The sequence below is a fragment of the Carettochelys insculpta genome, chromosome 7 (genome assembly GCF_033958435.1).
Source record: "Carettochelys insculpta isolate YL-2023 chromosome 7, ASM3395843v1, whole genome shotgun sequence".
NCBI classification, from domain to species: domain Eukaryota; kingdom Metazoa; phylum Chordata; order Testudines; family Carettochelyidae; genus Carettochelys; species Carettochelys insculpta.
The window spans coordinates 30482240-30537297 of NC_134143.1; the positions used below are offsets into that span (position 1 = coordinate 30482240).

The window sequence follows — 55058 nt, forward strand, 5'->3', positions numbered from 1 at the left end:
GACACATGTCATTTCGGTAACATAGACCATCCATTCCAATGGTTCTTTTACAGCTCCCAATTTCTATCACCCTGGACATGCAAGAATGTTTCCTCCAATGTATTTTCTAATTTGGCTATAGTAATTTTAAAAATCACAAGCAACAGGGCTTTGTGCCTCGTTTAGAGAATGGAATAAATGGCCCTACAATAGCATAAGGTCTTTTTCTCTTTTGATAAGGTTGAGTTTGGAGTCTGTTACATGTTGGTTTTGTGTGATGGCTTGTATCATAAACAGGAAACAGCCTCTTTTTTGATTAGCAGCTTTAATATTTTAATCACATGGGTTTTCATTTTTCTTATCTGCTATAAGACTTTTTATCAGAAAGCTTGAAGTGGTTAGTGACAACTCTATCGTTGGTGTTTTATATAATTTCATTTTAAAAAACTTTTTAATATTAGCACTTGGAGGAACCTGGAAAATTCCCCAGCCCTTTGCTTGCAAAATTAGGTCTTTTTAGTAGTTTTGACAATAACTATCTGCTGTACTCTGCCTTTTGTCAACTGCTGCATCCTCCTCCTCTTCCTTCTTCTCAGACTTCTCTGCTGTTGCCCCTGCTACCTCAAGCAGATCCTGAAATGCTGGCAATATCTGTAGATATGTCTGCTCCACTTCTTTGTTCTGCTGGTCTGCCTGGTTCAGAGTTGGACTTAACCATTACACTGAATAGTCCTGTGTTGCTGTTCACAGATATCCCGGAATGGAATCAGGAGCCACAAGCATTCTGTCCAGTTCATTATGAAGGGGGCAAAATGTTTACCAAGACCCAGATGTTCTATTGCTGTCCCTTGTCTTATTATACCGGATCTTCATTCCCATTTTCTTGTCAGGGCTCTGTGTTCTTCTTTGAGTTACACCCCATCTTGACCAGTCACTTTGGCATCTAGTCATATCTGTTATGAATGACAAAGTTCATTTGGCCAAACATCCATAGATTTGGCCACATTAGGCTTCAGACCAGTTGGCAGCACTATGACACAAGCCACTGACAAGTAAGCTGAATAAATCAAAGAAGAAATTGCTGTGAAAATAGCATGCAACTCAGCTTTACTGTTTGTAATACACAGTATTTGCATAGGAATCCATCTTCCAACCAAGTCAACTCCTGTGTACGAAGTGCAGGAAGTAGACCGGGCAGATGACCTAATAAGGAATTATTGGTGCAGGTGGGATGGTCCTGGAAGCCCCAGGAACCTCTGCCCCCACTGGTATAGGTGGAGGAGGTCTTAGTTGTCAGCCATATTCAAAGGGAGTCTAATCCAAACTATGATTGTCATGCCTGTTGGGAGCATTTTGTGTGTGAGATGTACAGCTATGCTAAGGGGACCACATGGTGATTAGCATGCCAAATTTCTGTAGTAGAGACAAAGCTGTTAGGGGGACTGGGCATTTGCTTTACACCTTATCTTATAATTTGCACCTGGGCAAAGTGAAGGTAAATAGCCACCATATCCAAACGATAGTTTTTGACACTCTTGGCGTTTTACATGGCTAGGTGCTGGGGTGCAACAGATCTCCACAAAGCACAGATTGTAGAGGAGTAGTGCAAGAGTGGCTTAAAACTCAGTTTTTCAGTGCCCCTTTTGTTTGGCAGCTCTGTGAAAGGCCACACCCCCCATGCTTGCATTAGGAGGAGTTGAGGGGTAGTCTGGCCACAAAGGGCACAAAACACAACTGCGTGTTGCATGATGTAGGGATGTCTCACTTCAACAGAGAGTCTCCTTTATGCAGGTATAAATTACTGTGGAAGGTGCCAGACAGCGGAGAACTGGCCCATGGTGTGGCAAATGTAATGCCAGTGCCTCCTATTTGCATTACTAGTTTTTAAATACATTGGTTCAGTTTTTTGGTTCTCAGCTGAGATGGTGGGAGAAGGGGAGGCAAAACATTAAAATGTTCCCAAATGGCCAGATCTGCCAGCTTTACAGCTACTTTGTGCTGCTGGAATGAACAGGTGACTGGATCCTTATTAATCATCAGCTAACTGATCCCTCTCTGGAATTATTTTTTTCATGGGTTCCACCCCCACTAAAGAACTCCCTTCTCTTCATAGCTTTTACTCAGAAAACCAAAACAAACCCAAAGAGAATGAGAGGAGAAGGAGCAGTGAATTTGTTTTGTAGATAAACATGTGGTTTCAAGCAACAACTCCTTTGACTCATGATAATGCTCAAACTTTGAGGCGTTTCAACACAAAGGTGGGAAAGGCACTGAGCTAGTGTGAGATACAGTATGTGCAAGCTTGGTTGGAGGCTCTTAATCACCAGTATGTGGTCTCTCTGGAAGAGATACCTGTAGAGTTTGTCCTTATAATACCTTATAATATTTACCCATGATCAGTAGAAAGTTGGCGTTATTGTAGGAAAATATCTATGACCTAAAGGAGGTTAAACTGATAAAATTTCAGTGTTGTGTTTGTTTTTTTTTGTTTCCTACTGATAATGATCACAACTTTAAAAAAATTCATGCTAAAAATAGGAAGTAGCACACGCGGTAGTAAGAATAACGGCCAAATGTGGTCAGCTTCTTGAGGTCTGATTCACATCAACAGCCTTTGTACATTCCCAGAGGCACAAAAGCTACTGACAGAGGAGTAGGATGAAAATTAAAACAAATGACGCAGTAATGACACTATTTCCCAAGTTATTTGTGGTTGATATCTTTGTGTCATGTGTACAAAAGAATTCGGAGTAAGAAATAAATAAAATGACTTGAATTCTGAAAATAAATTTCCCTTATTATTGAAAGAGGATTGAATGCAACAAGAATTCCAGATTAAGTGGGATACTCTCACAGCCTTACCTTTGCAGTCTCTCAGGCTATGTCTACATAACAGCCTAAACTTGAAATAAAGTGCTATTTCAAGGCATCCCTCACTCCTCCTGGGATGATGTGTACAAGGATGTCAAAATAAAGTGCCATTATTTTGAAAAATATTTCCAAACGATGGGCGCGTTGCATAGATATGAGGCAGCTATTTTGGAATACTGCAGTATCCTGAAATAGCTCATGCTGTGAGACGTAACCTCATAGTGTTATTGTAGGGGAGTACTGCAATAACTGTTTTATTTCCACTACAGGAAAATTATGTTCTGAAGTTTAAGCTGCAAATCTGAAACCTGACACACACGCGCGCACACACTTTTTTGCTTTATAGGCAGAAGTTTACTGGAGGGGTGGAGAGGAAAGTCAATTAGTTAAGCTCTCTTTTTTACTCATGGTGTTATTAAAATGATGTGGCTACTGACAAATATTCTCTCACTTGACATGGGTACCATTAAAAGGAATAGAAATCTAGACCTTGATTCTGCAGCATGGGAGCCAAAGTAGTGCAACTTCATGAAAGGAGGCTTATAAATAAATGTAAAATGTATGGAATATTTACATTCCTTTCTGTACAAGGCAAGTTAAACGGAGAAACCAGTTTTAAACTTCTGTACATATGTCTGTCCACACAAGGGACTTCAGCAGTTTAATTAAAGGAGAGCAATTTCATGTGGAGACAAACTTTAATAATGTGCAATTGTTCCCTAAATTCACTACCTCATTAAGAAATTGATCAAGTAATTCAATTGCAGGAAATAATACTTAGTCAAAATATGTAATGTCAGTATAAGTTGCATAGATTCGTAGCAAAACACAGCTCTGTATGCATCAGAAGCTATTAAGGTTATGGTGGTTTTAAGTGCCATGAAAATGGAAGGTGAGTATTGTAGACATTACTGATGTGTTTTAGTGCATTTGTCCTAATCATTGCTTTCATAGTCCAGTAATGGGCTGATCAGCACCTTTTAGTGAGTCCCCATGTTCTAGGAAATCTATAACTTATTTATTTAGCGAATTAGTATGTTTTTTCAAGTACAATCAACTCTTCTAATGCCTATTAGGAGGGATCAAGTCTAAGAGATTACAGCTTGTATTTATGCAAACCAACCACTTACTGGACATTTGGAGACTATGGATAGGGATGCTGCAATAAAGTGTGTGTGTATATGTTGAACAGCACAAGGAACCAGGATTGGTTTTTGTCCCACCCCCTGTTGCTCATGTGTGCCAGAGAACAGTGTGTGACCACTCTAAGGAGAGGGATGATGAAACCTATGTTGGCCAAGGTGGAGAGGACACCTACCTGGGGCAGCAGCAGATGGGGAGCTGTGGGGGGTGGAGCAAGGGGCAGAGGAGCATGAGGCAGAATTATATGGAGAGGAAGCATGGGGGGTGTGCAGTGAAACCCAAGTGGGCTGAGGCAGAGAGGGGTGCCTGCCTCGGGCAGTGGTAAGTTGGGAGCCATGGGGTGGGAGCACAAGTCAGAGTAATATGGGGAGGGGGTACAGGGGATGCAGTGCAAGCCTCATGGGGCCTGGAGCTAGTGCTTTGAGGGGGAAATGCAAGTGTCAAGGAGCCTGAGGGGGCAATACAATGGGGGCTGCACCATAATGGGGAGCAGTGCAGGCATCAAGGGGCCACAGGGTGGTGCAATGAGGGCTGCACTGCAGTGGGGGGAAAACAAACCCCAAAGAGTCTGAAAGGGGGGAAGAACACAGTGTAGTGGGGGATTGCAGTGTAAACCCCAGAATGTCTGTCTGAGAAGGAAGTGCAGAGAAAGTGGGATGGGGTGTGTGTGCAATGCAGCTGGAGGGGAGGGGGATCTAAGAGCGGGAGGGGAGTGCAATGTTTCTCCTTTGGTGGAACTGAAAGGAAATCTCCTTTCCAGACGTTGGACAATAGCGACAGAAGCTGTGAGATCCTGACCTGGTCTCTCTCCCATCACCCCTTGCCCTACTGGGGACCACCCAGTCCCACCCATCACCTCTTTCCTCTGTTCCTGCTTCCTCTATGCAGGGAAAAAAATGTTGGATTGTGATGTTTTCTATGGCCCACTGAAAGAAGGTTGAGGAAAGGGGAGTCTCTAACTGCCATATGGGGGGAGTGACTGCTCTTGGAGCAGCGGAGGGGTTTCACAGTGTTACAATCATATCATAGAATCATGTCATAGAATACGATGCCTGGAAGAGACCTCGGGAGGTCATCTAGGCCAGTCCCCTGCCTAAAGGATGATCAACCCCAAGTAAGTCATCTCAGCCAGGATTTAAAAACCTCTAGTCATGGAGATTCCACCACCTCTCTTGGTAACACATTCCAGTCCTTTACAACCTTCCTGCTGAAATAGTTTTTCCTAATATCCAACCTACACCTCTCCCTCTGTAACTTCAGACCATTGCTCCTTATTCTGCCATCTGTCACCATTACGTACAGTCTCTCTCCATCCTCTTTAGAGCCCCCTTTCAGGAAGTTGAAGGTTGCTATCAAATCGCCCCTCAGTTTTCTCTTCTACAAACTAAATAAGCCCAGATCTCTCAGCCTCTCCTCACAGGTCATGTGCTCCAGCCCCTTAATCATATTCGTTGCCCTCTGCTGAACCCGCTTCAATGCATCCACATCCTTTCTGTACTGGGGGGACCAGAACTGGATGCAATACTCCAGATGTGGCCTTACCAGGGCCAAGTAGAGGGGAATAATAACTTATCTAGATCTGCTGAAAATGCTTCTCCCAATGCACCCCAATATGCCGTTAGCTTTCTTGGCTACACAGGCACACTGTTGACTCATATCCTGCTTCTCATTCACTATAATCCCCAGTTCCTTTTCTGCTGCACTGCTACTTAGCCTGTCAGTCCCCAGCCTGTAACAGTGCCTGGGATTCTTCTGTCCCAAGTGCAGGGCACTCTGCACTGCACCTTGTTGAACCTCATCAAATTTCTTTTGGCCCAATCCTCCAATTTGTCTAGGTCACTCTGGACCCTATCCCTAGCTTCCAATGTATCTACCTGATCTGCTATCTTAGTATCACCTGCAAATTTGCTGAGGTCACAATCCATCCCCTCATCCAGGTCATTAATAAAGATGTTGAACAATACTGGCCCTAGAACCAATTATTGGGGCACTCCACTTGAAACCGACCGCCAACCATTGACCACTACCCATTGGGCCCATCCATCAAGCCAGTTTTCTCTCCATTTTACAGTCCATGTATCCAATCCATACTTCCGTAACTTATGGGCAAGAATGTTGTAGGAGACTGTATCAAAAGCTTTGCTAAAGTCAAGGTATATCACATCCATAGACTTCCCAATGTCCACAGAGCCAGTTACCTCATCATAGAAGCTAATCAGATTGGTCAGGCATGACTTGTCCTTAGTGAAGCCATGTTGACTACTCTTGATCACTTTCCGCTCTTCCAAGTGTTCCAAAATGAATTTCTGGAGGATCCCCTTCATGATTTTCCTGGGGACTGAGGTAAGGCTGACCAGTCTATAGTTCCCTGGATTGTCCTTCTTTCCTTATTTAAAGGTGGGTAGTACATTTGCCTTCTTCCACTCATCCGGGATCTCTCTCCTGAGCCCCATGAGTTTTCAAAGGCAATATTGCATCTACCTTGTACAAAAGTGAGAGGGAAATACATAAAATCAGCCAAAGCATCATTCAAACCTGGTCACAGTGATAGACAAAGCAATGGAAATGTTCTGACTTACACCCTTAGCAACATAACATGGGAACATGGTGAACAGTTTCTCTGTCCTAATATTCATTCTCTGAGTCTGCACAGCTCCAATCCCCTCAGATACTGCTTCTTTAAAATAATTCTTGCTGTTCTTCCTTCCAGCCACAAGTTTCAAAGTGCATTCAGTCATTCATTCATGTTGGTAACTCATGACTTTCCTGTGTAGTAGGTTAATTTTAATTTTTAGAGATGATGAAACTGACAGCATAGGGAGTGCACAGCTAGCCATTGAATGCAGGTATCCTGACACCTGGCTTTGCATGTTCACTGCAAAACTATCCATCCCTTCTTTCTTTGAGATGTTTGTGGCTTTTCCAGTTTGGCTTTTCTCCCTCGTCTGCTTTTATCATTAGTGTTTTCTGTCTCTTTCTTGCATCACTGTTAGGTGTCTTTCTCAAAATTTTATTAATTATTAATAAAATTATAAAACAATGAAATTCATATTAAGGATTAAATCAATTATTAAAATTATTGTATTGTATTAAAATAAGACCTGAAGAAATATTATAATATATACCTAAAACAATCTATAATAAGGAATAATTACAACTTTCCAATAGTAGCACACTTTCTTTGGAGGCCCTAGCAGCTATCAGTTTTCATTTGTGTGGTCCTTGGTAGGCTTTGAGTTTGATATGCCTGCTTTACATGGTCTCTTTGTAGTGACTTCTTCAGATGTCTGCTGGGGGATTGGCGGGCAGGAACTACTAGACCAAGTAGATCCATAGTTTTGTGTGACAGATGCAATACACTGAAAACACAGAATACTCAAAGGTTATTATATTGAGAAATGACAGGTGCTATGGAGACATAGAATATTCAAAGACTGTTGCATCACCTTTGTATATCATATGTATCTTTATAGGCTTGTTTGTAATTGTATTTCTAGGTCAATGGGTGAGCTAAATGGCTCCAAACTGAATTTCACAAAATAAAATCCCTGGAAGTGTCTCTGTATGTAATTAATTAATAATCTCTGTGTATGTAATTAAAAAGGTACTGCAAATTTTCTAATGCAGATAAGTTTGTGGAAGTTTCATGCCCAGAAGAGATATTGCATATACCAGTTTTGTCCTGGTTCTAGAGACCTGGCAGACAAAGAGCTGTAAACTATATAAGTAGACTGTTCTGCTATGGGAACTGACATGAAAATGTGACCAACAGTGACAGGCCATGTGGGAAGTGCTTGAAATACTTTCATATGAGGACTCTGATAAAATTAAAGATGGTTGCCTGCCTGGTAAATTAGATCTGCAAAAAAGCTGTTTATTGTTTCTGTTGTATTTTCTGTGAGATGCTTTTTGTCCTGAATAAATAGTACTTTGATTTATGAAAGCTGGCTGCTCACTGGTTAACTCTGTTATAGCTACTAGAACAGAATGGCAGGTACTGGACTATCATGAGACAGGCTAAGAGAATCACAGTGAATTGCAGGAATCTGCAGCCCAAGCCCCTGCCTGAGCCAAAGTATTGTGGGATCCTGGTCCAGAAAAGTGAAGTCTTGAGATCTGAGAACTAAGCAGGGTGCCCTCAAAGAGGTCATGCATGGGTCAGCGATGTAGTTATGTTTGGAATTGTGACTTATTCAGGGGAGCTGACAGCCTGCAGGGGCTCCTGAGCAAGGGGTGCATGTGTGGGGGTTGGGGGACCGGTGCTTGGCTCCCTGCTTCCAGAAGCATTGGGGCCCTGGCACCTCTCTCAGCCCTCACAGCTGAATGGTGTGCACAGCGCAGTGTTCATCAGGGATTTTGAAGGGCCCAGGGCACCTGCCCTCTTTGCCCCGCATTTTGTTCTACACCTAGTTGATACCTGGGGAATGATCTGGAAATTTTCAAGTGGAATTTCTACCAAGATTTACTTTATAAATATACTGAAAAAATTCTGCTCATTCCTATTATGTAGGTCCAGGCTTCCATCCTCAAAGAAATTAAAAAAAACCAACAAACCCACAAATCCTGAATTTAAGGACTTTTGAACTTTTGCAAAGGGAGAGCTTTGCAGGGTTTGTAAGCTTTGTATTTCACGCTGAGCCTGCTACAAACAATAAACCGATGAAAGCTTGTTTTAGAGAGGGGAAAAATACTTCTGTTGCTTACTTGCCTGAAAGTTTGGGGTACCAACAAACTATTACTTCTAGTTTAAAAAAAGAGAGAGAGTGGCAAATGTACAGTAGACCCCTGACAGACGTCATGACTGCAAATACTGTATGTTCAGGGAAAAGCCTATGGACAGGCAAGATTGTGTCTCATACTTTTGGGCCCTCCGTTTCTAGTAGACGCAATATCATTGACATCATTTGTGCTTAACTGTGAACCAGTCTCAGGCAAAACTTCTCTTGAAATCTGGGGAGGATTTTTATCTGAGTAACAACCATATTAATCAGACTCTGGGCTTTTACTGTAGATGTTAAGTCTATCAGGAAGTTATGACGCAGGTTGTGGGCTGAGTTTGAGGTTTTGGAAACGTTTTCTAAAAGTCGATCTCATTGCCTCTTTTTATTTCCTAAGTGTGAAGCCGTGGTGAAGAGTGGTGGTGTGTGGAGGAATGCAAGCCAAAATGCAGACTCTTGTCAGATGTAATGGGAGGATTTTCCTGGCTGTTTGTGTAATCCTTTTTATGGGATATGCAGCACAAGGTAAAACTGCAAATGGTTGTTTCTTCTCTCAACCTCTTTCTAAACTATGTAGCATAGGTCAAGTAAGTTTCTGTTGATTTTAGAGAATACTTATAGTTGGCCTTGGAGTAGGAATAATAAAACCTACAATATTTTTTGTTAAACTTTCCATCAAGAAAACATTTTGTATCATGCAAATAGAGATAAAATTGCTTTTGGAAGTGGATCTTTTCTGTCCTCCTTATATAGATGTTATGTGTAGTTAGTATTAGAATTTTAATTATAAAAAAATTTAGGTGATAGCAATGGCAAGTTACAGAAGTTCTATATGGATTTCTTAACCAACTCTTTTTGTAATGGCTGAAATATATCAACATCTGCAAATTACTCTGATCATAGCACGATTTTTCATTCAACTGAGTCTGAAATGCATCAATCTTAAATGGATCTACATTTCAGAAACTAAAGGCTTCAAGGAAACCTTCACTGGAGTTGTTTCAATCAACAGTAATGCCAGTAAATCTCCTGCAGATAATAAGTAATGTTACAGAATGTTACTTTATAAAAGCAACTATGGTGCCTAATTTTGTCCTAATTTATACCCATTCAACCTATTGACTTTAGTACTGCTTTTTTGTTTTGATAGTATGTAGACTAATACGGCTCTCTCTCTGTTACTGTTTAGGCTTATAACAGATTGTTGAATGTAAGGTCTTAACAGTTAAGCAAATATTTGAAAAGATTCATATTTCCCATATTATAGTGTCACTTTTTTCATGGGGAAATAGGAACTTTGTGTAAGTACGGGGAAGTTAAGGGTTTTATTCAATACACCAAAAATTACAACATCTTGCACTATAACAGCTAAAGGAAATGTTGATTCACAATGACACAGACATCCTAGACTTATTTCTTATGAGAGACATCTTGTTTTCAAGACATCGGTATATTTCCTGTAGAAGTAGTATCACAGTTATTTTCATGAATTATATATTTACTGGTGTCTCCATTCTAAATATTGTTTTCTTTGGATAATTATTACCTGACTTTTTTTACACACAAATTACTCTGGGTGTAGTACACATTAGTTTTTTATATTTATTATTATAAACTTACGTTACGTTTAATAATATATAAACAGAAGAAATAACAATGAAAAGGAAAGGCTACTATGAGAGAGCTGTGAAATAATGGCTGTCTCTCCAAATATATGTGCGTCAGAAAATTGGAAGAGTGGTGCAGAACAGTACAGTAACAGACAATCTTATAAAGAACTGTAATTATGGAGAGGAGACATTCCCAAAGAATAAAATGAAACTAGATTAAAATACCACATGAAGAAGAACACAACATGAGGCTTCAGATGCAATTAATTAGCTATAGTAAAAGAAAGGATGGAAAGTTTAATCTTAAATGTATTTTGGTGGTTACAAATGGTTGTTTATTTGGTTTTTCTTGTATTATGACCTACCTTTTTTAAGAAAGCTTTTACAACCTTAGATGTGAATGCTGGTTACACATTGTGCGAGGGGAGGAAATGAAATAGCATCTGAAAAATATTTGGTAAACATCTGCAGCAGCTACTTTTCAAGAAGTCAGTAAATATGCAATGGGGTCTATGCTTTTGGGTCTTATTAATGGACAGATCTCATGTGGAGGGTGGGATGAAATTTCCGTGAGGGTCCTTAGTTCTGCAGGGGAGGTAGGTTACCTTTGACAGATTCTGGGGGACCTGCTGGACGGTAGGGCAATCCACAGAAGGATTCTGTGTCTCCATGCCAGCTCTGGCATGGAGGAGCCAAAGTCTGCTTGACATACCTCATAAGATTAGAACCTGGCTTTGCACAATGTTACGTGTCTTTCCATGCTGTGTTCTTTTCACACCTGTCCGTTTAATTCTGAATTCTACGCCTTTTTGTATGAGACATGGAATTTTTTTACTGTTTGGAAGATGTACCCATGTGGATGTAATATGAAATCCAGGAATATTACTTAGTGATAGTGATTCATTTAAAAACGTCTTGCTAGAATTGTTTATGGTTGAGCAATTACTAAATGTATACATATAGTTATAACTGCCAGTTTCCTGATCAGGAGTTCATATAGTAACATGGTGAGTAATATTGATTACATTGATTTGTACTAAGAGTGTACAAATAATTTGAACAGGCATGCCAGTGCAGAAAGCAAGATTCCAGAGAGTAAGATGCAGACCTGACAAGTGGTCTCCTAACTGCATTGAAGAAACAGGACCATTGTTTGAAATATCCGAAGGTGGCGCTAACCGAATCCTTCCTCCCAGGGCTGATCCATTTCTGTAAGTAAATGAATTGTTCCCTCAGTATTTGTGGTTGTCATCAATAAGCTTTCAGTACGCCCAGCTAAGATGTGAACATCTTTGACTTGTAATCTACATAAGAACTGCCATAGTGGGTTGGACCAATGGTCCATTTAACTCAGTATCTTGTCTCCCAAGAGTAGCCAATACCAGAGAGGCCCACCAGTGTGGGGGGAGGGAAGACAAGGGTGGCAACTGCACCGGGGCCTAACATTTCAAAGGGGCCCAGAGTTCCCAGCCACTGCTGCTATTGTAGTAGTGGCAGCAGCTAGAGCCCTGGGCCACTTTGAAACACTGCAGAAATGCCACTGTGCTGCTCCACATGGCTCTGAGGGCTGCAGGGAGGGCCCAACCCTGTGCTCCAGATGGTGCTAATGGCTGACAGCCCTCAGCCCTGCCCCTTCTGCCTGAGGCTCCACCCCTTGTGATGGCATAGAGTGAGGCTCCCTCACACCTGGCCTTGGGGCCCACAGTGGCTGTCAGCCCTACTGATGCCAGATGCTTCAGAGGGAATAAACAAAACAGAAAACCATCAAGTGATCCATCCTCTGTTGTCCACTTCCACCTTCTAGCAAACAAAGGCTAGGGACATTCATAGCATGGGTTTTCATCTTTGCCCCACCTGGCTAAAAGCCACTGATGGGCCTATCCTCTAGGAACATATAGTGCAGTTTTGAACCCTGTTGTGGTTCTGGGTGTCTGTTATACACCTGATTTTCCTTTAGATGCTGAAAGAATATTAGTTTTTAAAAATGATAGTACAATTTTGGCTAAGATTTGGAAGTTTACAATAGACTGGTAAGGATGATGATCCTACTTCACTAAAATCTAAGGAAACAAACTGGTATATTGTACAGAATTTGTCATAGCCAATCAGATCAGTATGCATTAAATCTGGTATTTCATCTCATGCTGTGACAAATCTTCCATGATTCTAAGGAGGGCACAATCCAGCCTCTTGTTGTCTGCAATAAACCCAGCCACTTGTGCAGTACTTTACATGGCAATAGGGAAATATTGTTTTCTGACTTCTTTGGTGATCAGCATACGTTCTTAAGCCTGAATGCTATTATTCAGCTTGTATGGTCAGAAATGTTGTTGGTCGTAACATTTCCCTTTAAAAAAATCCATTGATGATATTTGACCTTCTGGAGGAGTCAGTTCTCAATTTGACTGCATGCTGTATAAAGTATTTCCTTTTATTGACCTAAATTCACCTGCCATTAAGGGTTGGGAACGTGGTTAATCCTGAGAAATGTAAACTTTTTAAGCAATAGATACAAGGATTTTTGGTGCAAAAGGGCACTTTACCAGGAAAGAATGGCTTGTGACTCCAGGGAGAAGTGACTGGCTTGATCTTCTGAGACAAGGCCTGTCTCATCTATTTCCATCTGGGAGCCACTCCTTTTTATTCCCGGGCTGCCTTTAAGCTTCACCATCCCTCTCGGTGCTGCAGAACCTAACTCCAGCTCACACTGAGAAAACTATCAGAATTCTTTCAAAAGATGAGTCTTGGAGCTTCAAATCCTAACTTTTCTAGAAACCAAAAATCATTATTCTAATAGACATTGGATTTACTGCTTATTACAACAATCTGTTACCCACTATCATCTCATTTTGTCCTATGACTATGGGTATCAGTCGTCTCTTACTTTAGCATACATGGCACTTACTCTATCTGCCTGACTTTGTGATAATAGGTATTGATCTGATTTGCTGTGACAAATCCTGCACAATATACCAGTTTATCTCTTTAGCTGTGACACTCAGGATATTTCCCAGATCTGAAGAAGAGTAAAAGATACTACTTCACATTCCTTGGCTACAGTTATACTAGCAAGCTTTGCTGACAAAACCCCAGTTTCATCGACAAAACCGGTGGAATGTTCACACACAAAATGTGTTTTGTCAGTTTGTCAACAAAACTCAGCATTTTCACTGGCAGCATTCTGTCTCACAGCCATGAGGCATAATGTTGCTGTCAACAAATTCTGCTGACAAAAAGTTGTGTGGATGCGCTGGGGGGGTCTTCGCTTGACAGATTGGGCAACCAGAACAATGGGCAGCCTTGTCTTCTGTTCTTCCTTGTGCCTGTTTTGACAAGAGAGCAACCAGAACGTCTGGTTGCCCTGTTGACAGTGAAGCGGTCTTCTGATTGGCTTTTGTGCATGGCTGCACCGTCTACAGAAGTTTTGTCATGAAATCTCATCCAACAGTGACCTCTGTCGACAGAGTGCTGTTGTGTAACTATAGCCCTTGTCTATCACTGAGAAATGGTGCAGTTCAGTATCAGCTGATGGGTGTTAATCAGAATGGGACAATCATCTTTTTCTTATGAGTAAATTTTATTTTGATTCTTCTTGTATATTTCAGGATGAAAATTTTTCAGGAGCAATCTAGTATTTTCCCACTTTCTGGTGAGGAATCTGGATCTGGGGCTGCTGACATACCTGAAATAGAATTGGAATCTGGATCAGGAATTGATTACAATATTTAGGATCCTCTCTTGCCATATTCTGGTTTGATTAAAAAAGAGGAGTTGAAGCAGTCACTGAAAAATGAAGATATCCTGGTGTAAGAAAGAAGACTCTCTCTATCATGAAGATTATTTACAGCACTTCTTCTGTGAAGTGTACCTAAGTCATTAGTCTTAGGACCAACAGTTTTATAAAAATTATAAACACCAACAAAAGTGCCTTTCTAATCTCTATTGCTTTTCTTTGCTAAAATAAAGCTTTATTAAATGTGACCTTACTCCAAATGTGTATGCACATTCTATATCTAAGCTTAGGATGTTTCTGAAATTGTGGGAAAATGCAATCTAAAAGTTTCAAGACAAATGTTAATATAGAAAAGAAAACAATTGGAAGAAATTAGGTGTGTGTTTTCTAGCAGCAATCCAGGAGTCACTGACATACAAAGTAATGTAACTAAAAGTAAACTCCCTCAAACTTTTTCTTTGCTGCCCCTAGATAATTTTCCCCTATAAAGTACTAGTAAGCTTATTTGTTAAATGATTTGCTATTATAAAACATATTCCATATTATACATTAACTAATGCAATGTTACTTTAATAATTTGATTGTTTATAACACTCAGTGGCCCTCAATACTGTATATAATTTTGACTGTACCTATTAGTATAAACAACAGATCCTAGAGGTCAAAGTATCATGATCCCTTTTACATTCCTTTGGTGTTGCTATTATTAAAAGAGGTTAAACAACAACTGCACCTGTTATATTTTAAATTGTTCATTGATTTTTTCCCTTATTTTAATAGAATTACTAAGTAAATGAAAAACTTAATGTAGCCATATTGTTTTTCTTTAAATGCTAGAGTGAATGCTCAAAACTATGGGTAGAAATGAACACTAAACAATTTTGGTTTCTATTATTCATGAATATAGTATCTAAAATACACTAGCTGTGAAAAAGGTTATCATCTGAGGCCCAATAAATCCATAGCTGCAGAAAATGTCAGTTTTGAGGATGTGAGATCTTTACACAGGTTTTGTCAGACTTTAAACTATCACTTAAAATTTTTTTTAAAAATATATTTTTTTAGTTCCTCCAGTTATCACCCACAACTCACAATGCAGTCAATACCAATTTTGGCACTGACTTCATAAGGTGCAGGATTAGTTTTAGAAAGTGTAGGAGCTATTATCTCTGCTGACCAGGAAATATCTGAAGTTGTTTGCCCAAATGCCTTTGTGTGACTCTGCTACTCTAATAGAGAATGTTTTAATATTTCATATGACATAACCCTCCTCCCCAACAGATGCACTTTTCCATCTCTTTTACACACTGGGCTTGTCTACATTACCACCTTTCTTCAAAGGAAGGATGGTAATTAAGGTGTTGGGAGTTTACTAATGAAGTGCTGCCGTGCAAAGGCAGCACTTCATTAAGCAAATTCCCCCTAGCGGCAACTCCCAAGTTTTAAACTTCGAAGTACTGGCACGTGTCTAGCCATGGCTCACCTGCCCGTACTTCGAAGTGCCGGGGCAACTGGGACACACCTAACTTGAGGAGTAAGGGGACTTCGAAGTTGCCCCAGCACTTTGAAGTACTAGCGGGTGAGCTGTTGCCAGACGCATGCTGGTACTTCGAAGTTTAAAACTTCGGCGTCGCCGCCGGGGGGAATTTGCTTAATGAAGTGCTGCCTATGCACGATGGCACTTCATTAGTAAACTCCCAATACCCTAATTACCCTGTTCCTTCGAAGGAAGGTGGTAGTGTAGACAAGCCCACTAAGTTTTCTGGCCATCTTCAGAAAAAAATCAGTAGAATCCTACCATTATTCAGAAGAGGAGGATAAAATCTCATTGTCTACAAGGAAGAATGATGTACTTGGCAGCACTCACAATTGTTAAAATTATTAATAAAATGCCAACAGCGTGGATGATGATTTATAGAACAAGTGTCACCGAATTTTTAGGTGTGTCCCAGGATATGACTTTTAAATAAAATGTGAAAAACCAAAACAAGCTCTCTACTCCAGAAGTACCATTGGAGGTACATTATGGTCTGTTTTTAAACAACAAGCCAGTATAGTTCTACAAGAAGCAATGTGATTGTAATATTGGCTGTATTTACTGGACTGCATCATTCAAAGGGCACAATCCAGCAAATCATTTAACTGCATGAGTAGTTGAAGTCAGTAGAACTACTCATGCTTGAAACGGAGTATGTTTAGGTGCTTTGCTGGATGGTGGCCATAGGGTTTAGCACCTTGTAGAGTTGAGCCCAATGACAGCACACTGTGCAGAAACTGTGTAAATCACATAACATTGCCATCTAGCGCTGCAACAATAGATTTTAACAAGCTAAACTTTCAAATACCCTGCATGTTCCTCATCTAATTATTTGTTGCAAAACTTGGAATAGTAAATAGATCAGTACCATATCTACATAAATGGCACTTTAACCTCTTTCTATAACAGTTTTCATAATTCTGGATGTACTACTTATAGAAGCAATGATTTTCCAACAATTATAGGTGACTTGACTTTTGCAGTTAGTACCACACATTAGCTTTCACCATCGGCTTGTGAAGTTTCAGTACTACTGTTAGATTATTCTTCCTGGCACTCTGTTATAATCTCTACTATTTTTCAGCAGGCTTTTGGTGAAATCACAAATTGAGATCTGAAGTCCTCAGACTATTTAGTGATACATTAACTGCAAGCAAACATTTTATTAGGATTTAGGACTTCTTGGCTCTCAACCCCATGTTAGAGCTTCCAAATCAAACTGTGTCACGATATGGTGCTGCTGCACAGTTGATTAGGCTGGCAGCACTCCCAAAAACTCAGAACAGTTGATTTTTCCACAGTAAAAACTATTTTATTGCATGCACCTATCATAAGTTTAAAAACATGTTTAAATTGAATAGTTAACAATTAGAAAGCAAATCAAAAGTAATGTGCAGCTTGAATAGTTAATGGTTTAATGTTTATCCCAATTTAACAGCCTAATTCTTACCCATACACACTCACCCTCTGGTGCCCAGACCCCCTGTAATGTTGGTTAGTTACTGAGACTAGAGTCCAACATGAATGTCACCCCATTATGCTGAATTGATGGACTCTGACATGTATGGCAAATTGAGGTAATATTTATCATCTTGGCAGGCAGCAGTGATTTTCAGTGATGGTCTCATCCCTCAGTCCAGGTGGCATGCTTGCCCATGACCAATTTTGGAACATCCTGTTTACATCACCCCACTTCTGCTTGCCTCAGTAATGAGTGAACAACAGTGTGTCGTTGGTGTTTGTTTCCTCCTTGTTAACTTTTTCTCTGGGAACTTCTTTCTACATAATTCTGCCTTTTTCAGCTCACACAATTTTGTTCTCCAAGTGTAAACAAGTTCATAATTCAGGGGGGCACTGACTCAGGATGGCCTCTCTTCAGCCCCGTCAGTTCACTCATGCCAACCATCCTACTTTTTACATTTAATAAATGCTTTTGATGATTATCAAGTCCAATATAAATAATTATGTTGGAGGAGCAACTACTGTGCATCTCTCCATTTCATTGGTAAAGAGGACAACTTATAAGCTTTCTCTTTGTGAAACTTTTATGCAGAGTAAGGCAGACTTGGGGTTTTGACCCTCTTTGGGGTTTGCATTCCTAGGTGCTGTCAACAGCCCTCCCAGAGTTTGGGCAGCTGGTAGGTAAAGTGTTTCTGGTGCTCTGTTGATGACCCAACTCCGTGCATTGGGTGGAAGACCAGAGCTTCTGACCCAGCAGGACAGAATTTTCACCTGTCTTTCAATTTTTCTAATACACACTAAATATTCCTGAAAAAATTTAAGCAAAATAAAAAACTCCCAACATAAAGGAACTTGCTTCAAGAAGATTCTGAACAAATCCCATGCTGCTGTTAAGACAAACCAAATAAGTGGGCAAGGAGAGGACTGGGTGGGGGCCAAGACCAGAATCTGAGGGGGCTGAGTGTGGGGTCCCCAAGCTGCCAGTCGTAAGTAAGTAAGAGCTGTACAGGTGCAGGCCTGTGAAGTGATACAGTAGACCATCAGTTCCCAACCTTTTCCAGATGGGGACCCATTTTGACAATTCAGGAAGACTTGGTCACCCAAGGCAATTCAGAAATGGGGGGGGGGGGAAAGAGAGCAGAGCTGCAAGTAGCTAATTTTGTACCTGAGGCAAGAATATAAAATTGTTCCCCTCCTGTTTACATATTCATAAGTTATTTCACAAAAAACAAAAATATATTCATGAAACACTACATTTAGGATAGAGTTGTGGCTGTAGAAAGACATCCCTAAACTGCTCTCCCTGGCTTAAACCCCACAATCAGGGGTTTGGGGAATCACACTCAGGGGCTGAAGGGGGCTAAGGGTGTCTCACCTGTGCTGCAAGGGGCTAGGGGAGTCACACTCAGAGGCTACAAGTCACTCAGGGGCTGAAGGGAGCTAATATCTTACTCAGGGACTAGGAGTCACTCACAGGCTGGAGAGAACTAGGGGAAGCACAAGGAACGCTGTGGCACAGAACACCGTCTGCGGGGACCCTGTCTCCTACAAAGGCTGGAAGCCAGGGAGCTCATCAGCTCTTCTCGCTCTCGCTCTCGCTCTCTCTCAACCTTAGGCCCCGACCATACCTGAGCTGGGTGCTGCTCTTCAGGTATACAGCTCTCTGCCCTGCAGCTGAAATGGTTCTCAATGTAATTGATTGGCTTAACTGCCTGAGGGCTGTTAATCCAATTAAGAAGCTGAGAAACACTTCAGTAGTGTGAATGGCTTAATAGGCAACTGTGGGGCTGCCCAGCTGGTGAAATGTAATCGGGACCCCATGTTTGGGTCCCGACCCATAGGTAGGGAAGCCCTGCAGTAGACAGAAAAGGACCTGACAACCCCAGACCTAGCGGTGACAGCCTAGTAGCGGTCACTCCTAGGTCCCTGGAGGGCAGCATGAGAGCGGCGGTGACGCTCGGCCCCAGGGCTAGGGGAGCAGTGCCAGGCCTTGGGGCACAGGTGGGCAGCCGGGTTGATCCCTCTGCTCCAGGTGTCCATAGTTAGCGCAGGGTAGGCGTAGGCGCAGGCTCGAGCCGCGAGACGTCCCAAGCCTGGCGACCGGCCCTGTCCCGCCGACCAGTCTGGGGCTAGGGAACTGCTCCCCAGCGCCCTCTCTCGGCCCCGAGCGCTCCCTGCAGACACCGAGTCTCCTCGCCCTTCCCCCGAGCGACTAGGGAGAGGCGGTCACGTGACGGGGGCGGGGCGTGACCGTCTCTAGGGTCACATGACGGGGGCGCGGGCTGGGGCCGTTTTTGGTTGGGGTCGGAGACGAAGGGGAACCGATGATGGTGAGTGAGCGCGAGCGGGAGCGGTTGGCTCCTCTTTCTCTCGGAGATGATACTGTGGCCCGGCGCGAGCCCGCGGCCTGGGTAGGGGCTTAGGTGCGGCGGGGGCTGTTGGGGCGGCGAGTAGGGCCCCCCGGTGGCGGCGCGGGCCCCCGGGGGGAAGCGTCTGGGGACGTGTGGCGGGCGCTGGCTCGTGGGCGTCCTCCCTTCCCCGGGTGTAGCAGAGAGGCGCCGGCCTTCGGGCGCGCTATAGCCTAGCGCTGGGCCCTGCGTGCTCGGCCCTGGAGCGGCTGCCCGCCTGCTTGCCCCAGTCGGTGCCGTTCGGCCTCTGACCCCGCGAGCGAGTGCATCGGCCTTTGCTCCCCGCCGGCGGCGCCTGGTGATCTCTTGTTCCTCTGCTGAGCTGGCAGAGGCTGCGTCGGGGTCTGCACGGCTGTCCTGCAGGGCCGAACAGCCCGCTTTCCTCCTGCCAAGTCATTGTCGGCAGCGGGGTTGCGGGGCGGGTCCGAACAGCGGCGTAGCTGGGGCTGCAGAGCCTGTATCTTCAGGGGTGGCAGGCAGTGAGTGCAGCCTGAATGTCCCACCCCGGGGCGGTCCGTATATCCACCTGGTGGGCACGCTTGATAAGGAACTGGAGCACTAAAAACTAGGTGTAGTGCCACGTGGGTGTGATCACTTCTCAGACTGAACACATCTTATAGTCATAGGCCTAGAAGGGAACTCAGGAGGTTACCTGTTCCAGTTCTCTTGCACTTATCTCAGATAAGTTTGTCTAACCTGTTCTTAAACGCCCCCCGTGGTGGAGATTCCACAATCTTCCAAGGAAATTTCTTGTACGTAACCACCATGGTTAGGAAGTTTTACACCCATCTTACCTAAACTTCACTTGTTGCAATTTAAGCTTATTTCTTGTTCTGTCTTTGGAGGATAATAAGAATAACTCTCCTTCTTCCTTGTAACAGCCTTAAACTGTTATCATGTCTTCTCATCTCCAGTACAAACATTATTTTTTCAGTCTTCATTCATAGGTCATGTTTTCTAGACCTTTAACCATATTTATTCCTCTTCTCAGGAATATTTCTAATTTGTCCATATTTTTTGTGAAATGTGACCAGAACTGGACATACTACTGCAGTGGAGGCCTAATCAGTGCAGAGTAGAGCAGAAAAATTTCTTTGTATCTTGTTTACAACTCGCCTGCTAATACGTCTCAGAATGACGCTTGCTCTTTTGTGTGTGTTTTTTGCAAGTGTCATACTGTTGACTCTTATTTAGCATTTGGTCCACTATGATCCCTCCAGATCCATTTTCATAGTACTTCTTCCAAGGGAGTCCATTCCCATATTGTAAGTGAGTTACGCACTACAGCACCTTCTTTGTCAGCTTTAGAAGAACAAAATGCCATTTGCTGCTTCAGACACAGCTTTGACGTTATACATAGAGACTGACAAAGGGGGTGCTGTAGGCTTCATGAATAGATGAGATTATGAACTGCTAGACAGTTCTCCAATACTGCATGCTCTAGACCACTATTCTCTGATTTTACTGAAAGTACCCGCCCTCTTCACCAAAAAAAAAAAAGACAAATCTACACCATCTACTCAGGAGACTACAATAAAGAACCATGTGAACATATCTTCAGGCATACTCATGGAGTCCCAACTAGGGATATTCTAACTGCTATCCAAGATCATCAACCTGGTAATCCTGGATGACTCATCATCTCAGGAATTGGCACTTTTACAGTAGGATTATCTGGCTACATAGAATCTCTCAGGCCCAGCGCTGCCTGCTGTCTTTGAGACATCACTGACTTTCTGAGCAAACTACAATCCATAAGCAGTCTTTCTGAACATACTGTCCTAGCCACTATGGATGTAGAAGCTCTCTACATTGACGTTCCAAACATGGCAGTGCTGGTTGCTGAACTTTGTGCCTTTGTCCTCACCCACAACCATTTTGGATTTGGGGGTGATTTATACCTTGGAACATAAGAATGGACATTACTGGGTCAGAGCAAAGGTCCATCTAGCCCAGCAGCCCGTCTGCTGACGGTGGCCAGTGCCAGGTGCCCCAGAGCGGGGAGGAATGAAGACAATGATCAAGCGACTTGTCTCCTGCCATCCATGTCCAGCCTTTGACAAACAAAGGCCAGGGCTGCCATTCCTACCTGCTGGCTAATAGCCTTTTATGGATCTAACCTCCATGAATTTATCTGTCTCTGCTTTGAGCTCTCTTTATAGGTCTAGCTTTCACAGCCTCCTCTGGCAAGGAGTTCCATGGGTTGACTGTGCGCTGTGTGAAAAAGAACTTTTATTTTATTAGTTTTAAACCGGCTACCTGTTAATTTCATTTGGTTTCCTCTAGTTGTTATATTATGGGAACAAGTAAATAACTATTCACCCTCTCCAGACTGCTCGTGATTTTATATACTCTATGTTCCTCTTCAGTCTCCTCTTTTCTGAACTGAAAAGTCCCAGTGTCTTTAACCTCTCCGCATATGGGACCCGTTCCAACCCCCTAATCATTTTAGTTGCACTCTTCTGAACCTTTTCTAATGCCAAAATATTTTTTTGAGGTGAGGAGACCACATCTGTATGCAGTATTCAGGATATGGGCGTACCATAGTTTTATACAGGGCCGGTAAAATATTATTTCTTATTTTCTATCCCTCTTTTTTTAATAATTCCTAACATCCTATTTGCTTTTTTTGACTGCTGCTGCATGCTGTGTGGGTGTTTTCAGAGAATTATCCATGATCACCCCAAGATCTCTTTCCTGATTAGTTGGAGCTAAATTAGCCCCCATCATAATGAAGCCTGAAGACACAACTGTGTGTGTGCCAGTCCCTCAAACAAACACCTACAGAATCTCCATCAGGCATTCTTAAAACTACATTACTCAGCTAAAGAAATGAAGAAACAATCTGACAAAGCCAAGCAGATAACCACAAGTCACCTACTATAGGACAGACCCTATAAATAAAGCAACAGAACACCATTAGCCTTTATCCACAGACCCTAGCTAAAACCTCTCCTACACATCATTAAGGATCTACAGCCTATCCTAGATGATCCCACACTATCCTAGACCTTGGGAAGCAGACCAGTCTTTACTTAGTGTGAGGCTGGGTGGCTGTGTCTCACTACCAACTTCAGGTACCATAATAGACTAATCCAGGAACCAAACCCCTTTATCATCTCTGTCCACAAATCTGCCCTAGTGACACCATCACAGGGCCTAAAATCAGTTAAATCGTCAAAGGCTTGTTCACGTTAACATCTGTTAATGTGATATATGCCATCATCTATCGATGGTGCCCCTGCCTGTTCCGTGTACTATGGGCAGACTGGACTGTCTCTACTCAAAAGAATAAATAGACATAAATCTGATATTCAGAATGGTAACATACAAAAATCAGTGGGGGAGCACTTTAACACCTCCCTAGATGCATGGTTACTGACCTGTAAATTGCCATTCTGAGGCCAAAAAACCTTCAAAAACAGATTGTAGTGTGAAACTGCTCAGCTGGAATTCATATGCAAATTTGACACTGTCCAAAGAGTTTTAAGTAGAGACTTGGAATGGCTTTCTCATTGCAATAAGTAATTTCCACTTCAGGTACTCTCACCTTCTCAACACTGTTGAGCTATACCCACTCTGTTTTAATTAACATCGATCATACACTCCAATCTCTGTATTCCCTTTCTTTTTTTTTCTTGTCAAACATCTGAAGAAGTGAGTTGTAGCTCATGAAAGCTTATGTCCGAATAAATGTTTTAGTCTTTCAGGTGCCACTGGACTCGTTTTAACTTGTTCTTTCCCTATTTCAACCTCTGATCCTACCTCATTTTCGCTGGCATTCACTATGTTAGGTGTCCAATCATTACTAAAGTTTTTGGTGAAAACTGAAAAAGTCAATCAGCACTTCTGCAATTTCCAAATTTTCTGTTACTGTTGCTTCCCCTCACTGAGTAAACAGCTTGCTGTGTCCTTGTTCTTCCTATTGTCTAATAAAAGTTGAACCTCTCTCACCTGGAACTCTCTCATTTGGCAAACTCTGTGATCCAGCATGATTTTAGTTAGTGGGACTACTATTTATTACGGGTGTGGCCAAGTTTCCCATGGTCTATGCTGTTGTTTAGCTGTTGTTTACCCCTTAGTGTCTTCTGAGAACCCAGTAAGCAGTGACAGTGTTGGTAGTGTGCTAGAAAATATTGACCTCCCGTTGTCCAGCAAATTCTCTTGTCTGGCACCAGTCAGGTCCCAAGGGTGCCAGATGAGAGGCTCAACCTGTATATAGACTCTTTTCTTTATCTACTTGAGTCTTGTTTTGTGCTTTTGGCCTTTCTGGTCTTCTGCATACATTCCTCTGTTTATATTCATTCCTTGATCTAGTTTCCACTTTTCCTTGTAACATTTTCTTTTTAGTGTCAGATCGCTGCATGTCTCCTAGATAAGCCACAATGTTCTCTTGCAAAATTTTTTTTTCCTACTCCATGGGATAGTTTTTCTCTCTTGCTCTTGATGTCTCTTGTTCTCCAGTAGTAACTATTTTTTTACTATTGCTACTGTACTTGAGTCCTGCCAGTGTTCTTGCCTATCAAAACTTGACAGCTTGGTCCTTATTTGAGGAGTTCATAGACTGTCAGGGCACACAAAATGGTTCTGACATGCTTAGTGCACGGGTAAAAAGCAGTCCTGTAGCACCTTAGAGACTACCAAATTTATTAGGCAATGAGCTTTTGGTGGGTAAGACCCACTTGTGAAAAGGAATGGCCTGGGAGGGGGGTTGTTTTTTGTATTTTTTTTTCTAAATGTCTTTAATTTTGAAAGTTCAGATTTGTCTTTGTATATGCTTTTCTGTCAGAGGTGATGAAGTGGTAAATATATTTGTGTACTAATATAGGAATTCTTCAAAAGAACGTATTTAACCAGAAATAAAATATCAGAAAACAGATAAGCACAAACTGAGCTTCTTGGATGTTTCATCTGTGAATGTACATTTCTATTCAGCAGAGCTATGAAGATTTCTCTGCCCTCCTCTAGCCTGCTTTTAAGCTTTCAGGGGGGTAGACTAAGGCTATGCTACATGGCTTACAAATGGTTTAAGATGGAGCGAACAGACTTTTTACATGGGACCCCACTTTTCATGCCTGCAGTTAGCAGGACCCGTCCCTCTGTCTGGAAATGATTGGTGGTCTCTCAAAAGGTGGGCTACCTCTACATGTGACCCAAACTTCGAAATGGCCACGCAAATGGCCATTTCGAAGCTTACTAATGAAGCGCTGAAATGCACATTCAGCGCCTCATTAGCATGCGGGCTGCCGCGGCGCTTCGAAATTGATGCGCCTTGCCGCCGCGCGGCGCGTCCAGACGGGGCTCCTTTTGAAAAGGACCCCGCCTACTTCGAAGTCCTTCGAAGTAGGCGGGGTCCTTTTGAAAAGGAGCCCCGTCTGGACGCGCCGCGCGGCGGCAAGGCGTGTCAATTTTGAAGCGCCGCGGCAGCCCGCATGCTAATGAGGCGCTGAATGTGCATTTCAGCGCTTCATTAGTAAACTTCGAAGTGGCCGTTTCGAAGTTTGGGGCACATGTAGACATGGCTGTGATGTGCCATGCCCCCCTGGCTACAGCAGGGGCAGAGGCCAAGCACACTGCACCTGTTCACAAAATTTTGCACCCACCCTCTCCACATTTTGCACACCCCTGCTCTAAGCCAGTGAGGACAGTTCTCCCATCAGCTTAACTACTCCATCTTCCATGAGTGGTGATAGATATGTGGGTGGAAGAACTCTCACGCTGAGATAGCACTGTCCACACTGGCACTTAGGTCAAGGGTGACTTATTCATATCTCTTGGTGACACAGCTTATTCTGCTGTAAGCTGTAGCGTGTATGTAGCTCAAGATTTGCACTCAGTACTGGCTAGCTGTACCTAATTTACCTTGCCTTTATGGAATTTGATACCACCTTTGATAAGAATTTTGGGACTGTTTGCCAGAGTAATAAGCTCTAAATAGAAACAAAATGCAGGGACCTATTATTTAGCTTTGTGTATCTTGACGTTTCACAATATAAAAGTTGCTTTTTATGTCCTTGCTTCAGCCTGCCTTGCAAGGTTGTTTCTCCACATAATGTCACTCTTGTTGATGTGAGAGCTCTTTTCTCAGCAGTGCCTGTTTGATGCAAGAAAACTGTTCCATTAGTTCTACATTAACATTTTAGCTAGATATCTCCTTCTTTTGATGCTGTCCAAACTCTAACTGCATGGTGAAATAAAACTTGTAAACAGTGTTTCCTCTAAATTTTTCTATCCACGTGTAGAATAAACTTTATATGCACTGAGGCATGTACAGATGTGCGCCACCAGTTTAAAAAAAAACAAACAAACAAACGTGCTGCTGGCTGTGGGTGCGCTGCTGATCAGATGGGTTGCTCCTGAATCTCTTCTGGGTGGCTGCTCAAGTATACAGCTTACAGCAAATACTATTTGTGAAGTCCTCACATAAAACGAGGCTGTAAATTTTGAGAACACCAAGTTTACCCAATAGAAGAAAGTAAGGAACTGTAGTAAGTTTGTATGAGATTTGCATCTAGAAAATTCTGCTTAGGAGCAGTCGCAGATCATTTGGAATGTTCATTTCCTTCCTGCTCAAGCTAGAATTTGGAGCATAGTCCTGAAATAAAAAATTAATCTTTTTCAGGTTTTGCTGTGGTTCCTGTAGATTCTCAATTAGGCCTTCCAGTCTGTGGCCTGCTTGCTCTTGCTCTATGAAACAGTGTTTCACTGTGTTCCAGTTTCCTAATTGTAAGGCATCAAAAGATTGTTTTCTGAATCTGGGTTTTTCAATTGTGATTTAAATTATCATGTTTCAGTGAAAAGTTGTGATACCAATAGTTAAAAGGGTCTGCAAATTTTTTTGTGGATAGAAGAAATCAATGGCATTTTAATAGTGATGATAGGGTAGTGGGAAATAGCTACTTGTTCCTGTTGTGAATAGTCAGTTTTGTCTGCACCGTTTATTCATTAGTTTGCTACCAAACTTCTCTTTTAATTATTTAACTGAATACTGTTCCATGTGGCTATTATGAAACTATTTGTATACAACTTTTTAAACATCCCAATGAAATGATTTGTATAGTCCTACAATTTTTTGTGCCAAACATTTGCAAACTGATATATCTCAGTACAAAAATCTGTGTACTAATTGGGAATATTTTTATCTCCCATTCTTAATTAGCATCACTGCAACAAACAAAAGATACAAATCCGTATTTCAGAAAGTATAGTCTCTCTTCCACGGTGATAATCTCCAGTATATGTACATACACACACTTTTTTTTTAATTCCAGAGTTTTCTTGGAGGCTTTTTTGGTCCAATTTGTGAGATTGACATTCATCTAAATGATGCAGAAACACGAAAAACAGCAGAAATTAAAACTGAAGAGGGGAAAATAGAAAAACACTTCCTCTTCTATGATGGTGAATCTGTTTCAGGAAAGGTAAGATGTGTGTGTCTAAAATCTTCTTCACTTTTTGTAGCACATACATGCAAACTAGATATCAAGCAGGTGACATCAGTTTTTCTTGTGGCTAGGTAAACTGGTCTGAGCAGTAGCTTAATTCTCTATCCTGCATTTGTTCCTAAAGGTCAGAAAACTGACTTACTCCTACATTTGTAAAATAAACAGAACTGTAGTTCTTCTCTTTGACACCATTTGGTCATAGAGGTCTGCTTGGGGCTGTCACCTGGTGTATTGATCATACCACTGAGCCCCCCACCTGCCCTCTAAGGCAATCCACCACCGTGTTCTGCTGGGCCAGAAGCTCTGGTCTCCACCAGCAAAGGCACAGAACTGGGACAGTAGTCCTCCAGCAGAGTAATACAGATGCTGAACCAGCTCAGCTCTGGGAGTGCTCAGCTATAGAGACTTGATAGCACCCAGGAACATAACTTTCAAAAGAAACCAAACACCAAATAAATCCATCTTTCTAACTCATGAAGATGTTTACCCCTTTATCAATGGAAGAGAGAGATGCACAGTAATTGTTCCCCACAGGTAACCGTTATCTATGGTGGTTTTGATGATAAATGTGTTTTATTAAGGATTAAAAAGTACATTTAAGTGATTGATCTGTTTTTACTTCCAAAGTAAGTTACTAGGGAAAAAAATAAAACAAAACATGCTAGCTAAGCCTAATACACTAATAAATTTGTTACATGCAAATTCTTGCCCTAACAGTATTTCTAAGTCTCTTTCACAAGCTAGGCAGCCTTCTAGCTTGCATCCGATCCTTCCCCCATTCTGTCTTAGATATTTTCCAGCAGGCATCATGGGTGGTAAGTGGCTTTGCCCAAAGCAGGCACTTTGTGTTCAGTTCAAACTTTTCTCACCTTAAATGGAAAAGTACAAGATCCAAAATGAGTTCTAGCATCACATGCCTTTGTAGGACCAACCACAGTTTGGGTTTACAGGAAAAACCAAGCCATTATGGATCATTACCATGAGCACCAGGCCATTAAGTCCTTAAGTACCCTAATGACCCTCACTACAAATTCTAGATTAATAAGCAGGTTTACATTTCATATTTCTAACTTCACATATAAGAATGATATATGCACAGAAATAGAATAGGCATATTCAGGGGATCAGTCTTTAAAAATCTGTCACATGATGTATTTTGCTTAAAGAATCTGAATTATGCATATTCATAGCCAATTTTCATAAATATTTGGGGGGGCTGGGACATGTCCATATTAGTGTAACAATTAATGTAAATCTTTGTATGTTCATCAGTCTGCTTCCTTTTATCTCTTGTTTTTCTTCTATTTCTGAAAAGGTCAGTGCAGTCAAAGGCATTCCTGTCACTTTGAAATAATAATTCTTCATGGAAACAGTCATCTTTGGAATCTGGGAGAGAGGAAAGCCAAGGCACCAATTCTAGTATTAGTTTTTGGACCTCAGTTACTCACTTATTCTGTACATCCTTGAGTTAGTGCCCATGCCCTGAAATGGTATCCGGTAGTACATCAAAGAACCTTTAGCTCAGTTAGCGACCAGTTCAGTAAGGGCGAGTGTTTTGACAGCAAACTGGGAAAGGTTTAGGAAGTCAAAATTGCTTCCAGCAAGGAACCAGGAATCATTCAGCATCTTGCTGAGAAGTGTGTTACCCAATTCTTGTCATGAGAGCTTTTTTCCATGCCTTGAATAGATTTCTGCTTAATCCATTCCTTCATTCAAAGAAACTGAGCTAGATGATGTATTCTGGGACTGTCTCAAAGCACCTGTTGCCATCAGGAAATGCTTCCACTCTTCAGGCCTATATTTTTCCACACACAGGCACTAAGGAGTCCATGGAATGTCTTTCTAGAAGACTGAAATTTTCTCATGAAATGTAAAACTCAAGAATTAGTGTGTTCTTAGAGGAAAAAGTGTTCTCCCTGATAATTTTGAAAAGGGAGACATGCTGTTTGCGCACCAATCACTGGGAAGCTTCTGAGGGGCTTTAACAAAAGCAGTTGTAGCTAGATCAGAAGACTGTTGAATTCTCGCTCAACTTCCTCTCCCCTCTCTTCTCTTTTTTTCTCCCCTTTTCAACCATAATATAGCTGCTTGCAAAATCTCTTGGCCCCTCTGTCCCAGACGCTAAGAGATCACTAATGACTTATTGAAATGCAAGGTACAGAAATTTGTGATCTCACAGTTGTAAGTTAGGAAATACTGTGTACTGAATACTTCTAATATTTCTGTAGAGAGCATGTTCTAGCCACAGGTGGATGAGTGGCTTACTCTCAACTCATGAAGACCAATAAGGTCTTTAACTAAATAGTTAAAATTCACAGTAGACCATGCTTTCTATGGTCTTGCCCAGGATTTTCTTAATTTGGCACCCTGCCTTGCAAGCTCCTTTCCCAGCTCGGAGGGATCTAGGTTTACTAGAGTTAGACAAAATAAATCTCAGCACAGTGTGGAAACAGTTAACCTAACTGGACTCTCATCTGAAACTGAATGAGAGCCTGGTTTCTCTGCTGTGTGAGTGGGATGTTTCTGAAGTTGAGCATTTACGGGAATTCTCAACCTATGTGAGATGATGGTATGAAGGAAGGAATCTATGCCATCTCCCTTGGGAATCCTTAATTGCACACAATGATGGTCATTCTTTTGTCTGAGGAACTGCCTATTATGGCAATTGACAACCTTAACAGAGCTCACATAGTTAAGGGTTTATGGCAGACGTCCCCAAAACGTGGGGCAGGCTGCCTGGGTGGCATGGAGGAAATTTCAGAGGGATATAGGGGTCTGGAGGGAGTGCCTGTCCCTGTGCCTAGTGTTAGTGGTGGGAGGCCCAACTTCTGTCCCCCACTGTGACCTAACAGCTATGTCCATAGTCCCAGCTTCATCCCCTGGCTATGGCTCCAGCCCTGGCCTTGGCCTCACTCCCAGCAGTGCCTCTAGCCTCGGCCCCCTTATCCCTGTGTACCATGGTAAATCTACCCTGCCCATACTCAACATTCACATGGACTCTGTCAGTAATTAGTTGTTCCCTAGAGTGTTTTAATAAAACGGGAATAGATTAAAGTGCATTGGGTGGGGTGGGGTGGGGGCTGCTAGTTTGCTTTAGCAGAGTTCACATGGATGTTTTGAACTTACACCCTAGTTGCTGCAAAATAAATGTTCATTTAAACAAGTTTTAATAGCTGCCATGCAGATTGGGAACTTCAAACACAATTCTTAAATGAACCAGAGAATCTACAATCCATTTCTTTTAAAGTACAAAAGTATATCGTGTGGAGGCATACCAGGCTGCCGTGAATCTCTAAGCTGCAGTTAAATAAAAAAAATCAAATCTTTAGGTTTTGTGTAGCCCACACAACGTTTAGTGACATGGCTGTGTTGCTAAAAGTCAGGCAGTGTAAAAAGCTGTTTGTCAGCAATTTTCCTGACAAAAAAGCTTCCACTCCCCACAAGTAGCATTTGCTTTGTTGACAGGAGAGCATTTCTGCTGACAAAGCGCTTTTTACATGAAGGGTTGTCTTCATAGCCACTTTACTGTACCGTAACTTCTCACTTACGGGTGTTGAAAAAGATTACTCTGTTGTGTTCCCCTACTCCCCAGTGTAGCAAGTTACAGCACTATAAAGTGTCTCAGCACTCTTAGGCCATGTCTGCGTTACCCCAGAAGATCGACCCGCTCAGGGTTGATCTGCCGGGGTTTGATTTTTGTGCATCTGGTAGGGATGTGTGAAATCGACCTATCATGGGTCAGCAGTCAACCCCAGTACTCCCTGAGTATCCTAAGTGAGGACAGCCAGGTCAGTTGATTGCAGATATATTGATTCTAGCTATGCAACTGCCATAGCTTGAATTGCATATCTGCAATTGACTGACTTTCCTTGTGTAGACATAAACTACCTTGACAAGTTGCTCAGGCTATTTAGAGTGCTGGGTGAGCTTTCTCCTTTGCTGGTGCCATGCCCCACTGTTGCATTAGGGTATGTCTACACTACACAGCCCTGTCACTAAACTGAATGCTGTTTGCACTTCTGCCCCCAAGAGCAACTTCTGATTTGTCAATGGGAGAGTACTCTTCCGACAAAGCAGCCTTCATGTTTGCACTTGAGTCAGCAAAGTTTTGTCTAGCGAGGGGAGTTATCCCATGAATGATATTTTGAGAAGTCAGTAAAGATCTTGAGGCTGTTCTCTTCTGGTGTGGTTTTAGTCCTTGAGAGTATTGTACAAGGAGAAGGGAAAAGTCATCTAGTGAGATGAGTAAATAGAAGAGTTAAGCTGCCAGGACTAAAGGAAATTTCTGATAGGAATTTTACGCTCCCTTGAACAGTCTTTATTTACCCTTAATGCATCCCCTTGCATATATATAAAACGCTTAAGGCAATATACAGACTTAAACCCTTAGAAGTCACTAGTAGAAGAAGACAAGGAAGGAAATCTCTTTTTAGATGTACCCAAATAACTGGCCTTTCTCTAGAAGGAAAAGGGAACCCCTGCTGTGCTATAGTGGAAAAAGTATGAAAACCTCCAGCTACTATTCTTGTTTTTCGTTGTCTGTATGTTGTGTGTTTTTGTTTTTTTTTTTTTTTTAGGTGAACATAACCTTTAAACAGCATGGAAAGAGGCTAGAGCACCAAGGAATTAGAATTGAATTTGTGGGACAAATTGGTGAGTTCTGAAGCTGTCATTGGGGTGTGGGTAGATGTGATTTATGGAACTTTACAGTTGTGACTGTTAACAGTCTGTCTCATGACTACATTAGAAGAGTGGTTACCAAGTTCAGAAGTAAGACAATGTCTTTTGTAATTTTAACTCAGATGTGATGTGCTACATTGCTTCTTTTTTTAGTTTCTGACTAATGCATCTTCCTCTTTCAGCTTTCACTAGTCTGTTCAAGGGCTGGTTGATTTTATGGGAAACTGGAAAAATATTTTGTGGCCAACCAAACAGCATGCTGGTCATTCACACAACTTACTGACAGATGTGATCACTGCTTCAGACTTGTGTTCACAGTCTAGATGGGATTTTACAATCAATCTACATACTTTCAGTGAAGACCTGGAAAAATGAAGGATTTTTCTAATTCAAAAGTGGCAATTTCATATGAAATAGCACCCAGAAATTCACCTCTCCCCTGCTTGCTGTTGGTTTTCTTTAGCATATCAAACTGAAATGCTAAGTGTGTTCCTAATTACTTTTTGTAATCCTTAATCTTGGATGTAGAAGAAAAGGAGGCATGGAGCCGGGGAAGAGGAGGTAGTGATCTATAATTACCTCTTTCTGGAAGTACTGCTGTAGCCCTTCCAGTCTTTTAATTTGTAGTTGTATACTGTTCATTTACATAAAGTAAATGTCTTAAATATCTTGAAAGTGCAGAGATCACACAAAATTGCTTGGTAACATTGTATTAAACTGAAGTTCATTTTCTTTCATTCAGATTTATAAACTAAAATTGTGAAGAATCTCTATCATTTGGTTAGGTTCCGAGTGCTATCAGTATTTTCACCCCAAAATAGTTCCAAATAACCTCTCTCTACATCCTCTGTTTACAGTAAAGCAGGGGTGGAGAGCCCGTGGCCTGCAGGGCCAGATTTGGTTCTTGGGATCTCCCCCCAGCTTCAAGGAACCCCTGCTGGTACTCCAGTCCTGTGGGCCCCCCCATGAGGCTGGAGTGCTAACTGGCTCCCTGCTGCAGAGGGGCAGAGAGATCCCTGAACCTTGCAGGTTGGAGTCAGGCAAGCTGGGGCTGGATTTGGCCCACAGGCTGTGCCTGACAGGGGGAGGAAGCAGCTCTGTGTGCTGCTGTTTGACTGCTCCCTGATTGGGCAATCGTAGCATAGGGAAACACTGCTTGGAAGCTTTTTTTCCCCCCATAGCTTTGAATGCTATGCTTATTGGCCATGATTCCAGGCAGAGGGCAGTGATTAGGAGCAGTGGGGACATGAAGCTAAATGTGTCCTGGGGCAGCTGCACAGGTAAGCACACTGTTGCCAAGAGCCCATGCCCCCAGCCTGCTCCTTTGCCCTTCCCTTCAGCTACACTGTGCTCCTGTACCCTACCACCTTGCAGAACCCCCAACCCGAAGCCCACTTTTACCCCCTGCCTAGAATTCATTCTGTTCCTGTACCCTACCTTCTGACCAGAGCCCTGCACCCCCTGCGTGCTCCTGTGACCTCTGCAGCCCAGATCTGTACCCACATTTTGCTTCTGCACCCTACAATCCTCCCAGAACTCCCAACCCTGAGCCTACTCCTGCTCCTTACTTCCCCACCGGGAGGTAACATGCAAAAAATGGTAATTCGTGTGTCTGACACTTAAATGCTCTTCTTTTGTATTTCTGACAAGCTGGTTTCATTATGCATTATTATTTGGGTTATGAATATTTAAGTATGAACCTGCTTATAGTAGTAATGAGCTTATTTTTAATTCTCAAGAGTGTTTTTTAAATTTGAGTCAATATCATGTATGGGGATAGTAACTAGCTGACAATGTCTCATCTCAGTTTTGAATAGTAAAGATCAATTTATTAGTAGAAATGGCTTTCCTTGTAGGTTTTGCCAAGTTGAAAATATGTATCTTATGAAGACTTGTTGGCTCAGAGATTTAATAATATGGCTAAATGCTAGAGGTTACCCTGGTGTAAATGCATGCAACTCCATTAGTTGGTGTGTATCTTAGCAGCATGACAAACTTGGACCTAAGTGACTTGATGGTTGTAATGAATATGATTCCCCTAGCCTAGGAGTCTGCAAGCAAAATAGTGCGAAGAGCCACTTTTTTCAAACTTGGTTACAAAATCAATACTTCAAGAGCCGCGATGCATGAGAATGAGACAATTCTTTACAAAAAATGTCAAACCCCTGTTTAAGAACAGTGCTTACACAATGATTTGTACCAGTTAGAAATTTTGAGTTACTTTCACCCCTGGGTTGGAGGGCAAATGAAGAAAAGGAAAGCGCTGCGCCTAAGGATAGTGTCTCAGGTGAAGGAGCCATGGTCGCGTCAACCCCCACACGAGTGTGTCTCAACCCCCCCTTTTTTAATAAAGTACCCCGATTTTAAAAGAAATATATATTTTTTTAAAAATGAAGTGCCTCTTTTTAAAATATACGCATACCTCAAAGCCCTCTGGTTTAATCAAATCTCTCCTCCCCTTTTCCAGAGCCAGGCACCTCTAGCCCCGTTCCTCTCTGCTGTTATCCAATGCTGGTGACTCATTGGAGCCGTCAACTTCACTGCTCCCATGCGCTTCTCCCTCAAAGTGCTGGGGTGGGGCAGGTGCACACAGCAGTGCACGACACTCCCACGAGTCCAAGCATCTTATTGCTCAAAGAGCTGTGTGTGGCTCTGCCATACATACCCCTCCCCCCAGCACTTTTCCTGTGTCCCAGGGTCAGCAGCCTGCCAGCGGAGTCGGGGGGGCCCACCTGAGGTGAGCTCTGTGGCCAGGTTTTGCTTGGGGGGGCTCTTGTTGGAGGGGCACATAGACAGCCACAGAGGAGGCAGTGGCAGCAGCGTCTGGAGCCACAGACAACTCCTTAAATTGCTGCATGCCGCTCCAGAGCCGCAGGTTGCCAACTCCTGTACTCGAAGGTATTTTTGATAACTTGTTGGTTTCCACGAATTGGTGGCGTCCATGTTGCTAATTGTTCTCTTCAAGCCTTTTTGCTGTAGCTACCAGAGACTAAGTGCATGTGGAGGCTTTACTGTAATTTGTTGGAATTAATTGATTTGTGCAGGGTTTTACTAATTTAATCAGACATTCTTTTAGTAAATCTAGAGGCTTAATGGTCTTTATACGCTTGCTCTAAATAAGCATTTTACTGCATCCAAATAGTAACAAAGCATCGTATAAATAGTTGATCAAAATACTTAAATAGGGTGAATGCAAATGTGTTGAGATGTATGTTGCTCGGCTCCAGCTTGATGAGGCAGATATTAACAATGAATAATCTAAGAGCTTATTGTAGCGTATTTTCTTATGTTTTAACAAGTGATGCCGACTTTGCCAAAAGGATTTTGGCCAGTTGGGGTTATTCCTAGTTGAACATGAGTCCTTTCTTGCTTTTAACTATGTCTAAGAATTGGAGTTTTTTCTACCTTCTGTTTTATCAATTACCTATCTGGTCCAATTACTTTAACTTGATGCTGAAGACTGCTGACCTTTCTGCTGAATTTATCTTTAAATTCTGTTGATCCAGGAGATGAATTTAATTACTCTCTCTTCACCTTTCCAAGTGCCTCTCATGCCCAACAGTCAGAGCAGAACTATAAAAAGTTTTCAAATGATGTTCACTTCAACATTTTGTGTTTTTTCTAATCAATTCTGTTCTGACTTTTTTTCAAATTCAGAACTCTTCAATGACAAGAGCAATACTCATGAATTTGTAAACCTAGTGAAAGAACTGGCATTACCAGGAGAACTGACCCAAAGCAGAAGTTATGACTTTGAGTTTATGCAAGTTGAGAAGCCGTATGAATCCTACATTGGTGCCAATGTCAGATTGAGGTATGAAGATACGCATATAAACAGGGAGATATTGTGAAATTTGATACTAGAATCCGACATGTTAGGTTATATGTAAAACAAACCGAGTATGCATTTAACAAAATGGTAATTTGGCCAAGTCTGTTTCCTATTACATTGTACACATGAAATTAACGTTATTACAGAAATAAAATTTTCTTTTACCCCCCAAAACTCTGTACCTTGGATTGAACAATATTGCTGTGCTCAGACTCACAATGACACTGATTGGGGAGAGACTGTGATACTCCCACTCCATTTCGCCTTTTATGTGGTCTAGCCCTTCTGTAAGGAGACTCTTTCTCAAGTCCTGATTTTTGATTGCAAATTAAACATATGGGCTGTGTCTGCACTAGCCCAAAACTTCAAAATGGCCATGCAAATGGCCATTTCGAAGTTCACTAATGAAATGCTGAAATACATATTCAGCGCCTCCTTAGAATGCTGGCAGCCGCGGCACTTCAAAATTGACGCAGCTCGTCCCGATGGGGCTCCTTTTCGAAAGGACCCTGGCAACTTCAAAATCCCCTTATTCCTATCTGCTCTTAAGAATAAGGGGATTCGAAATTGGTGGGGTCCTTTTGAAAAGGAGCCCTGTCTGGATGAGCCGCCCGGTGGCGAGCCATGTCAATTTCGAAGCGTCACAGCTGCCAGCATTCTAATGAGGCGCTGAATATGTATTTCAGCGTTTTATTAGTAAACTTCGAAATGGCCATTTCAAAGTTCTGGGCTTGTGTAAACACAGCCATGAAGTGGTATTCTGAAGGTAATAATCTGGTGATAATCTTTGGAAACATCAGGATCACATGCAGGGTTGTACTAAAAACAACTCAATACACATTTCGTCTCCCAACACACTCACTCCAAGACTGCTTCTGCATGCAAAAATGCCTTAAGATTTGTGGTAAAACCTAGTTTTCAGTTGTAGGAGCTGTCAAGATGCTCTGTATCCCCTTTTTTGAATTGAAAGTTAATTTATGAATACAATATACTTCTCTTCTCTCTAAGACAAAAGATTGTATATAAATACAATATACTTCTCTTCTCTCTAAGACAAAAGATATCATACTTCCCCTATATAAAACTATGGTACGCCCACATCTTGAGTACTGCGTGCAGATGTGGTCTCCTCACCTCAAAAAAGATATATTGGCATTAGAAAAGGTTCAGAAAAGGGCGACTAAGATGATTAGGGGCTTGGAATGGGTCCCATATGGGGAGAGGCTAGAGAGACTGGGACTTTTCAGTTTGGAAAAGAGGCGATTGAGGGGCGATATGATAGAGGTATATAAAATCATGAATGGTGTGGAGAAAGTGAATATAGAAAAATTATTTACCTTTTCCCATAATACAAGAACTAGGGGACACCAAATGAAATTGATGGGTAGTAGGTTCAAAACTAATAAAAGGAAATTTTTCTTCACACAGCGCACAGTCAACCTGTGGAACTCCTTGCCCCAGGAGGCTGTGAAGGCCAGGACTCTATTAGGGTTTAAAAAAGAGCTTGATAAATTTTTGCAGGTTAGGTCCCTAAATGGCTATTAGCCAGGGATAAAGTATGGTGCCCTAGCCTTCAGAACAAAGGCAGGAGATGGATGGCAGGAGATAAATCACTTGATCATTGTCTTCTGTTCTCCTTCTCTGGGGCACCTGGCATTGGCCACCGTCGGCAGATGGGATACTGGGCTGGATGGACCTTTGGTCTGACCCAGTATGGCCATTCTTATGTTCTTAAGCACAATGTTTTGATTGTTTTCTTAACAAAGAGCATGCTGTAAGTAACATTTTACACACTACTTTAGTATAGGTTAAGGAGCACCAAGATAGAAAGTAGACTTGATGTCTATGAAGAAATCTTGTAACTGTTATCATAAGGAGGATTTTTGTATATAGCACGCTGATTCTTCATATGTGTCAGTATAGCTTCTAGCAGCATTTCCCAGCCTGTGTTCTGTGGAACATTGGTGTTCCATGTCATGCAAATAGGTGTTCCATGAAAAAAATTTAATGCTAGCGATATTTTTCCTTCTAAAATACTTAATATGAAATGATGTGTATCACAAATACTAAGGTATTTGAATAATATTTACATTAATATTTTAACTCATTCAAGACAGTATAGTTATTACATGACTTATGCCAAAACAATCAGTCGATTTGGATTGTTTTGGCACAAGTCACGCTCAGAGAAATCATGTGAGGCTGCATACGATATGAGGAGCCAACTCTCCATCATAGTTACTAATATTAAATGGATTTGTGATCAAAAGATGCAAACACACTTCCCATTTAAAAAAAAACAAACAAACCGTCAAATGTTACTTTTTCTCTTCCAGTAGTTTTTATTTTTCCATACCTTAATTGTTTTGCATTTCTTTTTCATAAAAATGTTTTAAGGAAGGATGGTTCTTTTTGGAACTATATTGTCCTTTTTATTTTTGTGCAAAAGAATGGCACCTAATCATCCTTCTTTTGGCTGTTATTGATTGCTCTTTTTTGGTTTTGGGTTTTGTACTAGCTTTTTATTCTTTAATTATAGGTTTGTTAACTTTCACTCTGTCAGACATCAGTTGTTGCTTCAGAGGTTTTTCTCTTATTCTTTTGGTTTTTTTATCTTTTTTGTAAAATACACCTAAAACCCTAACTTTCTTAAATCAACATTTGAGCATTACGTGCAGCAGTTTCTCAGTGTGAAACCCTCTACCCCATTCCAAGCATGTACGTGTTCTGTCAGCGTATTCCAAGCCCAAAAGTGTTCCATGAACAAATTAGTTTAGGAAACGCTGGCTTAAAGAAAATGAAACTGAAGGCAGATGTGTTGCGGAGGCCATGGCTTGACTAGCTAGTAAGTAAAATGTCGGATAAAATTCTATACAATGTTGAGCTTAAAAAGAAATGTCTAATTACGGATTATAAAAGGACCCTCTTGTTTTATGAATGAAGTTACCAAGATGACACTGAAAACCAAAATAAAACAATACATGCTGCATAACTGAGTCTCTTAACTGCACTATTTACTTTTGTAGGTATTTTCTTAAAGTGACAATAGTAAGACGACTGTCAGACTTGGTAAAAGAATATGATATTATTGTTCATCAGCTTGCGACATACCCAGATGTTAACAACTCTATAAAAATGGAAGTAGGCATTGAAGACTGCCTGCATATAGAATTTGAATATAACAAGTCAAAGTAAGTGGGACTCAAAACCTACACAAATAGAAATACTCAAACTGACCAAGAGGAGGGAAACCTTGAATACTTATGATTTATCATTCTGATTCTTGAATTGAGATTTATTTTTTTAGCTCCTAGAGGCTTAGAAACTAAATTGTCAAGCACAAAGACAAAGATGTCATATTTAGACTACTTGCCAAGTGCCATTTTCAGTGCTTAACTTCAGTCTCTCACAAACCTGCTAGTGACTTTGATTTAGCTGCGAAAATCCTGCTTGCTATTTGGGTGACTGTAGTGCATTCTCAGTTGGAATCTGTAATGGTAAGGTTGTTCTAGCTTCACTTGAGTAGTTGAGAAATCCATCTTAACAAAAGGGTACTTTTCAGTTCAGTTTTAGCAATAAAAATATGCAGATTAATAATTTTTTTCTTACACATGATTTTAGCTAGAGAGTTTATTATGTAAGCCTTTACCTGAAAGACATCTTTGTTCTCCTAAAGGTATCACTTAAAGGATGTGATTGTTGGAAAAATTTATTTCCTCTTAGTAAGAATAAAAATTCAGCACATGGAATTGCAGCTGATCAAAAAGGAGATCACTGGAATTGGTAAGATGGAGCAAAAAACAATACAATTATGAGCTAGTAACTTGTACAGTTAAAGTTGATGCAGATCTAATGATAAGAAGCTTTTTGTTCATCAGAAGTTTTATTGGGCTTTCTGTTCATCTAGGTTCACGGTCGAATTTGTCATCTAATGTAGAAGTAGCTAGATCTAGTAGCAGACATTTAATTCATAATGTGGAATACAAAATTTGTCTTGAAGTTGGAGAGCTCATCCTGCATCATTTAAATTTTATACACTGCTAACAGAACTCTTGACACTCAAACATTTCCGTGAGCATGAACTGGTTTTTCACTGGAGTCTAATATTTGAAATTGGTAGACTATTTCAGTTGATGTGGTATGTGGTGGTCTTTACACTGCACATAATCGTGAAGGTTAAAAATTTAAAAAAATGCTTGGAAGTCCCACTGAAAGTTTTATAAGCAATTCTTGAAAAGGGACATACAAGCCTTACATTATTTAGGCATTTTTGAAAATGTTATATTTCATCTACATTTTTCATCTTTACTAAAGGAGATATATTGTGGATTGTCTTTTTAAAAACGTGGATTTGGCCTGTTCTGAAGCTTAGGTCTTATAGTAAGAACTGTAAAAAAGTAAGTTTGCATACACACCAAACAAACCCAAGGAAGACCTAGCTTTATACACAAGTGTTAATTTTTTTGTGCTGAAGGCTGTTAGAGGTCTCATGTTTGAATGCTCATACTTCATTGGAAGGGTTAAGGTACCTGTTAAAGGTACAACATCATTATCTTTGAGTGTTTTAGTCATTGGAATTAAATACGTGGTGGTATAAACCAGGGGTGCACAAAGTGGGGGACATGCCCCCCCCAGGTGCGCGTGAAATTTTGTGAGGGGGAGGTCGCAGTGCGATTGTGCTGCTTCTCTCTTGCAGCCGCTGTTACATTCCCTGCAGCCACTCTGTTCCTATTATGCTGAGCTCTGCAGAGAGCTGTGTACTAGTCATTTTTGCCCAAGGCAGCAGCTCGCTCCAGGTGTTTCTCTGGGGAAGAGAGTGCAGCCTTGGTGCAGGAGAGCAGCTTGATTAATATCCTCCTGCTGGGAAGTGAGCTGCAGCAGCTGAGTGTTCAGGGGAACTTGGGCCCAGCTTGCCCCATGCCTTACAAAAGGCTATATAAGTGGTGTTCAGACTTAATTCCTTCAGGCATCCTGGGGCTGGGCTTGTTTCAAAGTACTTCTGAGTGTCTGATGTAAAGAGAGGAACATATTTTGTTTAATGTTTCATTGTTGTTGAGAATACCTGACAGTAAGAAGCAGTATAAGTTACAACACTAGTACAATTACCTCTTTCTGTTTAGTGTCTGAGTCAGAGAAACAATCCTGTGGGTCCAGTTGGTAAAAAGGACATGTATAAAATATCTGCTGAATGAACTAAAAATAAAAGCTAAGCTTTTCACAAGAAAAGGTGGCATTCAGAAAGCTGATTTATCCACTGCCTCCCCCTTTTTCCCTGAGGTCTTTGCTGCCACTGTTGCTGAGGGTGCGCAGGGCATCGCTTCCAGGAAATTACCACTTGCTTCCAGGGTCACCTGGGGGGACCCTGCTAATTGCAGGAACAAAAAGTGGGGCCTGATGTGAAGAGTTTACTCACCCCTGTTATAAGCAACCTAAAAATAGTTTTTTATGATGTCAGGATTTTACAGGCTCTTCAGTCACAGTTTTCTAGGGTACACAAGAATTTAACATGTGAAAAATAAGCAGAGAATTTTCTTTTCTTACAATTTAAGCTGCCATGATAAATCAGGGAGGGCACAAAGAACTTATTTTCATTTGCAAGTCTAAATGCCTTCAAGCACCACATTTTTGCAGAACGCTTCATGACTCACGGACTTGCTACAGAGCTACTGATCATCTCATTAATTTGCGGAGTTTTAGTTGATAGTGCTACATGCATTTCATGAATTCAGAGTACAGTTTGGTACAATTAAGTGTTAACACACTGGAGATTTAACATAGGAGTAGGTGGATGATTGTAGGTATAGCTTGCAAAGCATATATCTATACTAGATATAGCTTTACCTAGTATTCTTTGTTACACATGAATATAAACACTATTGGAAGTTTTGGTTTTTTTGGTTTTCCTCAATGTACACAGTCTTTCTTAGAACACATACAAAGGAAAACCAAAAGGTTTGTCACTTCTAATAAAAGCACTGATCATGGGCGAGAATTGTAGTTATGCTGAAAAAGCAGATAAAGTAAATGTTCCAGAATGTTTCACATTACCACCTTGTTTTTTAAACCAGGGCCAAGTACCACAACAGAAACAGAAACCATTGCTAAGTATGAAATAATGGATGGTGCACCAGTCAAAGGTAAATAATTGTACTTGAATTTTGAAAAGCATTCTAATGTGTTTTTTTTGTTGTTGTTTTTTTTTTTTTTAAAAAAAAAGGAGAGGAGGGGGTAAGCAGGTTTTAAGATGAGTTTGCTTCTCTTTGGATAGAAGTTGGTTATCTTGAAAAAACTTTGGGTTGTAAAAGTGGTATGGTAAGATAGAGACCACCCAAAGCTGCAGGTGGCAATAGTTATTACTTAATCTAGAGATGGGGGTTCTAATTCTGAATCTTGTTTTGAAGTTCAGTCCTTTTACTGCTCATGCTCACCCCCACCAGTACCTCTGATCTCATTTGGAATTCCAGTTCAAGCTCATCTCTACTTCACTAGCAACTCACTATCTAGGAGAAAGTGAACAATATTCTTTTTTAAAAAAGGGGAAGACGGTTCTTTTTTTTCCTCATCTTGCTACTATTTACTCCCTTCCTGCACAAGTATTTTTAGGAACTTCCATTTATGAGCGCCACCATATTTGCCTCTTAGGAAGCAGACTCTTCAGCAAGCTTCTGAGCACAAGCCAGCTGGTGCTTACTGTCAGGACATGCAGCTGCTCTAAGGCAATGGTTCTCAGGAAGGGGTAAATAGAAGTCTTCCAAGGAGTACATAAACTTTGGATGTTTGCCTTGTTTTACAACAGCTGCATATTAAGCAGTAGTGTGCTTTGAATACTTTAGTGCCTCTGAAATGCAGAAACTCACTGGATAGAAAAGATGCTATTATTTAGGCCTGGTCTGAATATTTAAGCTACACTAGCTTAACTTATGGTGTTATTTTAAAACTTATTTTAGTTAAATTGTGTGTAAATTAAACTCAGGCCGTGTCTACACTAGCCCAAAACTTCGAAATGGCCATGCAAATGGCCATTTCGAAGTTTACTAATGAAGCGCTGAAATACATATTCAGCGCTTCATTAGCATGCGGGCAGGTGCGGCACTTCGAAGTAGGCGGGGTCCTTTCGAAAAGCAGCCCTGTCGGGACAAGCTGCATGGCGACGAGCCGCATCAATTTTGATGTCCCCTTATTCCCATCTGCTCACAGGAATAAGGGGACTTGGAAGTAGGCGGGGTCCTTTTGAAAAGGAGCCCCATTGGGGTGAGCTGCGTCAATTTCGAAGTGCCGCACCCGCCCACATGCTAATGAAGCACTGAATATGTATTTCAGCACTTCATTAGTAAACTTCGAAATGGCCATTTGCATGGCCATTTCGAAGTTTTGGGCTAGTGTAGACACGGCCCATGGTGTGGGCACAGTATGTTTTAAAACTGCCCTTGCAGGACAAGCTGTGTTTTAGATATCTGCATTACAGCTGGTAGCTGTCTCCACATAGGGATTGAATTAACCTTGTGCAAGTTAGCATGCATAGTCACGTCCCCAGAACGTTTCTTCCCCCCCCCCGCCCCTGCCCCGCTTCTGAGCATCTTGAAGGGACTCCAAGCTTTAGTTCACCTAATCAGCTGGGGAGCTTTTTGGGGGGTGGGGGGGGAAGAGTCCTGAAGGACGTTGCTGGTTGCTAATGATTCTCAAATATATTTCCAAATATGAGTTTGGGGAGGGAGGTGGTAAAGAGAAGATGAAAAGACAAATTTTTTTTAAGATTAAAAGGCTTAAAAGCTCATTAAGAAACATCAGTAGGAGAAAGGGGGGAGGAAGGTAGGCAGGGAGGGTCCTGGTTTGTTGTGGGGAGGATTTAGGGCTATGAAGGCTGCCAAACACATGAATGGTGACAAAATTCTCTGAGCAACTATTTTAATCTTCCTGTTCAGTCTCATCTCAGAATCCTAAAGCACACTTTCTGGTTTGGGCTATCTGAAAGTGTTGCACAAATTCCAACCAGAATTTGGATTCTGCAGATGCAAATCAATCTGATGCAGGCATGGTTGAAGAGCAGTGACTATCAATTGTTGTCTGTTCTTGTTTGAGTAAGAATACTGTTGCTGACTTTGGGTTGTATTATGTGGAAAATGCTAAGTACTCATATAAGATTTAGATCTTTTTAGTAACTGATGAGAGATTCCAGATAGGATAATGCTTGGTTATGGGTCATATTTGACACGCTGGCTTCTTATGTAATTACAGAATTGGTTTTTGAAGTCTTGATCCTTTAAAGTCTGCATGCTCTGGAACGCGGTTAAGTGATATAGAAGAGAGACTATACCATCTTCTGATGGGCACCACTGACTTAAAGGCTCTTGGTAAAATTCAGGCCCTGAGTTGGGTTTCCGAGATGAGGGCCTATGCCAGTAGAATATGAAGAGTGCTTGCGTTTAAGACCATCATTTTTTTCACCCAGTCTTATCTGTTTTGTGGAATATGTTTCAAACAATAGTTATTTCAGGTAAAACTAATTCAAACTATTTTTTCTTTTTTCAGGTGAATCAATTCCTATAAGGCTTTTCTTAGCAGGTTATGATCCGACTCCTACAATGAGGGATGTGAATAAAAAATTTTCAGTTAGATACTTCTTGAATCTAGTGCTTGTGGATGAAGAAGACAGACGGTACTTCAAACAACAGGTATATTGTTGTATGAGCTGAAGTCTTGTGGCAGGATGGCTTTTGTTGTGAACCTTTTTTTTATTTTTTAAATCTTTCATATTGGAAACAGAGTAAGTAAACTGTCTTTCAAACAGAAATGTGAAAGGCTTACCTTTCTCTCATTTGCTGTGCTGAATAACATGCACAAAACTTAATTTCCAAGCAAGGTGCAAAAGGGATGAGGGACACTGTCTTTAGCAAAGATGAGGTATTGGTGTGACACACAATGCAAGAAAGGCATGATTGAGGTGCTACAGAACTTACAAACTAAATAGACAAAACTGATACAATTTGGTACAAATTGCTGGGTCTAAACTGAGATTATTGGAACATTATTTTTTAATTACTGGCTGTGCAGCAATGTTTTTTAACCCAAATGGGTTAATGCAGGGTGAAGAAATTCAAGGGATTTGATTTGATTCCTGGAGTAACAACATACAAAAGGTAAGATGTGAAATGGCTATAAAGAGTAGGGTGAATGCTTCAAAAACAATGAAGTCCTGTGGCATCTTATACACTGGAGCCCACCCTTTCATGGGCAAAGACCTGCTTGTCAGATACTTCATGACCCTAACAAGAACTATACGGCAGAACAAAACTGAAACCAGATAAGCAGGCTAAGTGCTAATAGGCTTGAATTTAATGCAGAAAGTAAGAGGAAGCCAGAAGGATTAGAAGTGGGGAGTAGCTTGATTTCAGATTTTGGGCGAGAAATATTATTTACCTTTTCATTTGATTGATAGGACAATGAGCAAATTGTGAGGACTCGAGTAGCTAGAGAGGAGGTGACTGACTTGGAGAGAGCATAAGATGTGGATATACAATCTTAATATTTATAAACTGTATTGCTTGTGTTCTCAAATCTGCTGTTTACAGAAATATACCTTGTTATGGAATTGAAATAATGATGAAAAGTATTTTGGAAATCTTGCTTAACAGAAGCTTATGACTCATTTTGAGGTTATGGGTTTAATATTTGAACAGACATATAATTATACTAAATGAGTGTTTGCATCTTCTAAATAGGAAATAATTCTTTGGAGAAAAGCTCCTGAGAAACTGAGGAAACAACGAACAAACTTTCACCAACGGTTTGAATCTCCAGAACCACAAGCATCTGCTGAGCAACCTGAAATGTGAAACTAGAAGGTGAAAAAACTGTTGTGACACTTCAGCAGATTAAATATGGCAGCAGCCTGTAGGAAAAGAGAAGGCGACAACTCACATTACAAGGGTCTTCCTTCACCTTATAGTGCTGCATTTACCATGTTACTAAAACATTTGTCAAGTAAACATTCAAGTGTGTACATATACCTTTAAAATAAAGTGCTTTCTCAAACACTGGAACTTTCTTAAGCTACTATTTTATACTGCACATTTTACTTTTGTTAATGTTATGCAGTTGATATGCATAAAACTTAAACCAATCTAGTGTTATCTCCATGCACATAGGCTTGTATATTTTTTGCTAATCACCTATAATATATAGAGCAAAGCATTTCTCTCCCTTTGTCACTTATCACATGCATACCTCCAATGTTGCTTATGAGCTCTCATTTTGAAACCAAGAGATAACTATACTTGTCTTAAATACACTAAAAATCAAGGTTTATGGTGGCTCTTTTGTCCGAAGAATGTTTAAAAGTCTAATTCTATACATGTAAGCATTCAACATTTTTTATAAACCACACAGATACACATACCACAAACTTACTACACTTGTTTGGAGTCTTAAGACCATACTGAAGTGCTCAGAGGATTTGAATCTTGTAACTTTTACAAGAATGTTCACAAATAGACTTGTTCCCAGGATGATCCTTATAGATATGTGGGGAGACTTGCAATTTACTCTGAACATTTGTTTTTACTTAAACTTCCAGAAACAGTTTACTGACAAGTGTATATTCTAATTACTGCAGAGCTCTTACTTGACCCACCCATTGCTTTTTTCACTTCAGCTGAGATGGTGCAGGGATAGAAGTATTTTAACATAGCTGACTCTTAATGATTAAACTAACATGTAGTGTTGTGTTCTTGAAATCAACATTTTACATGCATGGTACTTATTCATCTCCTCTTGGATACATAAACCTATCCCTTCCCCCTTTGCAGCTTGCTCCCTTGTCATCCCAGGGTAGGAGGAAAAATGACAAATATCTCAGAAGAACATGTTGATTCTCCATCCATCTAAGTCTATAATTGGGTGGGAGATGGTAATTGGGTGATGTGGGGGGATTTTTTTAAAAGAAAGGTATTTTTTAAACTGGTTAAGTTCCATAAATGTTCAGAAATTTGTCAGACAAAAACATTTTTTTTTCTTTGATTCATCTCTTGTGTGAGTTCAGAGTCTTGGAACAAATTACTGAAAGTTAGCCTCTATTTTTTTCCCCAAGTAATCATGTAGTCTGCTATCAGACATAATATATGTGGATTAGGCACAAAATGAAGCCTGCTGTATAGAAGGCTGCTTGCGCTTGTAGTTCACTTGGACTATAAACAAGACTCTTTCTAAACTTCAATGCAAGTGTCATTAGTTGACCTTACTTTATGGGTAAGCAAAGTAATTGAATTATACTTCTTTAAAATGTTTTACTACTGTGGCACTTTGATAAAGCAGATAAGGATTCTATGTACTATATACTCTATTTCTCAAATGGGGATATAAGTGCAAGTTTAAGTCCCACATAAAAGTGCCTGTTGAATTTTTTTAAAAATGCCAAATATTTTCAATCACTTGCATGTTGTAATCTGGAAACTATTCTAAGCGACTTTGAAAACCAATTGTATTTAACCAGCCTGGTTTGTGCAACCATGTATAATAAACAAGAAACATACTGAGCCTCTGAGTTATTAAAATAGCTGTATTCTCACTAAAACGTGGATTGTCTTTAATTGGGATGTATATTGTACTGAAAATATTATTTGTAATGGATATGAATGTATTTTGAGGGTAAAAAATGGGGTTTAATAGCATAGGAAATCTGTTTAGAATAAAGAATTTTAAGTAATTTATAGCTAAGCCTCAGGTAATCCCAGACCTGGGAGCAAATCCACCCATACCTGAGATTTACTCAGCTGTCAGTATATTTACTTTTGGCAGTCTCATCAGAGAAGCCAAGGATTGTGATGGTTCAAAGTGCATATGATTGGTCTCTTCTGGGTGAGAGTAGTTTTCAGCCTGGGTTTGGACATATTTTGGGGCAGTATATGAAAGATCACACAACTGATGCTGTAGGGGTACCCACTTTTGAGACTAAATTTTTTGGGGGGGTGGTGTATATCAGAAAAATTGGTTACATTATTGAATTTAATACATAATACGTGCACAGAATTTCTGATTTTTAACATATGGAAAGAGCATATTTCGTAAGTGAAACGGCTGAATAAACATCAAACTCTATTTTTATAGTTTTATTGATTCCTTAAACCTAAGTTTATAAATTAAGAGAACTGATTCAATAAAGATATAAATATTAAAAGTTTTAGGCTTAGTTTGTTAAAATAGTTCAACACGGTCCTATAAGCATGAAATATCACATTCTAGGGAGACCTATAGTCCTGGTATTTACTGTCCCAATATTTACTATTCCAACTCTTGTCTTGGATTACACAGTCTTTTTGGCAAAATAACCTTGGTTTTTAGATTTTTGTGGCATTTGATGAATGTTCAGTATAAACTAGTTTAACAGAACCATTTAGTTACTTTTAAATGATTGCTTTATTTTTTCAGTGTTAATAGTCTGAACAGATTTCAGGAACTATAACCTATTCAGGCCTGTACTTAGAATGATTTATAAATATTACTGTTTCCTTGTGTGGGTGCCTTGAGTGCCTACCCAGAGATGAGCAGGCAGCTGCATGGGCATGCAGCTTGCAGGGGCCGTAAGGTTCCTACCCACATGTGTAACTGTTTTAAACAGAGTCATGAGAGGACCTATCATATCCTGTGATTCTTCATTTTACTTAAGAGCTTTTGGTGAAGGAGCCTTGACAAAAGCTTTCTGAAAGTCCAAATATACTATCTACAGGTTTACCCTTGATTTCATAGTGATTTTCCTGTTCCCCCCTTCCCCCAGTGGGTAGAGAGGTGAGGCATGATTTCACTGAAGCTGTATTGGTCTTTCCCAACAAAATGCATGTATATGTATCTGTAATTTTTGTTCATTATACAGTAGAATTTCAGAGTTGTGAATACCTCAGGAATGGAAGCAGTTCAAAACTTAAATGTTGAACTCTCAACAAACTATTATGGCTGTTCTTTTAATAGTTTACCACTGAACATTGACTAAATACAGCTTTGAAATTTTACTATGCAGAAGTAAAACACTTTTTTTCCCTTGTTTTTTAGTAGTTTACATTTAACATTGTAGTGGGCTTGAGATATTTGCTGCTTCCTCAGTGGGTATTTCTGGTTCCAAAGGATGCATTTGGCTGGCTTGTTAGTTCATAACTTTGGTGTTCATAATGCTGAGGTTCTACTGTAGTTGAAATTTGCTTGTAACTGAAATTAGGTTTACAGGCGTGTGCCTCTAGACTTTTTTTTTTTTAAATTGGCATCACATAAGCAGTTCTGTAACCATTGGGTACAAAAAATGATTTGTCATAGATTACATATTGTAGGTAGTTAGTAATTCTGAAATTTCATAGGAGTTTGTTTAGAATTCTTGGTGTCCTCTGGACCAGGTAGCTTATTACTCCATAATTTGTTCCAAAACCATCTCTGATAACTCAAATTCAGACACTTCATCACACCTGTCAGTCTAATAAGGACGGATAGTGCTATGATTTCCTTACGTTATTAGCCTCCCACCCCAATGCCAGCTCCCTCAGGCTCAGCCATTCCTTGCTCCCTCCTCCCCAAAAAACCTGACTCAGGGGAACCATTGCTGCTGGAGGAGCTGCTGTGCCACTGGAGGGTCCTTTCTTCCACACAGCTCAAGATACCACCACACACTCCTTCCACTTGGGGCGGGGGGGCAGATACGTGAGTGCCAATGTGCCTGTATGTGTCCCATCCCTGCTGGGATCACGTGGCAGTTCCAGCAGAGGAGATAGCAGCTCCTCCAGGCTGCAGCAGTGTAAGACGAGAGAGAGAGAGTGTGTGTGTGTGGTTTTATGGACCCTAGAGAACTTCAGGAACAATGGGGTGATGTCCATTCTTCCTACAGTCTGCTAAATCATGGTCTGTAAAATTGAGGGTTTACTGTACATGCCTCTTTTGGAACATTACAGTAAGAGACCATAAGGGTGATGGCATAAATCTATTCCATATTTTACTTCAGCATAACTCAGTGTTTCCAGGAGAACCCTATCCTAAACTTTTCTCAAAAAACAGGTGTACTAGTGAGTTCAGGGGGGCTTACTTCAAAATTAAGAGGACTTTAAACACAGTCCTTAAGCCTTTTTTGGTAACTTGATTTAAATCAATAGTTTTGTTTGGTTGATTTAAATCAATCCATCCTGGTTCAAAGTGAACTCTCAGGAGACCAGCAGACAAAAAAGCTGTCTGGATTAAAGCCAGGGTTTAAACTGACTCCTTCCTTATCTTGTCAAAAAAATAGTCCCCTCCCTCCCATTTGCAGAAGGTCCCAAATCCCTAAGGGAGGATTGGAAGGACTTAGCCTACTGAGGCCCCAGAAGGTTACTTTTTTTGAGCTATGCTTTGGTGAACCTGTTACCATAAAATGACCTCCTAGGTGGGAGGATATGTGCTCATTTTATTAACGTGTTAAGTTATGTTGTTGTTTTTAATACATTTTCTCTAAGTGCTTTTTAGCATAGATGCCAACTTCCTCTTTAGCTAGGTGGTACTTAACACTTCCTCCTACACCAAGCACTCACCCTGCTTCTGCCCAAGTGCACCATATTCCTGCTCCTTCCCTCCCTGTTGGTGTCTCCTGAATACTGCAAAGCAGCTATTTGTGGCAGGTGGGAGAGATGGAAAAGAGGCTGGTCTCAGGGGCCACCAGCAGGTGAAAGAGGCTGGGAGAGCAGGGGGGCTTAGTTGCTGGGCATGTAGGAAAGATAGTGGGCTGCCACTGATCTCTCCTTGGCAGTTCTCTAGTGCCAGAGCACCCACAGACATGGTGCTTATGTTAGAATAAAGCTGGCCTACTTACAAAGAATTTTCTATATGTAGCAATAACTATTTGTCCCTAAAGAGTTGGCAAGCAGCTCAGCCTAGGCACTGTCTGTTGGGAAATGCACAATGAAAACCAAGATCAGTTCAGCTTGGGAATATCCCAGTCAGAAGGGAACAAATGCCACAAAGAATTCCACTGAAAAATGCAACAGCTAGGGAGGAGGATGCCTGAGCAGAGGTGTCATTGTTTGAATACTGGGGAAATACAGATGCAGCTGCCCTGAACTGGGACCCTGCCGCTAAATCTGGAATCCTTGTACCTGTAACACAACAAATTTTAAAACTTGCATTGGAATTATTGTTTGTGCAGGGAATTACTATGATACTACTATAACCAGGATTTCCTTTATTAAATCCAATCAACTGGTATTTACAAAATTGCTCCAAACATGCCTAAAACGTAAAATTTCCTACATCCAAACAATAAAGTATTTGATTCAAGATTTTTCTAACAGGCTAAACCCCTGGGTGCTTAGGCTTATATTAGTCAGCATTAACTACTGGCACTATATCCTTTAACAGACAGATGTTACTGTTACTTATAGACTTCAGCTAAAAACAACCTAAGGCAGCTCATTATTTCCAGTCTTAACCCAGTTAAAACTTACAATCTCCTTTCTCCCCAAGAACTTTTTCTTCCTTGCTAACTAATGTTTTCTGTTGTATCTTGGTTCACATGTTTACTGTTAAAACAATACTGGTATGTGGGGTGAGAAGATTCAGATTTTTACTTATTTAAAGCCATCTGCAGTTATCCCTGTTAGAAGCAATTTTTTGAACCAGCCATCCTCCCATCTCCATTCCATCTGGACTTAACTCACTAGTTTCAAGACCAATCATCTAATTGCGAGTCAGGGGCATCACTTTACAACACACATTCCCTAACCAACTTATGTTAAGTATAATATTTTAAATTTCATATTTATTCTACAATTTAGGCTATGTCTACACTTACCAAGAATGTTGACAGCTGCTATGCAATTTTAGGTACAAGAAACATGTGCCTAAAATCAATTTTGCAGCCATTGACGTTGGTCCTTGTCCTCACTGCACAACGTTGATGGGTGCGCTTCTTCCATCGACATCCCTTAACCCTTGCAGCTTGCAAGGAGTTCCGGGGGTCAATACTGACCCCAGAACGCATCATTTTGTGCATGTGTGAACCAGCACCCCAGAAGATCAGCCCTAAGCATTTGATCTTCCACAGTCAGTGTAGACTTGCCTTTTACAGCACTATCTTGCTTGCATTTACATGCCAAATATCTGAATTGTACAAAAAGTCTTGATATTTGCATGTCAGTATATTCAGCTCTGACCCTGGGAAAAGGTGTATGGCAAGCTGTCAGCTGAAGTTGCTTCCATATAGTAGTAGATGCAAGCTAAAAAGGCACATACATTCAGTCAAATTTAGGAGACGCACGTCAGCAGTGCAGCCTAAATCATAGCCCAAACCGATTCTTTGTCCTTGAATATTTTACATTTAAGTATAGACAGTTTCCATTATAGTATCCGCATTTATAATTTCCCACTAGTTTATCATCCATGCACCTGCATTTGATTGATTACCAGGATATGAGGCTTACTTTTCCTTTGCACTTTGTACTTGATAAGCTTTATGTTGTCCAACATTGATAGCTGCCTATGCAAAAAATACATCGGTATTTGAGATTTTCAAATTCCTATAATTTGGGTGTAATTTATATCTGTAAAAGTTATGAATTATCTCTCCTGGGCCTTCAAACTCAAAAGTTTTTACAAGGGGATCACAGTAACACAATTTTCCAAATGACTGTTAATGTTATGTGAAATCTGTCTGGCAGAGATAAGACTATAAAATTGTCAGCTTTTGGACATGAACATTTAGTCTTTCAGCCATGGATGAGTTTCTAAAGGTGTGTTGTGCAACTAGTTCTAAATCAGTTATAGTGAATTAGCCACATTATTCTGAAAATATATTTATTGTTCCAGCCAACTAGCCACACGCAACCAGCCAAATGGCCACACATGGCTAATGGCTAATATGTTGGACACTATGGTTCTAAAGGTTGCCTTGTGATTTTTTACACAGTGGGTGAGTGATGTTTATACGGAGTTATTTTTGGCAGAAAAGTTGGACGTTGTCTATTTTATTAATAACAATCCAGGTTGAACATAGTCATCAGCTGGCATAACTAAACATTTTTGCTGCCACAAAATACATTTGCCACGGCTATGGGCTTCTGATTTTCATTAACTAAAAGCATGAATTGCAAAGATGCAAACTGAGGTCAGTAGAAACACACAGCTCAGGATTCACGAGGTATGGGATGGATATAGGGTTATCAGCTCTGCCTGATTTTATTTCAGGAGGTTTCATCACATGATGTCATGGAATTAATGACTGACCTTATGTACTCAAACAAATTCACTACACAGCCATCATTTGCCTTTAGTGGAAATAAGTAGCACTGTATAAATCATAACTTCATATTAAACATATTGCTTAAATAAATATTCCAAAATTTCCAGTTGTAATGTCAATCTTATTTTTAAAAATATCAAGATCAGGTTTGTTATTTTACTTGTTAATGCACGTTTAAATGTGTACACATGTGCCTTAGTTAATTCTAATATTTAAAAAGCAGAAAATATCATACCATTAGAAAGTGATATATACAGCAAAAATAATTGATTAAACTTAAAATCAAATACGATTGTATTTATATTACAGAAGTTGGGTCTCCTGTAGCACAGTGCCTTTGCTCAGAGTTTTTCTTCTTAAATCTGTACTTCTGTTGGCTTCTTGCTGCTTTGAGCAACTCTGGGGACTTTTTGACATATTCATAAAAGTCAGCACATGACATACTATAGTTCAGTTGCACCTGTAACTCTGCTTTCACAACACTTTCACTCAGTCTGTTTCTCTCTTTGCTCCAAAGCTGATTCATTAAGCTGAAGACCCGTTCACAGTAGGCATTTGAAACTGGAATTGATAGCGTGAATGACACAAGTTTAAACATTTGGCTGTTTCCACTTTCTGGAATTTGTTTGAAGACTTCTACCCATCTTTGATCTATTTTTTGCTCCTTTGAAATGACTTCTCTTCTTACTTGTTGTAAAATGCAGTAATCCTCAAATAGCTTGTCAAAATCAATCTCAATGTGAAGAATTTCAGCCAGCTTTTCAAGATCAGACCATTTTACTTCATTGTCTAGTGAGAGGACTGACATTTGTTTGAAAACAGATGTCTTGAAATCATACCACTTCTCAAGGTATGCAATGCACCGTGACAATACCTTATCTGCTTCCTCTTTAAATTTCACCTTATTAGATGGAGAGACATTGCACAAAATAGCCTGAGCTGATCTCCCATAGAACTTGTCCCCTTTCCTTCTCTTTAGTTTAGAATGAAGACCTTGCATGGCACAATCTAAATCTGTACAGCTGGCATTATTACATTCTATTTTTTTGAGTGCATCATAAAATACTCCCATCAGGTTATGCAGAAAGTAAACATAACAAAGAGGAAGAGACTGATGCTCATCCTCACTGAATGCTTCCCATATAATCCTGACACATTCTTCTTCCCCCTCTGATATGAAATATGCCTTTAGTGAAGACCAACATTGTAGGATTCGTTCTACTGCAGGCAGAAGGGACAGCCACCTACTTGGTACGTGATGCAGAAGTTCCTTATACTCAATTTCTACAAATTCAAAAAATGAACTGAGAGATTCTGCCTTTTTAGTAGAGGAAGAGAACTCACTATACACTTTCAGGACAAGACTTTCAACATCAAAACTCAAAGCCTTCATGCCATGTTTAATACAGTTATGAATTACATGGCACTTGCATCCAACCTCTATCATTCTGTTGTTCAGTTGTTTAAGCTGCTGATAAACTGCTCTGTGTTTCTCAAAATTAACAGATGCATTATCAGCTATGTAAGATGACACACAGTTTATACTGAGGCCACTTTCTTCTATAATATTTGTAATGCGTGCGGCAATGGCCTCACTTGTCTCATCATTATCATGGTAAAAATCAAGCAAGCCATATTTAATCCCTTCTGACTTGGAAAAATAGCGTACAGTTATTGGAAAAAACTTCCTATTTCCCTTATTTGAGGCGTCTGATCCAACTGAGAAGAAGCCTGCTAATTCAAGGTCATTAAGCAAAAGTTCCTGCGATTTTGGTGCTAAAACATTCTCAGTAATACTAGTTGCTTTCGTCCGCCCACAAGACATTTTTCTTGCAATTTCTGAATCTGGTAGAAACCTTGGAAGCATATTGTTACCACACTGACTGGCATAACTTAAATGATGAACAACACCATGATAAATTTCTCCAATTTCTGCTGCTGTCACTAGATTTACTGGAGGTATGTCCTTTTTAATAAAAAAGGATGCAATCTGAGGTGTTTGCTTCTGATTTTTCACAGCTTCCTTGTGTTTTGTACATTCTGCATGGATGTTAATAGCTCGTCTCCCTTCATATTTAATGGAAAATGCTTGATGACACAAAATGCATTCAGCCGTAAATTCATCGACTTTGCGAAGCCAGTTTTTATATTCGGGGTCTTTACACCAGTTGTCATTGTAACAACAGTAATACTTTTTCTTTTTTACCGTACCTTCTGAGATGCTATGTTTTGAGGAGCCCTCACCATCATCCATTTCTGCTCCCTCTTTTCTGATAGCGAGAGGCAGGTGCAGCGGAGTGTAGACTACAGAAGAAAGACAAGACAAAGGCGGCCGCATTCGTGCCTAGGTTAATTGTGGCCTACAGGCTTTACGCCCTGACACAACGCACACTCACACGAGGTGA

General features: G+C 40.7%; 2 protein-coding genes across 2 annotated transcripts; both read left to right on the plus strand.

The window, feature by feature from the left end:
* The first annotated feature begins 8297 nt into the window (after positions 1-8297).
* On the plus strand, positions 8298-14775 carry SRGN (serglycin). Its single transcript, XM_074999515.1, has 3 exons — positions 8298-9236; positions 11385-11532; positions 13927-14775. The coding sequence occupies exons 1-3, from the start codon at positions 9146-9148 to the stop codon at positions 14048-14050; spliced, it is 363 nt and encodes a 120-aa protein (XP_074855616.1). The 5' UTR covers positions 8298-9145; the 3' UTR covers positions 14051-14775.
* A 4569-nt stretch (positions 14776-19344) lies between these two features.
* On the plus strand, positions 19345-47344 carry VPS26A (VPS26 retromer complex component A). Its single transcript, XM_075000239.1, has 9 exons — positions 19345-19382; positions 26732-26881; positions 31483-31558; positions 35243-35399; positions 38444-38608; positions 39094-39200; positions 41486-41554; positions 43947-44089; positions 45137-47344. Exons 1-9 carry the CDS (start codon positions 19377-19379, stop codon positions 45248-45250), a joined length of 987 nt encoding a protein of 328 aa, XP_074856340.1. The 5' UTR covers positions 19345-19376; the 3' UTR covers positions 45251-47344.
* The last annotated feature ends 7714 nt before the right edge of the window (positions 47345-55058 follow it).

Coding starts and splice junctions, on each gene's coding strand:
- SRGN (XM_074999515.1), top strand. CDS start 9,146: ATGCAAGCCAAAATGCAGACTCTTGTCAGATGTAATGGGAGGATTTTC. Junction 9,237..11,384: donor TATGGGATATGCAGCACAAG/GTAAAACTGCAA, acceptor TAATTTGAACAG/GCATGCCAGTGCAGAAAGCA. Junction 11,533..13,926: donor CCCAGGGCTGATCCATTTCT/GTAAGTAAATGA, acceptor TGTATATTTCAG/GATGAAAATTTTTCAGGAGC.
- VPS26A (XM_075000239.1), top strand. Junction 26,882..31,482: donor GTGAATCTGTTTCAGGAAAG/GTAAGATGTGTG, acceptor TTTTTTTTTTAG/GTGAACATAACCTTTAAACA. Junction 39,201..41,485: donor AAAGGAGATCACTGGAATTG/GTAAGATGGAGC, acceptor TTTTTAAACCAG/GGCCAAGTACCACAACAGAA.